The 67,796-nt window shown below is 35.4% G+C and overlaps 4 protein-coding genes across 4 annotated transcripts in view; 3 read left to right on the top strand and 1 right to left on the bottom strand.

The window, feature by feature from the left end:
• The first annotated feature begins 19,495 nt into the window (after positions 1–19,495).
• arid5a (AT rich interactive domain 5A (MRF1-like)) lies at positions 19,496–37,854 on the top strand. Its single transcript, XM_051117720.1, has 7 exons — positions 19,496–19,613; positions 22,949–23,037; positions 30,891–31,056; positions 32,288–32,340; positions 34,533–34,630; positions 34,785–34,932; positions 35,526–37,854. The coding sequence occupies exons 1-7, from the start codon at positions 19,610–19,612 to the stop codon at positions 36,762–36,764; spliced, it is 1,797 nt and encodes a 598-aa protein (XP_050973677.1). The 5' UTR covers positions 19,496–19,609; the 3' UTR covers positions 36,765–37,854.
• A 114-nt stretch (positions 37,855–37,968) lies between these two features.
• Positions 37,969–39,845, bottom strand: LOC127170001 (cytochrome c oxidase subunit 5B, mitochondrial). The gene is made up of 4 exons (XM_051117721.1): positions 39,691–39,845; positions 38,700–38,770; positions 38,498–38,597; positions 37,969–38,266 (listed from the first exon to the last, which is right to left on the bottom strand). The coding sequence occupies exons 1-4, from the start codon at positions 39,815–39,817 to the stop codon at positions 38,154–38,156; spliced, it is 411 nt and encodes a 136-aa protein (XP_050973678.1). The 5' UTR covers positions 39,818–39,845; the 3' UTR covers positions 37,969–38,153.
• A 1,986-nt stretch (positions 39,846–41,831) lies between these two features.
• Positions 41,832–47,287, top strand: gins4 (GINS complex subunit 4 (Sld5 homolog)). Its single transcript, XM_051116392.1, has 7 exons — positions 41,832–42,174; positions 43,409–43,495; positions 44,198–44,311; positions 44,576–44,673; positions 44,869–44,957; positions 46,223–46,313; positions 46,689–47,287. Exons 1-7 carry the CDS (start codon positions 42,076–42,078, stop codon positions 46,783–46,785), a joined length of 675 nt encoding a protein of 224 aa, XP_050972349.1. The 5' UTR covers positions 41,832–42,075; the 3' UTR covers positions 46,786–47,287.
• Positions 47,288–67,103: 19,816 nt separating this feature from the next.
• The window catches only part of ppp1r3c2b (protein phosphatase 1 regulatory subunit 3C2, duplicate b), a 1,957-nt gene continuing 1,264 nt past the window's right edge, over positions 67,104–67,796 (top strand). The window contains exons 1-2 of the mRNA XM_051116386.1: positions 67,104–67,517; positions 67,605–67,689. Of these exons, the coding sequence (XP_050972343.1) occupies positions 67,667–67,689 (23 nt within the window). The 5' untranslated portion in view covers positions 67,104–67,517; positions 67,605–67,666. The remainder of the gene's footprint in view (positions 67,518–67,604; positions 67,690–67,796) is intronic.

Here is a 67,796-nt window from a genome sequence, read left to right as displayed (position 1 = left end):
TGTAGATGTTAATAAAACAAAAAGCTGTATGAGCCCACTGAGTTTTAACAGACCCGCCTCCATCGCGATGTTATTGGATACGACTGGTATGTTCGGCTGTGATTGGTTCATGCGATAAATCCCGCCTTTTGTGTTCGTACGCGATCGTTTTTGCGATTCAGTCTGAATGAACAACAAAACAGTGATAATAGGAAGACTAATTTGAAAAAGTAAGTAAACAACTCGCATACTTAGATATACACTACCGTTCAAAAGTTTGGGGTCAGTACATTTTTATTGTTTCTTTTTTTTTTTTTTTTTTTTTTTTTAGAAATTAATACTTTTATTCACCAAGGATGTATTAAGTTAATAATTAAAAGTTTATTAAAAGTTAATAATAAATAATTTACATTGTTATAAAATATTTATATTTTGAATAAACACTGTACTTTTTAAACTTGTTATTCATGAAAGAATCCTGAAAAAAAAAATCACAGGTTCCAAAAAATATTTGGCAGCACAACTGTTGATATTATCCAACATTGATCATTCTAATAATAAATCCGCATATTAGAATGATTTCTGAAGGATCATGTGACACTGAAGACTGGAGTAACAGCTGATAAAAATTCAGCTTTTCACCACAGGAATAAATTCTATTTTAAAGTATGTTAAAATAAAAAACTATATTATATTATATAGTTATAAAAACTATAACTATATGTTTTTTTCTATATTTTTAATCAAATAAATGCAGCCTTGATGAGCATAAGAGACTTCTTTAAAGGCTATTACAAGTCTTACTGACCCCAAACTTTTGAACGGTAGTGTATACACTTTGTTATGTCAAAATTAGACTTAAAATGGCCTGAAAACATGATCTGTGGGAGTTTTTTTAGTGAGTCAAATTTAAAGTATATCTCCATGTCTGTGACCAATATTTTTGGAGCTTTGGTGAATGATAATACGAAAAATTAAAAAATACGTATTAAGAAGAACAGCTGAACATAAGTTCACAAATAAAATATATTGTTTAAATTGTTACTGCTTTGATTTATTATTTTGGAATCAATCTAAAATGCTCAAAAACACTAACTTGATGAGTTTCGAACACTATCTAATTTGATAGTGTAAGTAATGTTTATTTAACCAAGAAAATGTGAATGGGACATGAATTCACATGTGCTTTTAAAAAAACCTTTGAAGACATTGCCCCCTCATTTCAGAACACCACCACACACCGCTGATACTGAAGAGTCCTCAGTGTTAGGATTAAGCATACTTTTCTGAGTAGAACCAGTTTTGCATTGTAAAGAGACTCATTCGACAGGTTTTTTTTAATACGTAATCAACAGCGCTTGTGTTTATTTTTAAAGTGATAGATCGTGAGGTTTTGTCATCATGTTGTTCCAAACCCACAAGACTTTCTTTGTTCCGTGGAACACAAAAGGAGTCACCTTAATTAATGCACTAATTAAAATATATTAATATGATTGTTCTTTTCCATGCAGTTTCAGTGAATGGCCAGGAAAGCTTTCAAGCTTCAAAAAGCGGAAATAATAACTGACCTATAACTCAAATGCAATTTAGTCATTTAGTCATCTCACACACTCATCTTTCAGATCTTGAAAGTTGACATTGAAGGTCATTTCTGTGAAGAGAAACAGATAAACGGTTTCAGCTCTGGAAATGAATGGAAATTAGGCAATCTCAATTCTGAAAATGCAACTTCAGCTCACTTTATTGGAAGGCGACAGCTGATGATGATAACAGTGGTCATGATATGTATTTCATATTGAAGTAGCCAATGTAAACAAACACTCTTTGTTACCAGGGAGTGTTTTTCTCACCGATGTCTGTCGTACATGATAAAAAAGTCTACAGACCTGTGACCTGCATGTGTCACACTCACCGGGTTTCCTGGAATAAGCTAAATCAACATGGCCGTTTGGGGATTTTTTTTTTTCTTTCTTTTTTTTTTTTTTTTTCTTTAGCTTGATCACCCCCAGTTTCATTTTCAGAAGAAAAAAGACTGTACTTTTCCCCCTTCTTCAGAGATCACAATCTTCTTGTTTTTTAACTGAAAGTCAAACTGATGTTTGAGATAACATTTCACCTATCCGTTATTAGTTTTTCCACCCGTATATTACCTTCCATCCCATATCATAACTACTATTAGTTTGAGATCTGGTATTTGCCGAGAGGTAACAGTGGGCCATGATGTATTCTAGCACAATATTAACTTTATTTCGAAAAGGGAAGTAAGAAATGTCTTTGACGGAAAATATCGACTCACTTCTGCAAAAAAGGGCAGCGGAAGTCTTTGCTGACCCACAGATAAAGTTGGCAGTAGTTGATCGTCAGCTATATTTCCATCTGAGCACAGCTTTTTCTTTAAATAATTTTTTGAAGAACATTAATAGTTTTGTTTGTTTGTTTTATACTAAAATATTTCTCACAGAAAAAGTTAGCAATTTGTCCCTTTTAAAAATGAATTCTATCAGATCTATTTTGTCAAAAGCTGTATTGGCTGATTGATGGAATGTATCGGTTTGTTTTGTGTTGAATTTTGGGAAATTTCTGATTTCTGAGAATTTTTTTCTATTTCATGCTGAGAGAGGCGATTATGTACGTCCCATGAGACTTTGCAAGCAAATTTGTTCTCTGAACTGGAATACCTACTCAATGTAAAACTCTTGACTGCAGTAATGTAACTTCTGATTCGAGTCACACAAACCACACGTAACATGAACGCGTTTGGCGTTACTCATTTAATTCCTAACATGAGCGTTATGATCTCTAGCCAATATCAGAATCATACCATCAACACTCTAATATCCCACATATGGGCAAATGTTCTCAGGGGCAAAGTATGCCTATATAAGGGAATAATTCATACTTCAGGCATAACCAAAAATTTTGTGCTGACAATTATAATATAATTGTATATATATATATATATATATTCACATATAATAATGTAGACTAATATAGAAATCCATATCAGCAATCATCAAGTTGCAAAACTGAATGCTTCCTATCAGTAAAAAGTAACATCTGTAAAAGGTCATATTTCCCCCAAAAATGACTATAGGTTTTATTTTTATTTCATTTTAGTATTTTGCTTTGTCTTGTTTAAAAAAAAATCTAATTCACCAAATTCTCATGACTATATATATATTTATATATAAAATAATAATAATTATTATATTATATATTATTGTATAATATATGCAATTATTATTATATAATAAATTGTTATCAGTACTTTACAAGTTATATAGTATTATTTTAATTAACTTTTGCACTGCATTAGAAAAATTTGATTTGTAGGGAGTTTGCATGTGAAAAATAGTTTTAAAAATATGAAAAATAGCTATTTTTTAAAGCAAAATGTAACCTTTTTTCTATTTTTAATTATTATTTCTAGGTGAAAAATGACCCGAACGTGTTGTTGAAAAGTTTTGTGAAATTCATCCAGCAATGCTTGTCTACTAGCAGGTGGCAAGTATGTTTATTTTACTCTTTCTTAAAAAAAATAAAATAAAATGTTGGCCTGTCTTAAATAACAGCCAGTTTTTTCATATCTTTTATCTTTCTTCTTTCATCTATAGGTGAACTTTATTATGCTGGGTATATGATTAAAATCAGATGAACTGAAGTGGAGGAATCTGTTCTTCTGTTCCCAGGAGAATGAGTCAAAACAGCCTCCATAGCTTTGGATCAATATGACCAAGCCGTCACACTTCTTGTTAACTCTTAACGTCTTTTTTCTGCTTGAGTGCCCCTCCGCATCTCATTCTTTGTTGTTACCCCTCTTTTTGACTCTCTATCTCTCGCTCTTTCTCTCTCTGACACGAATAAAGGGGGAAATTTCTGTTGTCTGTAAATCTCTGATCTTCCACTCTCCTTCAAAGCTCTGACTTGAGTGTTTCTTCACTGACTCACCGATGTAAACGTTCATCTCAAACGTTCTTCTCTCATCACACTCTCATCTGCCCACTCAACGTTTCACCTACGGGTTTAGATTCTAGTCACCCATCGTATAACGCTCGATACCCTCCACCCATTCAAATACTGCAGGCAGGCCCATGTGTGATACTGTATTACATATACAGTAGATCTGGACAGCGATGAGAGGTTTGTGTTATTTCAGTTGCTTAGACTTGGATGCTTTAACAAAGCTGAGCGCTTTGAGAATCAGGAAAAGTGTTAGTCAAGCCGATCTGCTATAATGCGTAAAACTGGGTTGCCGAATGAGAAAATATTTCCAAACTAGATTTTTCCATTTTCTGATGAAAATGTGAGTGGTGCTTCCCCCACAGCACTTGCAGCAACAAAGCTAAAGTGATCTGTGTGGTTGTCAGGCCATTGCTTTGTTGCTGACGCTCTGGATGGTTGTCAGGGTATTGCTATGCGGTTGATAGGGTGTTCTGGGTGGTTGCTGGGGTACTGTTATCCAATCTCTAGAGTGGTCTAGATGGTTGCCAAAGGTTGTGCGATTGCTAGAATGTTCTGGGTGGTTGCCAAGATGTTGTTATGCGATATCTAGACTGTTCTAAATGGTTGCCAGGGTTATGCGATTACTAGAGTGTTCTGGATGGCTGCCAAGGTGTTGCTATGCAGTCCCTAGAGTCGTCTAAATGGTTGCCAGGGTTATTCCATTTTACCAGATTACTAGAGTGTTCTGGGTGGTTGCCAAGGTGTTGCTATGCGGCCTCTAGAGTGGTCTAAATAGTTGCCAGGGTTATTCTGAGTGGTTGCCAAGATGTTGTTATGCAATTTCTAGAGTGGTCTAAATGGTTGCCAAGGTTATGCGATTAGAGTGTTCTGGGTGGTTTCCAAGACATTGCTATGCAATATGTAGAGGTGTTCTAGATGGTTGCCAGGGTTATGTGATCACTAGTGTGTGCTGGCTGGTTGGCACATTGTTGCTATGTGATATCTAGAGTGTTCTAGATTAAAGGTCTTCTACCCTGCTCTTGGGGACCCGCTGTCCTGCACAAGTTCTTTCCAACCTGCTTCAGCACACCTGGCCTGTGACTCAAGTGATCCTGAAGACCTTGGTTAGTTTCGGTTGTGTTTGATTAGGGTTGGAGCAAATCTTTGCAGGAAACTGGGTCCCCAGGAGCAAAGTTGAAGACCTATGTTTTAGATGGTTGCCAGGGTTATGTGATCACTACAGTGTTCTGGGTGGTTGCCAAGGCGTTGCTATGTGATATCTAGAGTGTTCTATATGGTTTCCAGGGTAATGCAATTATTAGAGTGTTCTGGGTGGTTGCCAAGGCATTGCTATGCAATCTCTAGGGTGTTCTAAACGGTTGTCAAGGTTATGTGGGCGCTAGAGTGTTCTGGGTGGTTGCCAAAGAGTTGCTATGCAAACTCTAGAGTGTTAGAGTGGGTTGCTGGGTTTTTACAATCCCTAGATTGTTCTGGGTGGTTTCCAAGGCTTTGCTATCCAATATGTAGAGTGTTCGAGATGGTTGCCCGTGTTATGCAATCGCTAGAGTGTTCTGGTTGGTTGCCAAAGAGTTGCTATGCAATCTCTAAAATGTTCTAGATGGTTGTAAGGGTTATGTTATCACTCGAGAGTGTTCTGGGAGGTTGCCAACGTGTTGCTATGCAATATCTAGAGTGTTCTAGATAGTTGCCAGGGTCATATGATCGCTAGAGTGTTCTGGGTGGTTTTCCCAGGCATTGCTGTGTAACATCTAGAGCAGGGATAGGCAGCGTCAGTCCTGGAGTGCAGATGCCCTGCAGAGTTTAGCTCCTACTCTGAAAAAAACCTCACCTGCCTGTAGCCCTAGTAATTCTGAAGAGCTTGATTAGCTTGTTTAGGTGTGCTTGATTTGGGTTGGAGCTAAACTCTGCAGGACATCGGCATTCCGGGACCGACGTTGCCTATCCCTGATCTTGATAATGTTCTAGATGTGGGTGCTAGAGTGTTCTGCAGGGTGGATGACATGGTGTTGCAATGTAGTTTCTCTATTTTTTTTTTAAAGTGGCTTTGATTGTAAAACTGGACCGTTTTGAAGATTCTGATCCATATATATATATGTGTGTTTTGATCTTTTTTCTTCAGTTTAATCAAAAGAAAATCATAAATTTGTTCACTTATCAATGTAATAGCACACGTTTCATCAATATGCGGCATGACTAAGCTATCATTCATGAGATAGAAACCACGCAGGTTAGGGATTTTTTTCAATTATAATGAAAACTTATAGTGACAGCAATCACCAATAACCAACATTTACTAACATAATGGATACCATATTAATATAATCAACAGCAAACAGTGTAATATTTGCTGCTTTTTCAGTTAATTTGATGCAGATTTAGTCAAATGCATCTGCGTCCATCTGATCCAAAACAGCAGTTCTGACAAGTCCCTGAGCTGTTGTGAAACGATGGTGTGATCTCAGATTGAGTAAACCCTGAACCTCTCAAATTGAATATGAAAACACAAGTCATAAACTCCCTAATTTCCATTTCGTCTAATATCAACATAAGAAATTTCATACTCCCAAAAAGAAATTATCTTGGAGAGTCGTAAAACACGCCGGGTTATCGTGCACAGGCTGAGGTACTGTATGCACGCTTTCACTCCCAATAACAGGGAGGACGGATGTTTTGTCTAATATTTCACCTGAGAAACTCCCTCAGAGCGATTGGCTTTAGGCTGAAAACTGTTATTGTGACATTTAAAGGTTAAATATGGTTAAATGTCAGGGACTATGCGGGCAGGTGAGAGAGGCCCCATCCATAAACGACACATCCGAAACTTCGACGGCAAGACTAGATCATGAGCGCACTAAGATATCATGCCGGTACATAACATCTGACAGCAAAACAAAGACACATTTTCATGATGGGGCTTTCCGGTGTTCTTTTTTATAGTTCATGTTCAATATGTACAAAACATAAGCACATGGTCAATTAATGACAAAATTATGGCTGTAATGGTGCTGTTTTGCAGTGGGGCATTTCCCCACATTTTGACAGTAAATTATATGTCTGTTGCGTCATGCTTAAAACACAATGTTGATGCATCTTTTATTAGTTTAACAATGGTCACGTCCTGAAAACCCCTTTAATTCCTAAATTTTTAATATCAAATAGTTTCATTTGGAGAATAGAATTAATATGAGCACTCAGAAGTAATCACAAATGTCAACCATGATTCGTTGCTAAAATGTTAAAAAAAGAGAGAGAGAGAGAGAAATGTTAATTATTAAACTATTATTTGTAATCTTCTAGCAATAAACATTAAATAAACAGCAACATAAAAATGTACACAATAATGGTATTGTGTTAATTAAATTAATTATAAATTAAATAATTAATAATTATATAAAATGAAAAACTATTAGGCTAGAATAGGTGATTTACCTTAAATCAAGTTATAGCTAGTTTGGGACCAAATGCTAGTTTGTAGTTAATGTAGTTAACTTATATTCCAAGTTAACTTACAGAAAGATTTACATAATTTTTTCCTGTAATAACTTAGGCAATCAAACAGACATCCTTACGTGTTTAAAGGAGAAGTTCACTTCCACAACAATTTACAAATAATTTACTCACCCACTTGTCATCCAAAATGTTCATGTCTTTCTTTTTCAGTCGTAAAGAAATTATGTTTTGTGAAGAAAACATTTCAGCATTTTTCTCCATATAATGGACTGATATGGTGCCCCGATTTTGAACTTCCAAAATGCTTAAAGGGGTCATCAGATGCTAAATTCACTTTTACATGTTGTTTGAACATTAATGTGTGTTGGCAGTGTATGTACACATCTACCCTATAATGATAAAAATCCATGCAGTGGTTTTTAATTAATCTGTAAAAATAATATTCACTTTTTCAAATCGATCCGTTCTCAGATGCCTGTCGGTGTGGCGTCACACCCACAGAGGCCACTCCCACCATAGTTGATTGACATGAGCGTCTTACCTCAGATCAGCTGTAACAGTCCGCCCTCTTTGTTTCGATGCCGAAGCAGGGATGTAAGTTAGACAAGAATTGAGCGATTGAGGTGTTGTGTTGCTGGATGTAATAATGAACATAGTGGTCGTCATTTACTCCCGACATCTGAGCCGCTGAAGATGCAGTAGATTACGTTTGTTTGTGAAGGGAATGCACCTCCTGATCTGCATATATCCACATATGTTTGTGCAAATCATTCATGATCCAGCTTCACTTACAGCAGAAGTGAGTATAAGGTTTTTTTTATGAATCCTTCTGATCACCTTTCCTAATAATGTGCTAGTTAGCAAGTTTAGCGCTTAAAGCAGCTAAATGCGGCTATAGTAAACAGGCTCGTCTCTCCACAGAGAGAAGAGAGGGGCGGGGCGAGCAGAGCTCATTTGCATTTAAAGCAGCCTCGACCAGAATGAGATGATTTTTGCAGAGCTGATTTTGACAAGGTTAAAAGGGTGTTGTTTTGCATTGGGAATTTTAAACCAAAGTATATTATAGACTTTTCATTAAGACCCTAAAGAATCATATCAACTTGTGGAAAATGGGCATCCGATGACCCCTTTAAGTTTAAATGCGGCTTCAAATGAATCTTTGTTTTGGAAGTGGACTTCTCCTTTAAATAGCTTTAATGTTAAGTTAATATTAGGATATTTAATATCCAGTAACAGTTCAATAGTTCAGTTTTCTAGTAATAATTAGTAATAGTAATACTAGTGAATTTCACAGACAATTACCAAGAAATGGAAAATAACATTGAATAGTGAAATTTTAAAGTAAAAAAGCTAAAATAGCTATTTTCTTGTAAAACACTTCAATAATCTATTTTATTTACAATCTTGAAAAATCATTTTTACACAGAATGTGGTTTCAGATGTTTCAGTTGTTGTTCTTTTTTTATATTTTCATGACTTCTCATCTCCTTTTGCAGATGATGTGCATGCTTTTTGCTATGCTAAAATATAGTTCTGTCCCCTTTTGACAGTTTTTGAGGTTTTGCTTAGCACAATACTTCTGTCCTGGTTACCATTTTCATAATAAATACAAAGGGGAAAAACTGAGAACAGTACTTTCACCAGTGCTCTTCTGCGTCAGGGCAAACCCCTTTCTCGTGCGTTTCCAGTATGTGTCTGATGACAGCTTTTTAATCCAGCAGTGTAAGGGTGTTCAGCACTCTCAGAAAATAAGGTACAAAAGCTGTCACTTTTCAAAAAGTACACTTTTGTACCTATTAGGTTCTAATATGTACACTTTAAGTACTAACATGTTCCTATAAGGTTCCCAGTGACAGCTTTTGTACCTTTATTTCTGAGAGTGCAGGCATTTTTTAGGAGTTTTAGAAAAACACATTTCTTTTCATTTCACCCAAAAATGAACATTTTCTTTCTTTTTTCTCATCTTCACGTCATTCAAAATGTAGATGAGTTGTATTTGCTCAGGGGAACAGATTTAGAGAAATGTGTCATCACATCACATCACTTGCTCACTCTGCAGTGAATGGGTGCCGTCAGAATGAGAGTCCAAACAGCTGATAAAAACATCACAATAATCCACAAGTAATCCACAGCACTCCAGTCCATCAATTAATATTTTGTGAGGTCAAAAGCTGCATGTTTGCAAGAACCAAATCCATATTTAGGATTTTTTTTTTCACTTCAAACTGTTGTCCATAATCCATAATAACACATCTTCCGGTAAAATGTTCTCTCAAAAATCCACTTACATATTTGTTCAGAACTGTTTTAGCTTGTAAACAGTGCTTAAACTGTGCATATTCCTCTTTTTCACTTAAACGGCAATATTATCTATAAAGGACTCGCATTTTGACCATTTGCAACAGTTTGAAGTTATGAACATTATAATGATGGATTTGTTTTTATCAGCTGTTTGGACTCTCATTCTGACGGCACCCATACACTGCAGAGGATCCATTGGTGAACAACTGTTGTAATGCTACATTTCTCCAAATCTGTTCTGATGAAGAAACAAACTCATCTACATCTTGAGTGAGCTAAAGGTGAGTAAATTTTAAGCAAAGTTTCATTTTTTGGTGAAATAATTTAATATATGTAATCCACTAATAAATTTCAACAGTGTATATACACACATCACTGGAACATTCTAACACTTATATGTATTTAATTAATCTAAATTGACAAAATCATGGCTTAAATGGAAAGTATGAAGCATAAAAATATTCAGTTAAAGTGCCCCTGTTATGAATTTATAAAAAGTTCATATTTTGGTTTTGGGAGTCCCCAACAAGAAGTTAACATGCATGCAAGATCAAAAAACACTTATTGTCTTATAATATGCATTTATTTTTACCTTATTTGATCAACAACTCCCAAACGGTTCGTTAAAGGGGTCATCAGATGCCCATTTTCCACAAGTTGATATGATTCTTTAGGGTCTTAATGAAAAGTCTATAATATACTTTGGTTAAAAATTCTCAATGGTAGTGTAAAACAACACCCTTTTTACCTTGTCAAAATCAGCTCGGCAAAAATCATCTCATTCTGGTCGAGGCTGCTTTAAATGCAAATGAGCTCTCCTCGCCCCGCCCCTCTCTTCTCTCTGTGGAGTGACAAGCCTGTTTACTTTAGCCATTAAAGTAAGTGATTATCACACTTACAGAGGGAGGTTCAGAGGAGCAAGCCGGTCCAAATCAACTGGTCACTGATTTTAAGAGCAAGCCTTTGGTGAATCCTGCATTGTACTTAGAATACAGTGTCCTCTCCACATGACGTAAACCACATGGAAATTTTACTGTGTTTGTGGGCGGGCAAGTCGTTCGCGACGTAGAACGTGGGCGGACATTATGCAAATGTGTTACTTCGTGACGTGTGGCCGTAACAGAAAAAGATTAAAATTCCTGACGACTCGTTCAGGCAATTGTGAACCTACTCTTTTTTTTGATAGACAATAACTTTATGTATTGTGCACTGTCGGCTTCACAATTTTGCCGATAGTTTATGTTCACATACAGCTACATGACACATTGCATGAAAGGTCATATTTGAAAAGGCATAATAGGAGCACTTTAACAAGTGATATTTATCTTTAGTTTTGTTTTGCATTTCTTTGTCATGTGTCATCTAAATTTGAAATAACTTTAATTTAGGTTCAAAATCATTGTTTCACTGAAAATAATGCCATAACTGAAGGACACTATAAACTGATATACATTTGAAACTTTATTATTCAGAATTTAAAATTGAAACTCTGACAGAAGATTAAAGATTCAGTACAAAACTGCAGTTAGACATACTGAAAACATATTAACGGAAACATCCACTCGAAATCTGTAAACCAGCATGTTTGAAATGAAAACGTACACTGTAAAAGAAAATCAGTGACATTTATAGTAAAATATCAGTAGCTGTGGTTGCCTTTCCTGTGAAAAATATGGTAGCAACATTTTGGGTTTTACAGTCTTAACTTAAATGGTACTAATATCTGTGCTGTAGTACTGAAGTACTAATATCTGTTTTGTAATTTTATAATACACTGATAACCACTAAAAATTGATAACCACAAAATCACATGATGAAACCAAAGCTCATCACAAGCCTCTCTTCCACAAGCTGAGGAGGGAAATACTCCTATAGAAAGTGCACAGTGTCATTCAATAAAATAATAAATACCGTCATGGTAACACACATAATACTGACATTTGAAACATCAAATGTGAAGTGCTTTGCAGGGAATTCAGGGAATGCCAATTTACGTTTTTTACTGTAAATTATGCAACTTATTCTTTTTAACTTCCACTTTACAGTAAAATTGCTGTAAAAATTAAATGTAATCACAGTTTGGCACCGTCTGTATAGTACAGAAGCTTACTGTTAATAAATTAACAGGTTTTACTGTAGTCTTTCACTATTAAAATCACATTCATTTTTCAGCGTTGTCTTTGTCGCGTGTTTCATTCGATCTTGTGCACATTTGATAGAACTTTAGCCGAATTTAGGTTAAAATTCATTGTTGCAGTGGAAATGATGCCATAACATGGACATTGTAAATTTATATAAATCTGAACATGTAATTATTACTTTATTTTCTCTGAAAGAAGATCAAAGTCTCAGTACAAAACAGCAGTCATACTGAAAATGTATTAACTGAAACAGGCACTGTCTGTAAACCAACATTCATTTTCATTTTAAAATGAAAACGTACTGTTTTGTAATGCATCACTTTAATTTACGAGAAAATACCTGAGTGACCTTTTCAAATAAGTAACGCAGGTTAGTTTGCTTTGTTTTCCCATTTATTGACTGACATGTCTCCTGTCCCCATGTTTAGAGAAATTGTAAGTGTAGATGCCTTGTGTGCACTGTGTGAACATGATGTTACTGTAGTTCTAGACTAAATATGAACATGAATATACATGAAAATGATCCAGTTTAACCATACTAAAAAGCAAAAAATACATTAGATAAGCTAACATTTGTGCTTTATTTTTGTATTGCTGAAGAGTGCTGAACTTTCTTCTCCTACGTTCTACTATACAGACGTAAATATACTTTTCCTTCAGCCTGAGGCTCAATCATTTGACTGTTGGTGTGAAAGGTCTTTTGCATTTGCCAAAACTAGAACCTTTCATAATAAGAAAAAGGAAGCAAAGCCCTCTCCAGATTTAAAGAGTAACGAAAAAGCAGTGTAACACATTACTTTGCAAAAAACGTAATCTGTGATCCTGGACCACAAAACCAGTCATAAGCATCATTTTTTTTTTTTTGTTTTAAATTGAGATGTATACATCAATAAATAAGCTTTCCATTGATGTATGGTTTGTTGGGATAGGACAATATTTGGCTGACATGCAACTATTTGAAAATTTGAGTGTGAAAAAAAAATCTAAATACTGAGAAAATCACCTTTAAAGTTGTCCAAGGTTTTGATATATTTACATTAGGAAATTTACAAAATCATGGAACATGATCTTTACTTAATATCCTAATGAGTTTTGGCATAAAAGAAAAATCTATAATTTTGACCCATACAGTGTATTGCTACAAATATACCTGTGCTACTTAAGATTGGTTATGTGGTCCAGGGTCACATTTGTTACTTTTTAGGAAGTAACTCAATATTGTAATGCTTTATTTTAAAAAGTAACTTTCCCCAATACTGCTGATTAACACTAAAAATAAGTGGTAATGACAATGTCACATGATGAACCAAAACTCATCTCACAAGCAGCTTTTTCACAAGCTGAAGAGGGAAATTCTTAAATGGTGCACAGTGTCATTCAATGAAATGCTAAACACCATCATGGTAACATTATACTGACACACATTATAACACACATTATACTGAAATAATGCAATAAACATTAATTTAACAACATTAGATGTTAAATGAAACCCTAATGTACACATCTGAAAAGTCAAAGCTAAGAAGAAACCATTATTTAAACGAAAAAACATCAAATGTGAAGTGTCATCAGTTTACAATTTTACACTGTAAATTATACAATGACTTGTTATTTTTCACTCCCAAAAAATGTGATTTTACTGTAAAATTACATTAAATGTAATAACAGTTATGCACCATATAGAATAGGGTGAATTCAGGTTAAATGGGCCGTTTAAGCTTGATTGTACTGTGCTCAAAGGGTTTACACTTTCCAAGCATAACAATGGCTCTTAACTACAGGGACAGTATTTCTCTAAATGATAAAATCGTTTTGGCTGATGCAATATGACACTGGTGGGTGTGGCCACACCTCAAAAGAGGAATGTGTCATGGTGAAAGGTAGAAAACCCTTTGACATAGGATTTTTATTTGTAACTTATAAGGTTGCTCACTAAATGTAAAAAAAAAAAAATAAAAACATTAAAAATTATTAACATTATTGTGACAGTTCCTGTTTTATTAATTACTACTACTAACCAAGAATAAAATGCAAGCAAAACATTTTTTAAACATGTATAATTTATTTTTTTAGTAAACAGAAATGAGACTGCAGTCAGGAATTCAAGTCAGAGATGGAAAAAGGAAAAAGAGAATAAAAAGGAAGTTGAGGCATGAAGTTCAGTCTGTGGAGTGAAGAAAGGTTGAGAGGAGAAAAATATTAATGCAGAAAATATAGCTTTAAAATATGGATACAATTAAAAATAGTTTGAAGTGATTAGAGAGCATAGACAGAGAAACATTTTTTCATACAGTTACCATTTTAAATTTTTAACTCTTATTCCATTTTTTAGCTATTTGTTGCTGCTTGTGTTATAGTCACATCTTTAGTACACCGAAGAGTTCATTTCATCAACATTCTGATTTCTGAACATTCTGTATCTATTCAGATTTAATCAAATTCATGTTAAGTGGGGTGTTAAACATGTTGTTAAAAATGTTTGTCTGATAATGTGTTAATAAATCATGTGTTTTTAATTAATATGCAGAATAATTTTGGATAAATAAGGGATGGCCCACTTTACCAGACCAGTTGAAATGAAATTTGTCTGGAGCACATGACCTTAAAATGTCTATTGGTATGTATCTTGCAAAAACACTTCATATGAACTGTATTCGAATTGAAATATTATAGCAGGACCTTAAAGTTAACAAAAGTTTTTTTTTTTTAAACACGCCTCTGTGACTAGTTAAGTATAACATATTTTGTCTTACTTTTAACTCAACCAATGTGTTATTCCTGCTAATTTCTACACACTCATGTGTTACATAGTTACACAATTTGTGTCAATTATGTAAACAAAATGACACAAAACGTGTTAAAATAGTCAACAGAAAAATTGTTCAAAATTAACACATCCTTTTTGATAGTATAATAAAGAAAAGAAAAAAATGACACATTTGACAAAAAATGGCCCAACTTCAGGGGGTTTGTGAGTTAAATGAAAGGCTTACAAGCCTTTATAATACACTAAAAAAGATGAAATATGTTATGTTTACCAGCAAGCCATATAACCTTCAACCAATGTCAAAGAACTGTGAACGTGCAAATGTGTTAGGCTTCTTAATTATTAAAACAAACTGAAATTCATTATGATCTCACTTCTATAAGAATGCAAATAAAAAATAATGAGAATTTGCCCATTTGACTGAGTTTGAAAGACAAAAGCCTTTCAATAATACATGCTTAAATAATCTACTGAGTGATAATTCACATAAAAATGAATGTGTCCTTTAGTAGTTGATGCAATGTTGAAACACTTCTTAAACCTGCAATGATTTTTGTGAATCCATTGATCAAATCGCCACCTGACTAATGACTAGTCTGCAGTGTTGGGGAGTAACTAGTTACATGTAACGGAATTACGCAATTTAATTACAAAATAAATGTAACTGTAATTAGTTACAGTTACTGAGAAAAAAATGTGTAATTAAATTACAATTACTTTTGAAAATGTTAATTTTTACAAAGGGGGTTACATCTGAATTTTTTCACATACACACACCCACATACAGATTTAATTGACTTCTTTCTAAAATTGCATTGTGACCGCTCTAAAATGACACATCGTCACCTTAGAATTTGAAGGTTCTATCTGACCTTCTTTTTTTTCAAAATTGAGTTATTTACATATTCTTATTGGGTGACAACTTATTTACATTATGTGATGTTTCTTTTGTAAGCTGTGTACATTTTGGGCCTTTTTTAAAAAATAAAAACGGTTCTATCTACAGAAGTCTATGGAACGCAAAAACTTTGAAGCTCAATATATCAAAAGTGCTCAGAATGAAGACAGAACCATATAATTCTAAGGTGACAACATTTTATTTCCTGTTTGGGCATATACTTTATTTTTTAAGATGAATTGTTTTTTTTTTTTTTTGTTTGTTTTGTTTTTTTTGTTATTTTCCAAGGCATTGATTCCAGTGTTTTCTATCATATTTATGCAAACATTTGACTTCAAAACCAGTATCATAGCTGTTAAACTATTTCTTGTTATGATTTCAAAACTGTATTTAACCTCAGAATGATCTCAAAGTAAATAATAACTTTAACACTTTACTAACTTTAATAATAAGTCTGAATTTGTGTGGCTGTGCTTTAAATTACATTATTACACGGCTCTGTGGAATGCTTCATTCTGATTGGTCAGTCATGACATTCCAAGGTATGTTGTTCCCCGATAACAACTGGTAAAAGCTAATAACACAGACTCAACCAGACTCATTAGAGTCATCATAAGTCAGTGCTATATGCTTGATAGTTTTTCTTGGTGGAAGCTTTGCTTTGGTTGGCTAACAAAATATTAACAATTCAATATTATGTGTACAATTTCTTAATTCTGTCAACTTTCCACTTGCTGGCAGCTGATTTCTTCATGGAAGCTTTGCGTTCAAATATTTCAACTCAGACCAGTGTTTTGTGTATAATTGTTTACTTTTGTGGCAAGCAGCTGTGTAATAAGTGGGAGAATGTACATCCAGCCAGTTGTTATCGCAAAATAAAGATGTATATTATCCCTTACTTGTAATCTTAAAGTACTCAAGGATTTTGAAAGTCTGACAGTAATCAGTGTTGAGTGCTACTGTAAGGTTGGTTTAAATCTTTCAAAATGATGAAGTTAAAAATATTAGAAATTTAGAAAAGTAATCAAAAAGTAATTAAATGTAATAAGTTACATTACTTTTATAAAGTAATTGAAAAGTTACACTACTTATTACATTTTAAATAGAGTAACTTGTAATCTGTAACCTATTACATTTCCAAAGTAACCTTCCCAACACTGTTAGTCTATATGTGAATGTCCACAAAACTGGAGGTTTTTAAGTGTATATTAGCGGTAGATTGTTTTAGAAAAGAAAACTGAAAAGATAAAAAAGAGGAATTAGAGAGAATCAATAAATGATAAATAATATATTGCTATTGTGTGAATAATATGTAATCATGGAATCAACAAAAATGTAACTGTAGTTTGATTCTAAGTATTTTAAAATGTAACTTACTCATTTAAGTAAGCACAGAATCGACTTATATAGACATGGATATATATAGGGTACAACTTGGCTAAAGGCGCCCCAGGGTAAAAGGCACCTTTGATATTATTTTCCTCTAAACCACAAGATGGCAGAAGATCGTGGCGTAGCACTTTCCAAAACATCCGCTTTTCAAGATGCACGTGCAAATTTGTCTGATCCTTGATGCGATCGCAGGCAGCAGCGCAAAGTCGATTCTGTTTACTTGATCTAATATTTGATGTTTTTAAAAATGTTGTAGATTTAAGTAGCAAATGAGAATTGCTAAAATGCTTGCATATATCGAGACAAATGTCTTCTTAATGACTTTCAGTTTTGTTTAAGATAATTAAAGCAACAGTTTTTAAATAACGAAAGAATATGTAAAAGTATGGCATTTCGGATAAAAAGCGCCCCTGCTGTTGGGGCTAAAAAGGCACAATATTAAAATGATAATTAATAAAACGCTGACTTTTCCATTTGTTGACATGACGTTAGATTCAGATGGTAAATATCATATATTATGTTGGGTGTCCATCTTAGAGATAATCACCATGTTTAATAAAACACTAAAGGCGCCCCGGGGTAAAAGGCACCTTTGATATTATTTTCCTCTAAACCACTAGATGGCAGAAGATCGTGGCGTAGCACTTTCCAAAACATCCGCTTTTCAAGATGCACGTGCAAATTTGTCTGATCCTTGATGCGATCGCAGGCAGCAGCGCAAAGTCGATTCTGTTTACTTGATCTAATATTTGATGTTTTTAAAAATGTTGTAGATTTAAGTAGCAAATGAGAATTGCTAAAATGCTTGCATATATCGAGACAAATGTCTTCTTAATGACTTTCAGTTTTGTTTAAGATAATTAAAGCAACAGTTTTTAAATAACGAAAGAATATGTAAAAGTATGGCATTTCGGATAAAAAGCGCCCCTGCTGTTGGGGCTAAAAAGGCACAATATTAAAATGATAATTAATAAAACGCTGACTTTTCCATTTGTTGACATGACGTTAGATTCAGATGGTAAATATCATATATTATGTTGGGTGTCCATCTTAGAGATAATCACCATGTTTAATAAAACACTAAAGGCGCCCCGGGGTAAAAGGCACCTTTGATATTATTTTCCTCTAAACCACTAGATGGCAGAAGATCGTGGCGTAGCACTTTCCAAAACATCCGCTTTTCAAGATGCACGTGCAAATTTGTCTGATCCTTGATGCGATCGCAGACAGCAGCGCAAAGTCAATTCTGTTTACTTGATCTAATATTTGGTGTTTTTAAAAATGTTGTAGATTTAAGTAGCAAATGAGAATTGCTAAAATACTTGCATATATCTTGAGACAAATGTCTTCTTAATGACTTTCAGTTTTGTTTAAGATAATTAAAGCAACAGTTTTTAAATAACGAAAGAATATGTAAAAGTATGGCATTTCGGATAAAAAGCGCCCCTGCTGTTGGGGCTAAAAAGGCACAATATTAAAATAATAATTAATAAAACGCTGACTTTTCCATTTGTTGACATGACGTTAGATTCAGATGGTAAATATCATATATTATGTTGGGTGTCCATCTTAGAGATAATCACCATGTTTAATAAAACACTAAAGGCGCCCCGGGGTAAAAGGCACCTTTGATATTATTTTCCTCTAAACCACTAGATGGCAGAAGATTGTGGCGTAGCACTTTCCAAAACATCCGCTTTTCAAGATGCACGTGCAAATTTGTCTGATCCTTGATGCGATCGCAGACAGCAGCGCAAAGTCGATTCTGTTTACTTGATCTAATATTTGGTGTTTTTAAAAATGTTGTAGATTTAAGTAGCAAATGAGAATTGCTAAAATACTTGCATATATCGAGACAAATGTCTTCTTAATGACTTTCAGTTTTGTTTAAGATAATTAAAGCAACAGTTTTTAAATAACGAAAGAATATGTAAAAGTATGGCATTTCGGGTAAAAAGCGCCCCTGCTGTTGGGACTAAAAGGCACAAAATTAACATGATAATTAATAGAAGGCTGACTTTTCTATTTGTTGACATAGTTAGATTCAGATTGTAAATATCATATATTATGTTGGGTGTCCATCTTAGAGATTTAATGAAACCATCATATTTAAAATCATGCTATTAATATCTTATAATAAAATATAATTTGTTATACTGTAAATCTATATTAAATGACTATGGGATCTCCGTCAATGCTTTCAAAATCTACATTTTAAAATGATTTTGTTTCTGTATTTTAAAATATATGTTTTATATTAACGTATTTTATTGATCAGAAAGATTTTTTATTGATCATAATAAGCAGAAACTAGTACAAACTTTGCTAAAGTGATTGTTTTGAACAAGTATTAATCTTCACACAAAATCTGTTGCACCATAAATGAAAAAAAAATGTTCGATTCTGTACAAAACATCAGTTTGACGTACTGAAAACGTATTAACAGAAACGTGCGCTCGAAGTCTGAACGAAAACGTACCGTTTAAATAAAAAACAGTCGTTGGAGAAGATTGAAGACTCAGAGTCCCAGAGTTCCTGATTGACTCGAGTGAGGAAGTCCTGTCGAGCGCGCGTGTCCAATGAGAGGCAGAGCGCGCGAGCTCAGGAGCGCGTGCTGGAGAGCGAGCTGTCAATTACTGTTACAAGACACCGACAGACAGACGTCAATACACGCTCCTGATATTACAACCTGAGGACGACCTGCGCTTTTTTAAAATGGGTAAGCGATTAATATTACTATGAACGGAGTGATAACTTTCTAACGCGTAACATTAACACGACTTCGCTATCACATAACGCTTTATATTACTGAGTTTTCATGAAGACGGGAGTTTGTGTGAAGTGTCACTGTTTTCGTGACACTGACAGTAATGAAAGTTTCTTTAAAACAAACGTAAAGAGACCGTTTTCAGAAAGTTTTACATTTAACGCCTAACTAGATTTAAGATACTTACTTGTATTATAAAGCCTTATACAGAAGTGCTGTGCTTATATAGCATTATATCATAATATTTGGTGACTAATAGCAATTTTACTTTCAAAAGCAACTGAGTTATAATTTTATTTTTACTTGTCATATATAATAGCTAGTCAGATTAGCTACTGTATAGTTCAATTCAACACCTTAGTGTGAAATCTTACTTAAAAAACTAGCCTAATAAATAGGCTCGAGTGAAACTGATAGATATACTAGTCACTACTAGATTATTTAAGAGCAGTTTAAACAGTGATGGAAGGAGTTAATGTTAGGTGGCTTACCATAATGACCATTACTGTCATTTTTAGTAATTTGAGTGACAGTAATTAGGACTAGATATGAGTAACCATAACAGGTTTTGCTCTTTGAGGAAGTGGTTTAGAGAAATAGCAACACATTGCTGTTGAAGCGTAAAACCCCTCATCTGATACACTAACAGCAAACTGATGTGAATAGGCCAGATAAGCTTATTGACCGAACATCACAAGCCATTTCTGTTTAGGAAGCTTTATCATATATCACTGATTTGATTACTTTTTATCGTCCTTTGATGTTGTTTGTGACATTATGACGCTATCGCAGGGTTACATTGTGATGTTATCACACTTTACGGCTTTTTTTCAGAGGCAGACCAGGATATGACAAATTCATGGTTTGAAAGCCACAGCTTAAGGTCTTTTGATGTTTGCAGTGATGCTCGGTTCAATAATACAATTGGGTTTATGTTTTCTAATCCCATCTGTCCCGTCTGAACAATAGCAGGCTGCCAGAAAAAATGCAGAAGTTGCTATCGCACCAGTGATAATATCAGTCGAACTTGTCACAATCTTTCTGCACTGTGGCTCAGAAGGGGAAGTAAAATAACAGAAGCCTGTTGAGTGCCCTGGCACAGGAAACGTCTGATCTCGAAAGCGAAGCGTTGCTGGATGTTACAGACAGAGATATGAGTGTAGAGAGCGGTGAGGAGGCTATGAGAAAGGGAAGTGGAGACTTTGAGGTAGAGGCTACCCAGAGCGAACCTATAATTCAGTGCTTGTGTGGTTTGTAAATAAGATGCTGTCAGGTGCCTGATGGTTACATTGTGCTGGTTCTATTCACAACAAATGCCTGAACAGTAGATGGCTAGATTTGCTCACCTGTGTCTGATTTTTGACCTGAACTTTGGCCACCGAAAGTTGAGCGTGATGATAGTGTCCTCCCCGGTACTTTCTGAAGAAATACAACGCTCCAAACATGCAATCACTGCACATTCGACCTTCGCAATCCAGTTAATTAAAAACAAAACAGCAGTGCTGAAGTGGCCTAGCCGACATCTGAATAATAGAAGGTCATGTAATGAACGCAAGGCTAGTGAGTTTATACAAGATATAGGTTTTATTATAATCAGAGGATGCGTATAAGTAATATTAGTGTATCAATTTTGTTAGACAGCTCACAAATGTTTATTTTTACATTCGAGCAGAGTATCACATAGCTGTGGTTTATGCATACAGACAGGAAGTAGTGTTGTAATCATGTGGTTTCATATTAGAATGTTCTCTCTCTTTCTTTCTTTCTGTCTTACACACCCAGTTAATTCAATACTTGATTCAAAACTTCATTTATAAAGCAGATGCTGGGTAAACAGAAAGCATTGCTCTGCTCATGCTAAATTAGCTGCTGATTTTGTTATTTCGTGTCGGTGGGATTCACAGGATATACAACAAGGCACAACTGTCACTGGGGCGATACCCTTTTAAAAGGTACTAATAGTTTTACTTTAGGAACAAATACGTACTTTTAATGCAATATTATATACCTTTAAGGTAGATAGGGTACAAAGATGTGCTTTTTAGCTTTTGTAGGTAATGACAGCGATGTACCTTTTATTCTTTTAAGTGTGTAGGGATGTTTATTTAGATCTAATAACTGTAAATCCTGTTGGTATTTATGAGCAAAGTCATGGTTTGAGCAAAAATTTAAATTCCGTTATTTATTCACCCGCTTGTTTTTCCAAACTTGTTTGACTTTCTTTCTTCTGTTGAGTGCTAAAGAAGACATTTTGAATACTGTGGTGTTATTGTTAATTAAAACTCAGTAGGTTTTGGTAATTGATATAAAGCTGAAATACAAAAATATATAAATATTAGATGAAAAACGTAAACTTAAAAACTTGAAAACTAGAAATGTTGTCTTGGCAGCATTTTGGGATAAGCTGAAGTAGTAAAATGACTAAAACTGAAATGAAAAATCAGTAAATCTATATAGAAAACTAAAGCACATAACAAAATGATTCAAAATAAAAACAACTTAAACTTAAAATAACAAAAATTAAATAAGTTAAAGTTGAAGCGCTAAAATTCCTAAAACTGAAATTGAAATAAAAAATCACTAAAGCTATATAGTAATATTTAAAAAATAAAAAAATGTAATGTAATTAAAAAATAATAAATAAAAATCCTAAAAAATGAATAAAAGTGAAAACAGCATGTAGCAAAATTACTCAAACTAAAAAAATAAAATGAAAATGGAAAATATTAAAATAAAAGCTTGTTCAAAATGCTAATAAACACTTTAATAGTGTATGATTAATACTTAAATAACACTGAAGAATGTTTCACCAGTTTTTAACTATATAATCAAAGTCAGCTGAGCCCAGAACAACACTGGTTTTCATTTCAATTTCATTGTGTAAACAAAGAAACATTTCTTTTGTGTTCTGCCAAAGAAATTCATTCAGGTTTAGAAAGACATGAGGGTGTATAAATGATGACAGAATTCGCATAACAATTTCTGTGTGAACTTATCTTTTAAAGAAATACTGTATTTACCCAATCGCGTTCCAAAGCATGTGGGAGCAAAATTCACCATTGCTTTTCTGTGGTAGTTTCTCTGGAATAGTCAGCGTTCATAAAAAGTATCTAACTGCTATCGCCGAAGAATTATATCAGCTTTATATAGCTGATCAGCCGGCCTCTCTTCTAGATACCTGCCACCGGAAAACCCAATTGGCTGAGCACAAGTAGACAGTTTCTTTGATGTATTTGCATGTTTACACATTCATTTGTGTGTAACTGGTACGCTGGGCTTTGTTTTAGTGTTGGACCCTCGAGGAGAGGTCGATGTTGGAGAAGGAGAGCTAGAAGACTGTGAAAAGAAACAGCAGGAGCTAACTTCACCAAACCAGGTAAGACACACAAAAAACGCTCAGTACTCCTCCTTATGGCTGTATGGTGTGGAAGTACACATTTTTGAGAACTTTTTTTGTCAGTTTATAGGCTATCATATGACTTCAGTCATACTGACTATTTTATGGTGGTTATTCTGTGGCTTTTGCCACGTAACAGTTCTCAAAATTTCTGCTTTTGGGTTCCCCTGAAAAGGGTTTGGAGCGTCACAAGAGGCTAGTAAATGATGACAGAAATTTGTATTATTTGGGTGAGCTGTCCCTTTAAGGCATGATTATGGATCATCTCCCAAGACTTAACTGTAAGCGTGAATTTGAATTTGTGTGTAGTTTATGTAAATTTCATATAACTGATTCTCCTGATGTGGCTGAAGTGCAAATTTAGCTTGTAAAAATAACATCTCACTTCCCCTTTCGATCTAATGACTGTTGCCAAATTGATTTCTGGTATTATTGCAGTATTTCGGTTACGGAGAATGCTGATGTCAGTAACAGTAGTTAGTCACATGAGATATGACAAGCATTGCCTTGTGGTTAGATAGTCCATTTGACTTTCATTTTGCAAGAAAAAACTTTTTTGTTCTCTGGTGTGTGCAGAAAAAAATCCGTATTCCAGTATATTTACATGCGTTGACTCAACAGCCTCTGGTCTCATTTATTTCGGTTACAGTTTTCGCTTCTTCGTTTCGGCAGTGCATCAGAATAACAAGTGAATGAGTGAGTTTTGAGTGTCACATATAGTCATTTCTTTATGCTACGCACACAGCTACGCACATAAACAATCACAGATGTTTTTTTTCTCTCACACTTCTGGTAATTGAAAACAGCATTTGTACGCTAGTGCAAAGATGCATCATATTTCCAGGGTGGCGTCAGAAGTTGAAAGCCGTGTGGTTTTGGTGGCGAGCGCTGGCCATGCCACTGCGTCTTCATCAGCATGTATAAACTCTCATTTTGAGAGTGTTATTGACACGTCCGCTGCAGACTAGCCCACGCACTTTTCCGAAATTTGAATGAGGTGGAAATTTGAGAGCTGCAGCTCGCAGAAAGTCTCTCACACTGGGGTCTGTGCTACTTTTAGCCGCAGTGCGAGAGGGACGGGGGCACTGTTCTCAGCACACAAAAAACCCTTCCTGTTTGAAACTCGAAGGTAGCGTTTAAGAGCTAAGCTCTTCCCTATTGTGGTCTTGATATGACTGTATTAAATTGAACGAGTATTCTTATGTTTTTGTTACATACCAAGTAGCCTAAATAATAGAGAGCGTGTTTCAGGCATTTTAATATGCGTCACATCTCTTCTTTGATTGCATTTGTGGCTAAAGAGTGATTTTGTAGCAATTTCATTAGACAAAGAAGACACGAATGCACAAAATGGCGATGTGTTATGCTACTGTAAACCAATTTCTGAAAAAATACCACCTGCGTCTTTCTCAAAAACCCATTTCCCTTGATTAACAGATATTCAAATATTTATTCCAAGAACTAGTGCTAACAAACTATTCCTCAAAGCTGGTTATCAGTGTTGTCAATATAACAGGAAGTGTTTGGGTAGATGGCAATCAGATAAAGCCGTATATGAAATTTCAGTGAAGATGACTCAATTCAGGACAAATTGGAGCTCAGCAGCAGCCATAGCAGAAGACGTGTCAATTTTTCTTTGTTGTATTTACGACAGAAGCGAGGGAAAGAATGAATCAGACTCTTTGAGATTGCCCCAGCTTTTAGGCCTACATGTATGATATTATTCCCTTAACAAGAGAGAGATATAAACTTAGGCCTCAATGTTTACTCATTTCAGTACACTGAAAAGGGGCCTTCTATCTTCTATATTACTCAGAGGCTAGAATAAAGCGCTATATGCACAATATTAGTCATTGTAGAGGCCTTATTCTGGGAAGAAGTTACCCTCTCTGAGGAACTATATTCAGTGTGAAACTTACTGACTGAACATTGCTTTGGCAGCAAACGGCTGAGATCAACCACCAAAGTCATCAAATGGAAATCCAAAGCTTTCTGTGCGTAGAACATAGAGTCACCGGGGAATTTCTCTTTGCGAGCTGTTACGAATTGTTTTTGTCTTTTTACCTTTTTTGCGGGCGATTGTGATTTAACCAAACACTGTTTCCAAAGAATGTTTCCACAAACAATTAAAGCTAAAAAAACCTGCCGAAACAAGTCTAAGCTTCGCTTAGAAGTCCCGAAACCAAGCAAGGAGACATTTTTCCACACCTCTTTATAACAGGGGTGTTTCCTCTGAGGAGGCAAGGGAGGCAAGTGTCTCCTCAAGATATTGGAATAAAACAAGAATAAAACAACGCCAGTATCACAAAATATAACATTAAAAGGTGTATAAATCACTCGTTACTCTAAAGAAACATTGTCCAACAGCACACTGAGTTTTAACAGACACCCCAAAGTGTGCTGTGAGTGTGGTGGGCGGTATTTGAGAACAACTGGGGGAAAGTCACGCAATATGATTCAATATGACTGGTTATGTTTTGCTGTGATTGGTTCATAAATCCCGCCTCTCGTGCACGTTCTGCTTTTGCAAATCAGTCTGAATGAACAATATTATGACGTTAATGGGAAGACTAATTTTGATAAGTAAGTAAACATCTCACTCACTTAGATATAATCAATTTGTTACGTCAAAGTAAAACTTGAAATGGCATGAAAACATGACCAATGGGAGTTTTTAGTGAGTAATCACCTTGGTGAAATTTAAAGTAAATCACCCTGCCTGTGACCAATATTTACTGAGCATTGATGACTGATGAGCCGAAAAGTTAAATATTAAAAAGAATACCTGAATGTAAGCTCACAAATAAAATATATTGTTTAAATTGTTAGTGCATTGGAATAAATGTACTTGATTAGATTCATACTCAGCTTTAATAAATAGAATATGAATTACAGTTATTTTCCACCCTGTTACTGTATCTTTAAGAATTATTTGTGTAAATAACCACTTTTATAATTGGCTAATGTCTGAAAAATAAACTTCCAATTTTTATTCCCATTGCCCCTTAAACCAGTTGGCCTGTCATGCATCAATCCGCAATGTATACTAGGGATGTCACAACACTCAATATAATATTGAACCATTCGGTACAACATCCACGGTTCAATACGTGCTTATGAATTGTGGTTTATCGGTTTTGCATTTAAATAATTGCCTTGTTATATATATTATTATATATTATTGCAGACGAGTGTTTATTGTCCTTACATTTCATCATTCAAAACATTTAACTTTATATCCTGTTTTTATTCAGTTACAACAATAGTGATGCCTTTATCCATATTAGAAATTTCTTGGCTGGAACGTCATCAGTGTTATCTCTTTGATGCATATGTGGATTTTCTGCACGAGGGCGCCCTCTGGTGTCCAGTATGAATGAAACGCATCCTATTTTGCGTAAAAATTGGAAAAATAATACCTCTCTCAAAATAAATATTAAGCAGACATATAATAATCCACGATTTTTCCAGTGTATAGAGGTTTACAGGAGTATTTTGTTGTTAATTAGATGCAAAAAACACACACACACACACACACTCACACACACTGATGTGGCAAGCTGTCAGAACTGAACCAAACGGAAAACTGTGGTTAAAACCAAGGTACGTATTGAACCGTGGACTAACTGTATTGTTGCATCCCTAATGTATACCCAGCTATACATAAGCCGTTTCTTTTTTGCTTACATTAACTTATTCTCTAGGGTTTACCACCTTTTCTGCCCCCCTCCTATATAAGTCATGTGTATTGTTACTAAATGGGCGATTCTGTGATGGCTGGCGTTCATTTTTGCATGCCTTCACTCTTTCATTTCTCACTTGTGGCCTGCCTGCACTGTGGGTCATTGTCCTGTGTGCTTGCGCGCTAGTTGCGAGCAGTTCCACTTTGGCCCAATCAGCTTATAGCACTTTGCCACTCAGGGTGAATATGCTGTTTTTCTCTAGATAACGTTCACTTACTTCCCTCTTTCGACAGGGCTTGTTCCTTCCTTGCTGCGCAAGAACATCTACAAGGTGTTTATCGTCTATGCCAACTTGTTATTAGTGATGTTTGCTAAAATGACTGCAATCAGTGTGTAACTCAACCCTGAACAGTTTGTGCTAAAGACATGGATCATACCTCAAATCATGAGAAGAGGTGTTTCATACTTATAAACAGGCAAAAGTCAATAAAAGTACACTGAACGAGGTATCCAAGCCATATAGAAGGATCTTATAGACTTAAAATAGGCAGTAGGCAGTGCTGGGTAGTAACAGATTGCATGTAATCCGGATTACATAATCAGATTCCAAAAATTAAGTATTTGTAATTAGATTATATTACACTTTAAAGTGCTCATAATCAGACTACAATTACTTTTTTATAAATTACATGATTACGTATTGTTTACATAATTGCAGTAAATGATTCATAATATATTAATTTGCCCTAATTTTTCCTCTTTTAAATTTTCCTTTCTAAAAATCCTACTGCTTATATACAGTTGAGGTCAAAAGTTTACATACACCTTAAAGAATCTTCAAAATGTTAATTATTTTACCAGAATAAGAGGGATCGTACAAAATGCATGTAGTTTTTTATTTAGTACTGACCTGAATTTCACATAAAAGATGCATAAATATAGTCCACAAGAAAAAATAATAGTTGAATTTATAAAAATGACTCCATTCAAGTTTACATACGCTTAATTCTTGAATATTGTGTTGTAACTTGAATGATCTACAGCTTTTTTTGTTTGTTTTTGTTTTTGTTTTTTTTTAGATAGTTGTTCATGAGTCTTTTGTTTGTCCTGAACTGTCTGTTGTTCTTCAGAAAAATCCTTCAGGTCCCACAGATTCTTTGGTTTTTCAGCATTTTTGTGTATTTGAACCTTTTCCAGCAATGACTGTATGATTTTGAGATCCATCTTTTCACACTGAGGACAACTGAGGGACTCATATGCAACTATTACAGAAGGTTCAAACACTCACTGATGCTCCAGAAGGAAACATGATGCATTAAGAGCATTAAGGAATCATATATATATAAATATACAAACCATGATAGAAACTCCTAGCAATGCTGACATATCTTTTACCTTTATTTATATAGTGCTTTTACAATATTAGTGCAAAGAAAGTGCAAAAACTACTCAAATTTCCCAAAAACTTGTGTTTTTGTCGATATTAGCCTTGGTTCAGGCTGTATTACTTTTAAAAAGACTACTTCTAATACACTAAGGATGTAGGCCTACTGCAAACTAAATATAGTATTTTCGAAGTACTTTATAGTGATGTGCCCAAATCTGAATACCGTGTTCAGAAAGGAAATGACATGTACTACTGAACCGCTAAAAGGAATAAGTACGCGATGAGATGAGATAAGAAATATATTTCAGTGCTTTCTCTCGCAATTATATCATTGGGTAATTATACTGTATTTAAACTGCGGGCGTCAGTGAACCGCTATTGATACGCTGGGCATTGAAATCGCTTTTGAATGTTCGCTCAGTGTTTACTTTCACTTTCGAGATGAGCGATCACACATACTCTAAGTTATACGACTGGTGCGGCAGTACTTACCACACATTTTACAAGATAAGATGCTTGTCAGTGGTGCTCAGGATCTGCAAATCGTTCGCCATCATCCTATCAGTCATCTCTCCTTACTCTGTTACTCTGTCTCCTTACGTGATAAGTGAAATTACAGTATATATTGTAATGTAACAAGCTACGGCTGGCAAGCGGCTAACCGTATCCCTTTAGTGGCTCCATAGAACACGTTATTTGTTTTCCATGGCTTTCCGAATACAGATTCACTATTTGGGCACGCTTTAGTGTAATTTCTGTTAAAACTTCTTGTACGTCATGTAATTAAATATATTTGTAATTAAATATGTATGATGATAAAGTTGCAATTTAGTACACTTAAATGTAATACTAAATAACACACTATAAAATTTATAATCAAGTACTTTTCATGTGCTTTAATGTGTTAGTCAACACATCATAATTTAAATTTTTGCACTTTTTAAAGCATGCTATGGCTATTGAAGCACACTTGGCCTTTTTTATTAATATTGCAATATCTGCAAGCACAGTTTAATATGTATCAAAGATTCAAATCTTTTTCATAATTCCTGATAGTGAGGTTTCTGTGGTCCATTGCATGACCCGTTTACACCAAGAATGAAAAATATAAAGATTATTAGATATTAGCGCCCACAATAGTGGCTGATAAAATGTTGTTTATTCCAAGCGTCGTCTGCTGCTTTAAATTGTGCTTTAAATTGCTTTTAAATTCTGATTGCCTGTCAATGTTTTTATCATTCATCAGCTGGAAAAAAAAATCATTCTGAAAGTGATTGGAACGGTATCGTTCCTCTGTGTCGTTTTTGTTAGAATTGTGGTGTGAACTTTTAAAACTATTGAAGCTCTTTATTCTGGAGTTTAGCTTCTTCCACAAAGCCTTTGATCAAATTGTGCGAAAGTATGAAGTGAGGAACATATCTTATAATCCCACTTCGCCTTTTTAGTATCATATAGATAAGGAAGGCTACATTCATAGGCTTGCGTTTCAGCTGAAAATCACAAGATTTGCGGACAGCCAGCTCCCGCCCTCTTGCAGTAACTGCAAAGTTTCTCATGTTTGCACCACTTGTGTCTTTATCACAGCGTGGAGTACAGCACTAGTGCAGCTTTCCTTTGTGAAAACCCCACCAGTGGTTCGGTTTCCCTTCAAACAGGATGTCTGGTTACTTATTGAAAGTGGTGGTGAAAGCCAAAGCTGTTGTGTTTTCAGTCTCACACTCTGAATATGACTGGTCTCGGAACGGAGTTGCATGAACACCTATATCACCTGCGATTTTGCATGAGGCTTTGACTAAATGAATCAGTGAGAAGATTTATCAGCCTATTTGTGTGAAAGTGAAATTCGAAGGTTGTTCGAAGCACAGTTACGCTGCTTCCTGTAAATGACACAAACTCACCCACATGTATTCATATATTGCCTATATTGTGTACAGTGCACATGCATACTGTAGATTTATTGCTTATCGAACTCTTATGTTGGAAACTCCTGAACTGGACAGAGATTGACAATAATATGAAACTGAAACATTTTCATCTATGGTGAATCTCACAAAAACATGTCCAGGTCCAAATTCTTATTATTTGAAGACAAATGTAAAATATTTTTTATTTAAATTGTACAAGAAATACTACCATAATTGATTACTATTTGTGACCTGGACCACAAAACCAGTCATAAGAGTACTTTTTTTTTTTTTTTTTTTTTTTTTGAGATTTATACATCATCATATAGAATAAATAAGCTTTCCATTGATGGACCATTTTTGGCCAAGATACAACTATCTGAAAATCTGGAATCTGAGGGTGCAAAAAAAAATCATAATATTGAGAAAATCACCCTTAAAGTTGTCCACATGAAGTTCTTAGCCATGCATATTACTAATAACTTAACTAAATTAACTACTAAATTATGTTTTGATGTATTAATGGTAGGAAATGTACAATTTTTTTTGGCATAAAAGAAAAATCGATCATTTTGACCCACACAATGTATTGTTGGTTATTGCTATAAATATACTCGTGCTGCTTATGACTGGTTTTGTGGTCCAAGGTCACATTTAAATGTTAAAAATAAATACAATATTTCAATAAAATGATTTGATCACATCATAGTGAGGCATATGAAAGCAATGTCACATTGTGCAACAAGAATATGCATGATATTGAAATATTTTTTCTTTAAGTTAAAGCACCCAGACCTTTTTTTTTTTTGACAGCTTAACTAATTTTGTGTCTTATTTTATACTCTATTTTTCCAATAGACCACCAGGGAGATGGAGAACATAGTGTCCACCAATAGCAGCGAGGAAGGTTCCAGAACCGACCAGTCTGAGAGTGAAGAGAGGACCTTTGTGACCAATCTCTACTGTTTCATGAAGGAAAGAGGCACGCCTATAGAGAGAATCCCCCATCTTGGCTTTAAACAGAGTGAGTCTGAATACTGTTGCATGTAATATTACAGCATTTAAATCAGTGGTTTTCAGCTGGTTTTGCTTCAAGATGTAGATTTCACATTGAAAATCATGTGGCGACCCAACACAAAAACCTCAAGTACTCTCAAAATCGTAGAAATGTACTGGAATTCAATACATTTTAAGTAAATGCAATTGTTTTTGTATTACCAAGAACTATGTAGGCCCAACAATATGCAAAGTTTTAGTTTGAAGCTCTCAGCAGCCATAATTCACTTCATCAAAACACATTGTGGCCACAAACCAATTGAAACCCATGTTTAGTGTTGTCTCTGGCTCATGTTTTGTTATAACGTCTATAGTTTTGTTCATGGTTTTTGAGTATAAGGGCATGTTACACAACACGTCCGTGTTGGAATCTGTCTGATCTGACTAGCTTTCAAGCAAAGGATCAGATACAAAGTTAAAAGTTTTCTCCTTCCTTTTGCCTGAACAGCCTATTTATTGTGCTTTTCCAACTACACACAACAGTTTAGTTAATTGCATTTATGCATTATTTACATTTAGCATTATTTTTCAGAACAGAACAGAACTGCAAGCAATTTTTGGGTTGCGATGCCCCCATTAAAACCACTAATATTAAAAAAACAACAACGTGTGGACTAAATCATGTACTGTATCTGCCACTTACCAAGAATGTGGTACACTGTTGTGGAGACAGAAATCACATTATTTTTGTTCTGAGGACTGTTAGATAAACTGTTATGTAAAATAAATCTAAACTTAGTTCATTGATGAAGATATTATTAAATTATTGTCATTAGTCACAATCTGTTGAACTCACATTTAATTCATTGTATTAAAAAAGTATTAAAATTTAAGTTAATTATCAAAAATGTAATATTAGTCCCATATTTTGCATAGCTGTGTTACAATATGATTTTTCCTCATTACAGATGTTACACTCGAAAGTGACTTAATTTGGAATTTTTATAATGGGATAAAAAGACAATAGATAACCAAATTCCATTTAGTCAACTGTTTATTTATTTATTATATAAACTGTATTTCAAATTGCCCCAAAATTTGGTAACAGGGTTGCATACCCCATATTAAATGAATAATAAATAAAACCGCTCATATAACATTTAGTCTGACCTGTTTTGATGAGAAATGTCATCTACATCTCATAACTTGATCTTTACGATTGTGTATTTGACGCAATCATGTCTCTGTCTTTTTTACAGTCAACCTGTGGAAAATCTACAAAGCTGTGGAGACGCTTGGAGGATATGATGCGGTAAGTATCCTCACGCAACCTTGAGCAAAACAAACCTCCAGACAGACCTTTCACAACCTGGTGCTGGTCTATCTCCCCCATCTCTCATTCACACCCCTGATAGCATTATCTTGTCGATATATTGTGCAAGTGTGCCAACTGCCCGAGGCTTCCGCACCTAACGAGGAAGTTGAGAAGCAGGTCATGCACTTGCCACTTGCTCTTGCAGAGTGGAAACTATGATGGCTTTAGGCCACACCATACATACGACAGTGACCGTTATGACCACAATGAGAACGGGGGTCCATCTTCCACCTAACTCTTTCTGCCCAAACCTGCTGCTTCAAAGCTTTGTTCTCTCACACCTAAGTTTCCACTCACTCTAAGGTGCTAAAGTGTGTGTATATTTAATGAGTATGTGTGGTCAGTGAAACCGATGTTTGACAAAACAATGTCTGTCTGTCTTTCTGTCTGTATATAATTTTAGTCTTGGTCAAAGAGGTCTTATGCATGTGTGTGAATTGGGTCTGGGAGTGGAAAGTCTGACCTGGTACTCTAAAAAGAGTCTTGCTAAAAAAGAAAAATGCCATTATTGCATCAGTCAAACTTTTTTTTTTTCCAGTCACACAACTTAACTGAATGCGTTTGCTGTTACTAAACAAACTTCAGAGGACTGTAAAAACATAAAAGTACCTCAGTCATTAATTGATTTAGCAATGTGTCAGGCAGTAAGGGTGGTGGTACCATTTCAAAGCTGAAACCTTTATCAGCCTGTGAAAATAAATTTGGGGTATGTACTTAGACACATATGAGGCAACCTCTGAAACTAACTGGTGACTAATCATGAAGTTCCACTATGACAAGGCCTGATCAGACTGATAATGGAGTGCGTGCAATACACACACTATCAGTCCAAGAAAACAAAATGCAAGCATAGAGGCTAAATTAGAAATGCACACTACACGCCTTAAGGTGCGGTCACAGTGAAACTTTGTGGGCAAAGAGGTCCATTGTCCATTGTCAGTAGTGTTGGGAGGCATCACCATTTACTCAAAGTCAGTTCCCAATTAAACAGCTTTATAGTGTTAAAACAGCTTTATAGTGTTTGAAAATTTGCATGTTCAAAGTTGAACAAAATTGAATTTAAAGCAAAATTCACATCGCTCATGTGAAATTCCCATTGAGAAGAATGCATTTTGCCTGCAGAATTTTGTTGTACAAAGATAAATGTAACTTAGAACACCAAACAATTGTTTTATTTTGGCGTCTTTGCATTTTTTGTGCTAGGACAGTTGACAGGAATCAAGTGGGAGAGAGAGAGGGGGGGCGTGATAGGGAAAGGTCCACGAGGTGGGATTCAAACTCAGGACACCAGAAGTGCAACTGCGCCATATGTCAACACGTTGTCCACAAGGCTTTTGAAGCCAACAGAACGCCAAACTATTTTGTGGGGGGCATTTTTCGTGATAGAACAGTTGAGATATGGCAGTAAATAAGTGGGAGAGAGAGAAGGGGAAGGGATCAGGAAAGGTCCACGAAGTGGGATTCGAACTCGGGACACAAGAAACGCAACTGCGGCACATGTCGACACACTGCGCACAAGGCTATCGACACCGACAGAACACCAAACAATTTTTTTTTTGGTGTTTTTGCATTTTCATGAAAGGAACGTTGAGATATGACAGGAAGCAAGTTGGAGACAGAGAGGGGGACAGAATCAGGAGAGGTCCACAAGGCGGGATTCAAACTCAGGACACCCGAAGCACAACTGCACCATATGTACTGCCCACAACACCATTGGAGGCAATAGAAAGTTTTGGAGGAGCATGTTCAGATAGTCAACTTAATTAGCACAATAGTGAACATATATACAGCAAACTTCTGTATATATATATACAGCCAAGGTCCCACAACAGTTTTCCGGCATCTAACCTCCATCCCAAATCTCAACTATTCCTATCCCCGCTTGGGATATGGAGGAGTTCTCTGGGTTCGGGCTAAATGCCAAGTTCGGAGCCGTTCCCTTTAGAAAGCATGCCAAATATGCATTCTGTTTGCTCTTTTGGAATATGTATAAGTGCAAACTCATAAATTAGTCAATAGCATCTGGCTTTGTAATTGAATTACTGCCAGATAAGTAGCAATATACAGTAGGTAGTTAAATTCAGTGGTTTTCTTTTTAGGGTGTATAATAACATGATGTTTGCTCACAGGTAACAGCCCGGAGGCTATGGAAGAATGTGTACGACGAGCTGGGTGGTAGTCCAGGCAGTACTAGTGCAGCCACCTGCACACGCAGACACTACGAAAGGTAAACTCACTTGTAAACTGTAACGAACCAGGCAGAGTCTAATCACTCTAACTCACAATGCCCACATGTATACAACTGCTCAGTTGAAGTTTTAGAGAATGTGTATTGACCACTAAGCCATGGTTCCAACAGTAAAACTCTTTCTTTTACGCAGGCTGGTGTTGCCCTTTGAGCGGCAACTGAGAGGGGAGGAGGATAAACCGCTACCACCTTCCAAACCTCGAAAACAGTACAAGAGGAGCCCTGAGAACAGGGGAAGTAAGCCAGAAAGCAAGAAGAAGAGGAAGATGGAAGAGTGCGAGGTGAGCAGGAAGAAAATGCACTGAGATTAAAGAAACTCTTTGTTAAATGTAGAGTTAGGGTTGGGCGATATGAGAACTTCAGCTTTTCGGTGGTATGTTTTCAAGTAATGACACAAAGAGATTGTTGAATTGATTCATTGAAATGGACCACTTTAACCGCCCATCCATTCTTCAAACTGTAGGGATACGGTATGTAGGGATAGGCACATGCTAAAGCCAATTCCAGTATCTTAGGCTGTAGGCAAGGAAACACCCTGGGTTATGTTTCCCAAAACCAGGGATCTCCAAACTAGGTCTTGGACGGCCGGTGTCCTGCAAAATTTTCCTCCAGCTTACCTCAACACACCTGCCTGGAAATTTCTTGAATGCCTAGTAAGAACTTGATTAGCTGGTTCAGGTGTGTTTGATTAAACTCAGTGAGACACCGATCCTCCTGGCCCTCTTTGGAGAGCCCTGACCTAGCCCTACATACAGTATCACATACAACAATATATATCTAAATCATGCATAGTATATATATATCTCCAAATGTCCTATGTGAGGAGATGCATTTGTCTGCTCCTTGTCCTGAAGCATGTCCCTTTTGTTCTCAGGAGAAAATGGGATCAGATCATCACTGTGACAGAGGCATGTGTTCCCATCACAGTCCATGGTTGGCATCCTCCGATCGCCTAGACTCTGATCAGTCATCCACGGTTTCTGTCCACGGTCCCCACCCTGGCACTTGCTCCAGAGAGATTCCTCTCCTTCATATTTCAAACCCGGCTGAGGTGATCTCTCCCTTGGAGAAGAAGAAGCGTCTGGCCCAGGCTAGCCTGACCATCCCCGCCTCTGGCACCTTGGAGGATGGTGGAGAACTGGAGAGACCCTCTGTTATTCAATTGTCCCACTCTTCCCAGTCTCCCGTGTGTCCATCCTCTACTCGCACCCGCCATTCTTCCGATGGCTCACCCCTTCCAGTCTCCTCTCCGTCTGGCTCCTTGTCCCGTAGCCCCTCTCCTTACTCTGTCTCCTCTGAGGACTGTATAGCCGTGACGACCCAGAAGTCTCCTTCCAAAGAACCCGAAATTAAGACACCTTCTCGCTTGTCCGCTGTCCCCACATCCAAGGCTGCTAGCACCGGAGTTTGCAAGCCTCTTGGATGTTATCCCAACAGCAAAGAACTTGCCAACTATCACCGCTACCATTACAGGGATTTCCTGCAAGGTGGCCTTACCCATTCCGAAAAGACACAGAGGAGTCTTTCACCATGGACCTTGGATGGTAAATCCGGCACCAGATTTGCATCCCACAGGCTGCCTTCACCTGCATACACCAAAACCTGCTGGATCCCTAATGACTCCAGCTTCTCCAAGGTCATACCACGAGACCCCTGCAGACCTGTGTCACTACAGCCCACTTTTAAACCACACATGACCTACCCCCAACACCTCCTAAAGAGGCCCACTATTGATGAAGCCTACTTGAAGAAGATACCAATACCCTCTCAACTTCGCATTACAGACAGGAAAGAGAAAGCAAAGACAGGGTTGCCCAAGCCTCTGCCTACCCAGCAGTTCCTCTTTCACCCTCATGCCGGTCTAACAATGCCCTACTTGCCAAACTTAGAGAGACGGGCAGACTTAACCGAACAGTTGAAGGCTCTACCTTTTCAACCTGTCCTTCTTCCGAGTAGTCTAATACCTCCTGCTCAGACCCACTCTATGCATTGCCCACCAGTGGGAACCTCCTTTCCCGGGTCTTACGAGGCTGCTTTGCCCTCTTACCCTTACCCGTTACCCATCTGGCATCCACCCGCTGGGTACAACATGGCAGGCCTGCAGCCATACTGAACTATTCTGAAAGGACTGGTCCTTACGGTCTAGATTTGTTTTTCTTTAGAACTATAGGTCAATGTGAAACCAAAACTGATGAGTTTACTTTTTCAATAATTCTTCAGAATAACTATGAACTATAAACTCTGATACTGAAGGATCAAGTTTCAGAATCAAGTAAAATGGGTTGCAAAGTGTTTCTTGTTGATTTCAAAGACTAATGCTAACTGAAAGACTGTTACATACAAGCTGTTATCGCACGGCACTCGCAATGGCAAGGTTTTGGAATCAATTCCCAGTGTATACACAATACTGATCAAATGTAGCAGTGAATGCACTGTAAATCACTTTAGATAAAAGTGAATGCCAAACGCTGTTAAAATGTAAATGCTACATGTTTAAATGTTTATCAGTATGTCTGTATCTGCAAAAGAGAATATTTGCCTAGTTGATGTGGAATAAGCATGAACGGTCTTTTTAATGCAGTTCTTCTTATGAATCCAAATCCCTTTGTGGTACAATTCAGGGTCCAGCATAAATAATCATCATCAGGTTACTTGTATATCTTTATAAATCATTTCCAGGGCTAGTCTGGCTCAAATGGGAATATTCACATAAGGGTACATCCTAGAAATTGTTTTTAACATTTTTTTTTCTTTGTATTTTATATTAATGTCTTACGGCCCTTTACAAGATCAATGCATTTGACAATGCACCAGTAATGTGAAAAATGTTTGTAATGTATAGTTGTACATTGCATACGGAATGTAAAAAATATTTTTGTATAAAATAAATTTGTTAAGATTACTTCAGGTCTTCGTGTGAATCAACTGCAAAGATTCTAGCAATGAGATGCATGCAAGACACATACATATTGAAACACCACATTTATTGTAAAGGATAGTATTCAATCTCAAGACTTTCAAAGGAAATAGAGCATATTTGGAGTCCCACAGAATCAGGAATGTGCTATTTTTGTCTAAACGTGTAAACATCTGTAGACATTATCTCTTTTGCAAGAATGTGCAAACTTCTGTAATGCTTTTAGATTATAACAGCTCATTTATGTAACAGAACAAGAAATGCGTTGCATTTCTAAGGAAAATAAGGAATGTTTAAGAAGCTAATACTGCATAGCAAACAGGGCATGTAAACTATTTTTCCAAAAGTAACAAAACCACCATCAGAATTAGGACAACACTATCAAAGCCAGTTTTCTTTATGTTAAATTGCTTTATCTGCTCCTATGAAGCAACCAATGAGAAAGAACTAACTAGGCTCCCATAAAGTGCAATTCTATTCATCAGAAGAGGGATTAGTGAGGGAGATTGTGCATAAGTCAAAGTATCTATGGTGTTTGAGTCAGTATGGGAGTGTTTAGGCCGCCTGTGCGGTGAAGTATATATTTCAGTGGGGTAACTCGTGTGGAACAAGTTTGTAGTAAGCGCCACATGATGGGCAGCGCTGAGCCTCACCCTGATGCAACCAAAACCAAACCACTGCAGTGTTGTCCTCTTCACCTTAAAAGAAAAAAAAAAAAGACACACAGGTTAACACGTGACCAAAGATTATTAGGTTGTTACAATGGCTCATACTGATATTACGTGCACTTGACTATGGGAGGAGACGAGTTTGCTTTGATCTTTATTTGCAGCAGCACTGTAGTCAGTTAAACAAAGTACACATCCTGAATGTTTAATCAGTCATGAACACAGAAATCAAGATGATAGATAAATTATACTACGACTTACAAACACAGCCAACAATCCTCTTGGTAGTTATGGAGGGGACGATATGAGGATCTTGCTTGGAGCCTGCATACTCCTTCGGTTTCAAGATGTTATATGGATCCTAGTGAAGAAGACCGCACTGATTGTTCTGAACTTACACAGCACTCTCTTTATTTCACAAGAAGCCACAATAGAACAAAAGAATACATTATAAGACACTTACAGTTCCTTTCTTGGACGCCTCCAACACAATCTTCTCCAGACCGGTGGCCTGTTCGTCATCCGTGGGAATGCCTGAACACAACTTCACAAATTAATAATATTACAGAGTATGATTGGAAGGTGTATTTAAGTTCCTCAAAAATTTTATTTTTGCTGTACACCACTATTTTTTGCAAATCATTTGGCCTGAATTACTACTAGAAACCCATTTGAACCTCATAAGGACAAAAATTATACTTTGTTAAAACATAATTATGACAAACTTGTGACAAACTGTAAATATAATAAAAAAAAGATCAACCGTTTGGTCATAATTTTCGATTAATCATAATAGATGTTATTATGACTAATCAAAATGATGAATTATGAAATAATGAATTATGCCTTTTTATTTTAATGACAAAAGGATTACATTGATACAATTATTGGTCTATATTGTATAGTCATGACATAAATATAATTAAAAAGATAAACTTTTTGGTCATAATTTCGAGTTATCTCCTAATTATGAATTTGCTTTTCATAATTTTGAGTCTTCTGTCATTATGACTAAACATTAAGAGCCTATTTCATCATTTCTGTCTTTTATTTAATGATTGCTATTGTTGTTTGAGCTCTTTTAACAATTATGATTTACTAAATCATTTTTGGCTTATGTGGCAGAAACTTTTCCCTGTCAATATTGTTGTTATTCAACTATTTCTATTTCCTGCAAGTGTGACTAAATAGGATGAGAGTGACTAAGAGGATTAGACTTAAGTACGACTTCAATGACAACTCTTCAAGGAGAAAATAACGATTAAAGTGTAGCGATTAATGATATAATAGTTGCATTCAAGCATGTGTTTCTGTGTGTATCTGTATATTTGAGGCGGTGGGTGACTGACACAGTTTCTACTCAAGTAGGCGATATCACTATCGATCTAAGCTGTATTTTCCGGTGCAAACCGTCCAACCACGCACACAAAACAAAGCTATGGATCGACCAGTACCTCCAGATGCTAGCCCCCTAACGACAGCTTGAGCTGGCAGAGGCCGGCGGCTGTAAACAGCAGCAGCAGTACGGGTCGCTGATCTCAAAAGAAGCCTGGCCGCCATTCTTACCGAAACACTGCGCATGCGCCACAGCCGCTGCGCGCTTCATATGAAGAGCACCGGAGGAAAGCGCAATGCCGACATCTAGCGGTCTGGAAGACTGACACGCCAAGAGGAAAAAAGAGAAACTTTTATCTGTATCTAAGTTAAAGGTTTTTGTGTATATAGTGAATGTGTTTGTACTGTGTATATTATCTTATGTATATATAGAAAACACACATGCAGTATATATTTTAGAAAATATTTACATGTATATATCTATCTATCTATCTATCCATATATATATATATATATATATATATATATATATATATTTTGATCACTAAGCTAGCTTTTTTGCTAAATCGGCTGGTTTTGACTGGTTTCAGCTGTTTTTTTTTTTGTTTGTTTGTTTTTTTGTTTGTTTGTTTGTTTTTTTGTTCATTTTGTTTATTTTTTTCACTAAATTAATGGTTTTAGCTGATTTTTTAGCTTTTTTCAGCTAAATCAGGTGTTTTTAAAGTGGCTTTTAACCGAATAAGCTGTTTTTCAGCTGGTTTTTGCTGAATCATCTGATTTAAGCTGGTTCCAATTGGTTGTAGCTAGGGATTTTTGCTATTTCAGCTTTTAGCTAGTTTGTTTTAGCCGGCTTTTTTGTTGAAACAGCTGGTTTTAACTGGGTTTAGATGGTTTTACCTGGTTAGCTGTTTTAAACTGATAATTTTGCTAAATTATCTGATTTTAGCTGGTTTTCTAAATCAACCGGTTTTAACTGTATGTTCTTAAATGACCTGCTTGTAGATGTATTAAAGCTGTTTTGCTAAATCATCTGGTTTTAACTGGTTTTAGCTGTTTTTTTGTTTGTTTTGTTTTGTTTCTTGCTGGTTTGAAATGTTTTTTCACTAAATTACCTGGTTTTAGCTGATTTTTTTTTAGCTTTTTTCAGCTAAATCAGGTGGTTTTCAAGTGGTTTTTAACCGAATCAGCTGTTTTTCAGCTGGTTTTTGCTGAATCATCTGATTTAAGCTGGTTTCAATTGGTTGTAGCTAGGGATTTTTGCTATTTCAGCTTTTAGCTAGTTTTTTTTAGCTGGCTTTTTTGTTGAAACAGCTGGTTTTAACTGGGTTTAGATGGTTTTGCCTGGTTTTTAGCTGTTTTAAACTGGTCATTTTGCTAAATGATCTGGTTTTAGCGGTTTTCTAAATCAAGTGGTTTTAACTGTATGTTCTTGAGCTGCTTTTAGATGGTTTTAAGCTGTTTCGCTAAATCATCTGGTTTTAACTGGTTTTAGCTGTTTTTTGCTAAATCAGTTGGTTTTAGCTGTTTTTTTCTTCAGGTTTAGCTAACCATTTTGCTAAATGGTCTGATTTTAGCTTGTTTTTAGCTGTTTTTCTAAATCAAGTGTTTTAACTGTATGTTCTTAAACCAGCTGCTTTTAGTTGGTTTTAAGCTGGGTTTTGCTAAATCATCTGGTATTAGCAGTTTTTTTTTTATTTATTTATTTATTTTTTTTGCTAAATCAACTGGTTTTAGCTGGGGTTTCTTAGCTGTTTCTGAATCAAGTGGTTTTATCTGTTTTTGCTAAATACGCTTGTTTTAGCTTTTTTTTTTTTTTTTTTAGCTGGCTTGTTCTTAACACAACTGTTTTTAGCTGGGTTTAACTAGTTTTATTGGTTTTTAGTTCTGATGTATGTTTATTTATTTATTTGTTTATTTTTTTATTTTTTTTTTTTTTTTTTGCTAAACCAACTGGGTTTAGCTGTTTTTTACCTGTTTCTAAATCAAATGGTTTTAGCTGATTTTTAGCTGTTTTTGTTAAATAAGCTTGTTACTTTAAACTTTCATGGCTAGGCTTTTTCAAGCCAACTTAAAGTTTGTCTACAAATTTTTTATCTAGTTTATTATTATTATTATTATTATTATTATTTTATTAAATAACTAATTAAATCTCGGGTTACAGTCATGTGGGGACATAAAAATACACCCCATCTTTATTTGGATGAGCTTTGCGCAGATTTGCGCGACTCTAACCAGCTTGAGGACACGCTGACGTCATGAGAGTGTCATGTTGTTGTTTTTTGGCGCGAAATTCCTCACCGGAAGGTTCCGTAGAGAAGGCGCATGAGAATGAGAACGTAAACAGCGCTGCTTTTGGGATTTAATTTCGCGTTCTTGTGATTTTTGCACTGCGGTTTGACTTTCGGGAGTGTTGTAGTAGCCGAACTGAATCCTTGACGTTCACTCTTCCGTTATCTTTTGTTTGAGGCGAGTGTTCCGGTGTTCCGGTGTGTCGGTGTGTCGGGATGGCAGACGGACTGTCAGACGCCAGTGATCTGAGCGGAGGAGAGGAGAGCCAGGAGGATGTGATGACCCCAGCGGAGCTCATCGCCAAACTGGAGGAGGTCAGACGTCTAACATTTGCTTAAAAAACAATAACACTGCACACTGACAGTGAAATGTGTTTTCATACAAGCTCACAGTCACCAGCTTGAAGTAAGACGAAAGTAGCTTCCATATCATGAATAAAGCCTGTGTATATAGTACCAGTCAAAAGTTTGGACACATTTGTACGAGTATTTACACAAATAGTAATGAAATCATAACTGATGAAACACGTAGAAACGAGTTACGTAATATTTTTGGTCACTAGCGTTACATACTTGTCCAAAGTTTGTAAACATTATGCTTTTTAAATGTTTTTAGTAAAGTCTCTGCTCACCAATTCAGCATTTACTTAATCAGAAATACAGTGAAGCTGTAATATGTTGATTTGAAATAATTCTTGTTTTATTGTAATGTTTTAAAACATAATTTATTCAGTCTTCAGTGTCACATGATCTTTCAGAAATCATTCTAATATGCAGATTTAATGCTCATTTGTGACCCTGAACCACAAAACCAGTCATAAGTGTAAATTTCCGTTGATGTATGGTTTGTTAGGATTGGACAATATTTGGCTGAGATACAGCTATTTGAAAATCTGGAATGTCATGGTGCAAAAAAATCAAAATATTGAGAAAATCGCCTTTAAAGTTGTCCAAATGAAGTTCTTAGCAATGCATATTACTAATCAAAAATTAAGTTTTGATATATTTACGGTAGGAAATTTACAAAATATCTTCATGGAACATGATCTTAATATTCTAATGATTTTTGGCATAAAAGAAAAATCAATAAATTTGACCCATCCGATGCATTTTTGGCTATTGCTACAAATATACCCGTGCAACATAAGACTGGTTTTGTGGTGCAGGGTCACATTTATTATTGGTGCTCAGTTATTAATAATCATTCTTATTATGCTACTTAATTTTTTGAGAAATACAAAGTTCAATAGAACAGCAGAAAAAGAAATGAAAAAATTCTAAATTTTGTAAAACTGATTTTAAGCATTCATAAGTAAATTAACATAATCAAAATGTTTTTAATTAGAAGCATATTCAGGCAAATGTATGTTTTATGCTCAAATTTGACTAAAAATGATTAGTATTTAAAAAGTGCTGCACATTATGGTAATAATGCATTGGAAAAATAAATGCGAGCATTAGATACTAATGTGATTGGTATTACAAAGCAGACACGTGTTTTCAGGAACGGTGTTTTTCAGTGTATGTAAATCAGTTTCCTGTGTTTCAGGCTTGGCTGAATGAGAAGTTTTCTCCAGAACTGTTGGAGAACAAGTCAGAGTTGGTGGAGTGTGTGATGGAGCAGCTCACGCACATGGTGTGGATCTGTGTTCAGTGTTTTTAACGCTGGTGAAACATTAAAATTGACATGATTTTTCAAATATCAAAGTTTTAAATTGAAGGGAAAAGAATATGCATGTTACAACTGGAAATTCTTTTATGTTGTTTCATTATTTTTTTTATTATTTTAATCACCTTTTAGTCACTTCACTTTAATAGATTTTAAATAAGAAACATGAAAACAACACTGTATGTGTAATAAATAAACAGAAACTATAAAAACGTATGCACAATTCTGATGAAAATCTAGATTTTTGATTATTTTCTTTGATATTGCAATCAGCATAATAATTTTGATAACTATAATGTAATTTAAATTACATAAATTACTTTTTTCAGTTTTAAAAACAGGATATTTCAACAGTTACTCAACTCAGTTGTATAAAATAAACAGAGTGTCTATGGATGGTGTGTACATATTTACACTGTTTATTTAAAAAAATAAACAATTTATTTATTAAAAAAAAAAAAAAAAAAACTAATGTGCATCTCATTTATGTTAAAGAACAGGTCAGAAAAACATCTAAATCATAAACGTATCCAATTCAAAAATTCCAGGAATTAAAAAAAATGTATAATGATAACAAGTTTATCATTTTAAAGTATTAAAAATGTTTAAATGGTATTTCTGGATGAAGTACAGCATGAAATTTCTTATCATTAATGTTTGTGTGTGCAGGAGGAAAATCTGCAGCGGGTGAGGAAAGGTGATGTGAAGGCCAGTGTGCATCGCATGGAGATCGATCGCATCCGCTTTGTTTTGAGCAGCTACCTGCGCTCAAGACTCCAGAAGGTATCCTGAACGTGAAAGCCAATTAGCTGTTGCTTTCATTCAAAGTGACTTAAGATATTATACAAACAGCTCCCTCTAGAGTAATCTTACGGAAATGTGTCCTTCTCATAGACATTTTTCATGAAAAACTTACAGATAGTTTTAAGATGTTTTTTGCTCTAGAAATGATGTTTCTGTGTGTTTTGAGTTGCAGCAATAGTAAATTGCCCTGTAGGAATGTTGTTTGGTACTTGTATATACATATGGTTGTTGTCTCATCTGCAGATAGAGAGGTTTTTCCCTCACGTTTTGGAGAAAGAAAAGTCACGTGCGGAGGGAGATCCTTCATTTCTCTCTCCTGAAGAGTTTGCCTTTGCTAAAGAGTGAGTTCATTCTAAATCCTTTCTGTTGTCTGTATCAGGCTGTAGGCAAACTGTGTTTTCTTTTTTTTTTTTTTTAACTTGACTAGAGTGAATGTTTTGGGCAGATTTTTGAGTGTTATTTGGCATTGTGTTAGTCATTTGATTTACATTATTTATGATATAAAATGTTTTGTGTATAAATATATATCTGTTTAGGTATCTGGCCAACACAGAGGTGTATCTCCGAAACGTGGCTTTGAAACACATGCCTCCGAACCTGCAGAGCATTGACATGCTGAAGGCTGGTGAGAAACGTATTGTTTTGAATGGATATTTTAAGAATCACAGACAGTTAAAGGGATAGTTCACCCAAAAAATGAAAAATGCTGTTCGTTGTTTTAACAGAACATTTATAGTTAATAATAATCTACTGGTGTTGGTGTAAATTACTTTGACTTTTTCTTTTCTTTTTTATTAAAACCATTTTCCCGGTATTAGGAGCTTGTATGTACAAGATGTAGTTGCAATTCGTGCATCTTTTCTGCAAAGATATTTAACAAGTGATTTGTTTAACATTTACATCATGTTGACAACTTCATGTGTGGTGTGCTTAGAATAGAGTTTTGGTCCAACCTTGCTCCAACACACATACTATGCAGTTTCAATTAAGCCTAAAGGACTTGATTAGTTGGATCAGGTGTGTTTAATTAGGGTTTTTTTTTTTTTTTCCTTTTTAAAACCATTTTCCTCGTATTAGGAGCTTGTATGTACAAGATGTAGTTGTGGTTCATGCATCTTCTCTGCAAAGATATTTAACAAGTGATTTGTTTAACATTTACATCATGTTGACAACTTCATGTGTGGTGCGCTTAGAATAGAATTTTCTTCAACTAGAGCAGGGGTGTCAAACTCAGTTCCTGGAGGGCCGCAGCCCTGCAGAGTTTTGGTCCAACCTTGCTCCAACACACATACTATGCAGTTTCAATTAAGCCTAAAGGACTTGATTAGTTTGGTCAGGTGTGTTTAATTAGGGTTGCATCTAAACTCTGCAGGGCTGCGGCCCTCCAGGACCAGAGTTTGACACTCCTGAACTAGAGGGTTAATAAAGAAAAAGATACTTGAATCATGCTGTAGTTACATATTTAAGTTGAATAGTTAAAATTCGAAAATCGGTCAAACATTCTAAAAATAAAAAATAAAATGAGATTCTAATTTTTTGCCATATCGTCCAGCCCTATTTGAAAGTGACAGTGTCCATTGACAACTGTGTATTGATTATAGAATCCTGAAAGAAATCAGTTTCCACAAAAATGTTAAGCAGCAAGACTGTTTTCAGCATGGATAATAAAAAAAAATAAATAAATTAAAGCAACAAATCAGCATATTAGAATGTGACACTGAAGACTAGAATAATGATGCCTAAAATTCAGCTTTGCATCACAGGAATAAATTACATTTTACAATATTGTATATTACAATGGAAAATAAACTGTTGGGGAATATCTGAAGCAGATGGTTTTATCTGGTGGCAGTGGTCGATTAATTGGCATGTGTGTTTGTTTGTGTGAAGTTCCTGAGCCGTGTCTGGACTCGTTTGTGTTCCTGAGAGTGAAAGAGAGGCAGGAGAATATCCTGGTGGAGCCTGAAACAGATGAGCAGAGGTATTAACACCATTTCATTCAACTCGAAGCGGTCACACACAAAGTTTGGGAATGCATCCAATCCACCCACTGAAAAACCCATATTGCTTGGTCACTAATCTGATAATCCACTAATCTGGTTATAGCCTAGCTAGGATATGGTGTCAGAGGCCAGTGGCCTGAGGGCAGGAGATGAAAGGGATCCTCACTAGCTTCTGGAACAGAACTTAATGCCTCATAGCCAAGCCCAAAAAGAAAGAAAATGAATAAAATACCATGGATTGTCCTATAGGGGGCAGCAGTTCTGTTTATTTTAATGAGCTGGCTGAGATAAAGCCATATGAGTGAATTAACAAACAGTATTTATTTGAACATCTTTGCTGTTGTCTTTCTCAGGGAGTATGTTGTGGACTTGGACGAAGGGTCGCAGCACCTGATGCGTTACCGGACTATAGCACCTCTAGTGGCCAACGGTGCAGTGCAACTTATTTAAACCTGCAGATCCTCAGGAACCGAATGAAGATGCCACAAAGGGACAGATCATCTGTGTACTACACCCTTACATGCTAGATGGCCAACTGTGGACATCCGTCTGCCTCAATCATACTGTCCCAGCACCATACACATCCTGTCTGGACCCTGACCTCGTCCATATGTTTCAATCTAAAAGATTTCTATTTTAAAATGACACATTTAAAATGATTGCGTTTGAAAGTAAGAACAAAATACTAATCTATAAGAACACAGTCTTCAGTGTATTCTCATTATATGGATTGTCTTGGGTTACTGGTAAACTCCCTGCAATGTTTCATTACATATCGATGGCTTGGTTATTACAGTCTCTGATCAGAAACTGGTGAACCTGACACTCTTGCTCTGAAACGGAAGCTGTGGTTTCCTCTGTAAGTGGGAAGTTGTTGGTTTGGATGTGTGTGGTCGTTTAAAGTCACTGGGTTTTTGCTGGTGTGTTAGAATAAATGTATTATTTATGTTTCTATATTGGTCCACTATGTTTTTTGTGTTGTTTTCTGCTTGTTTTGTATTGTACAATAGCTAGCCGCTAGAATGATCTGACTAGTCAAACAACTTCAAGTCAACAGGATTTATGGCATAATGTCAGTTGCCACATAAAAATTTTGTTCCTCAATTTCCGACATGCTTCAACGTCAACGGACTCAGCAATGTGTGTCTTGTATTTTACTACAGGAGACATTTAGTAAAAGAAGGGTCTTATCTAGTAGAGTTGGGGTGCTCGGACTCGAGTCCGGTGTTGAGTACAATTTGTAGGCGACTCGGAAAATATGCCGAGTCCAGGGACAGTTGATGGAAATGTCATTGACTCGATGCATTATCACAAAAGTGATATTCAGTATTTGCATGTGTTTTTTAGTCTTGTCCAGTAGGCTACTTGAAAGCCCGATGGGGTTATGTGTGCACACACACTCAAACTGATCTATATATAATGTTCTCTATTATAGATCAGTGAACGCGCCTCTCAGTCAGTGTGCGAATGCAGAGTTGTCTTTTTGCTTCTAATAGGGTGTGTTATTGTTACACACATGCTCGTCTTAGAGACTATTCATGTGAATGAAGTTGGTTTTGTCTTAAGTAAACCTGAACAGTTGGGAGAACTAGTGATGCATCAAAATATTTGATATGTGCGTCAGATCTTAAAGCGACAGCAGCGTTAAACCTGCAGCCGCCGACCATGTTATAAATGTTAATCAAACAACAAAAGAAAAAGAGAATCACTCACTTTTCTTGACTGAATCACTTATTAACTTTAATAGGAATCATTTTTAATGTATACAGTGAAGATTTTGCAGTGTTTTATTTTAACATTTATTAAGAAATGTCTGTAGTAGTCTGTTTCTGCAATAGCCAGACCTACCTAAAAAAAAATAAATAAAAATAAAAAATTAAAATTCTATTTTAAAAAGATTGTTTTTTTTTAAATATTATTTCATTTGTATTTTTGATTAATATATTTATCCTTTTTTTTTGTAAATAATAGGCCTACTTTCAGTAAGCTTGAGAATGTTTTACTGACATTAGTTGATTAGTTTTTGCTGTATTAAAATTATTATTTTTTAAACATGGTGGCAGTTTCTAGCTTCAAAGAAAAGTAATTTTTCTAATATCTTGGGTGTGCATGATTTTCTAATAAATCAATTCAAATTTTCTTTATGTAATGTAATTCATGTAACTATAAATGCATTCAAAAATAAAACAGGTGTGAGTTTGCTGTGACTTGTGGAAAGTATATAGGGCTTTATACACAGTGTGTACCATTGTAAAGACTAGGTTTATCCCTTACTGCCTCATTTTCATCCAAGAAAAAAAAAAGTCATAACACACAGCCACAATCAGAAATAAAAGATGTGCATTTTCTGCTCTTAAGGTCCCATTCACCAAGATACCTACTCCTTTACCCCCACCCTTGAATTTATACATTTACTATATCAATGAATAAAGTCAAGTACCACCCTATAATTTATCACATTCTAAAACCGGTTTCACTCTGACATATGTCACAAGACATTAGTAAGCCTTAACTTCCGTTTCATGACTAAGTTTTCTAAGCAGACCATAACACTAATTATTAGATGTTGTGAAATCAAAAATCAAAATGGCAAGATCCACTTGAGGTTTGCTTTTCTTTGCTTTTTGCTTTTCAATTGACATGGCGTTTTTCTAGTTGTAAAGGTTAAAAACAGGGGTGTCCAAACTAGGTCCTGGTCATTGGTTTAGCTCCAACTTGTTTCAACACACCTGCCAGGGAGTTTCTAGTATGTCTAGTAAGAGCTTGATTAGCTGGTTCAGGTGTGTCTGATTGCACTGTAAAAACAAATAAGTTGATTCAACTTAAAATAATTTGTAACCTGGCTGCCTTAAAAAGTTGTTGTGTTAAATAAAAAAAAAAACTTTTGTTGTTTAAACATACGTTGGAGTTCCTTAAACCTAGAATTAATAGTTGGGGTAACAAAAGTGAAGCTGAGTCAACTTTTAGGTTTTTAGTTAGCCCAGCAAGATGAGAAAGTTGTGCTAACCTAAATGCAAGTTGAAACAACATAAAATTAGTGAGGCCAACATGACAAGTGAGTTGTGCAAACCTAAATCCAAGTTGAAACAACATAAAATTAGTGAGGCCAACATGACAAGTAAGTTATGCTAACCTAAATGCAAGTTGAAACAATAAAATAAGTGAGGCCAACATGACAAGTAAGTTGTGCTAACCTAAATGCAAGTTAAAACAACATAAAATTAGTGAGACCAGCATGACAAGTTGTGCTAACCTAAATCCAAGTTGAAACAATAAAATAAGTGAGGCCAACATGACAAGTAAGTTGTGCTAACCTAAATGCAAGTTGAAACAACATAAAATTAGTGAGACCAACATGACAAGTAAGTTATGCTAACCTAAATCCAAGTTGAAACAATAAAATAAGTGAGGCCAACATGACAAGTAAGTTGTGCTAACCTAAATCCAAGTTGAAACAACATAAGTTGAAACAACATAAAATAGTGAGGCCAACATGACAAGTTGTGCTAACCTAAATCCAAGTTGAAACAACATAAAATTAGTGAGGCCAACATGACAAGTAAGTTGTGCTAACCTAAATCCAAGTTGAAACAACATAAAATTAGTGAGACCAACATGACAAGTAAGTTGTGCAAACCTAAATCCAAGTTGAAACAACATAAAATTAGTGAGACCAACATGACAAGTTGTGCAAACCTAAATCAAAAACAACTAAAATTAGTGAGACCAACATGTTGAAACAACATAAAATTAGTGAGGCCAACATGACAAGTTGTGCTAACCTAAATCCAAGTTGAAACAATAAAATAAGTGAGGCCAAACAAGTAAGTTGTGCCCTAAATCCAAGTTGAAACAACATAAAATTAGTGAGACCAACATGACAAGTAAGTTGTGCTAACCTAAATCCAAGTTGAAACAATAAAAACCTAAATAAGTGTGAGGCCAACATGACAAGTAAGTTGTGCTAACCTAAATCCAAGTTGAAACAACATAAAATTAGTGAGACCAACATGACAAGTAAGTTGTGCAAACCTAAATCCAAGTTGAAACAATAAAATTAGTGAGACCAACATGACAAGTTGTGCTAACCTAAATCCAAGTTGAAACAATAAAATAAGTGAGGCCAACATGACAAGTAAGTTGTGCTAACCTAAATCCAAGTTGAAACAACATAAAATTAGTGAGACCAACATGACAAGTAAGTTGTGCAAACCTAAATCCAAGTTGAAACAACATAAAATTAGTGAGACCAACATGACAAGTAAGTTGTGCAAACCTAAATCCAAGTTGAAACAATAAAATAAGTGAGACCAACATGACAAGTGTGCTAACCTAAATCCAAGTTGAAACAATAAAATTAGTGAGACCAACATGACAAGTAAGTTGTGCTAACCTAAATCCAAGTTGAAACAACATAAAATTAGTGAGACCAACATGACAAGTAGTTGTGCTAACCTAAATCCAAGTTGAAACAATAAAATTAGTGAGACCAACATGTGTGCTAACCTAAATCCAAGTTGAAACAATAAAATTAGTGAGACCAACATGACAAGTTTGTGCTAACCTAAATCCAAGTTGAAACAACATAAAATTAGTGAGACCAACATGACAAGTTGTGCTAACCTAAATCCAAGTTGAAACAATAAAATTAGTGAGACCAACATGACAAGTAAGTTGTGCTAACCTAAATGCAAGTTGAAACAACATAAAATTAGTGAGACCAACATGACAAGTAAGTTGTGCTAACCTAAATCCAAGTTGAAACAACATAAAATTAGTGAGACCAACATGACAAGTAAGTTGTGCTAACCTAAATCCAAGTTGAAACAATAAAATTAGTGAGACCAACATGACAAGTTGTGCTAACCTAAATCCAAGTTGAAACAATAAAATTAGTGAGACCAACATGACAAGTTGTGCTAACCTAAATCCAAGTTGAAACAACATAAAATTAGTGAGACCAACATGACAAGTAAGTTGTGCAAACCTAAATCCAAGTTGAAACAACATAAAATTAGTGAGACCAACATGACAAGTAAGTTGTGCAAACCTAAATCCAAGTTGAAACAATAAAATAAGTGAGACCAACATGACAAGTTGTGCTAACCTAAATCCAAGTTGAAACAATAAAATTAGTGAGACCAACATGACAAGTAAGTTGTGCTAACCTAAATCCAAGTTGAAACAACATAAAATTAGTGAGACCAACATGACAAGTAAGTTGTGCAAACCTAAATCCAAGTTGAAACAACATAAAATTAGTGAGACCAACATGACAAGTAAGTTGTGCAAACCTAAATCCAAGTTGAAACAATAAAATAAGTGAGACCAACATGACAAGTTGTGCTAACCTAAATCCAAGTTGAAACAATAAAATTAGTGAGACCAACATGACAAGTAAGTTGTGCTAACCTAAATCCAAGTTGAAACAACATAAAATTAGTGAGACCAACATGACAAGTTGTGCTGAAACAATAAAATTAGTGAGACCAACATGACAAGTTGTGCTAACCTAAATCCAAGTTGAAACAATAAAATTAGTGAGACCAACATGACAAGTAAGTTGTGCTAACCTAAATCCAAGTTGAAACAACATAAAATTAGTGAGACCAACATGACAAGTTGTGCTAACCTAAATCCAAGTTGAAACAATAAAATTAGTGAGACCAACATGACAAGTAAGTTGTGCTAACCTAAATGCAAGTTGAAACAACATAAAATTAGTGAGACCAACATGACAAGTAAGTTGTGCAAACCTAAATCCAAGTTGAAACAACATAAAATTAGTGAGACCAACAAATGTTTGTTTAAACATTTGTTTAAACTAATAATCTTGTTGAATCAACTTATATTTTTAAGGCAGTCAGATTACTTTTTCAAGAATAGTTCAGCTTACTTGTTATGTTAAGTTCATTCCACTGGTTAAACTATGCAATTTGCCCACACAACTAAGTTTAAATTTATAATTACAAGTTGTCCAAACTGAATAAAAATTGGCTAAACTAAGCATTTTGCTGAATCAACTTATATTTTTAAGGCAGCCAGGTTACTTTTACAAGAATAGTTCATCTTACTGGTAATGTTAAGTTCATTCAGCTGGATGAACTATGTAATGTGCTCACACAACTCAAGTTTCTATTTTCTAACAGTACTGCAGTAGTACAAAATAGCCTCATGGACACTGAAGAACATGCAGAAGGCTATTTTATTTGAATTCAAAATAGCCAGCCTCCTACTTAGTATTACTGTGTTTAGTATTAAAACACCCTAACTTTAAAAAAACATAGATGAACATTGACATTTCACTTCTGTGTGACAACTGCAGTACATATTTACATTCCTTTCACTAATTCACATTTAATCAAAAGAACAGATGAAGGATTCTAAACTTCCCAGCCCAATGGAAGTCACAGTTCAGAACATGCATTAAAGTGCATAATTTGTTTTTTAAAAAAAGAGAGGTAACAAGAGAAAAAATGTGTTTTGAACAAAGTGCAAAAAAAAAAAAAAAAAAAAAAAAAAAGCCTACTTCTTGCGGAGTAGCATGTTGCGTAGCCGTTCCCACCAATGTTCATGAAAAGTTTTTGGAGAACATCGGAAGTGTGCTTCATGTGTTTGGGGTAATCAATGTTAACGATGTAAGGAAGACCCATCCAAAGCACAAATGCTTTCAGGACGTCACAGATATCGGTGAGGTCAAAACGCTCTTCCAAAATGATGACAATGGTTTCTTTTGGAAGCATTTCCCATTGCTCCTCCTTAGTCACAATCAAGATGTCCATTTCTATGCCCTCCACTAATACTTCAATTTCATGGGATGGCTGAAAAAACAACAACAAAAAAAAGGAATTAATTCTTTACATGCAAATATAATAACTGAATCAATATAGAATACTACTGTACATTACTTAAACTATAGTAATACATTGTTTTAAAAAAAAATAAATAAATAACAACAACAACATTAACAAGCAGCAATTAAGAGGTAAAGTAATAAAAAAAAAAAAAAAAAAAAAAAAAAAAGGCACAAGTTACATGAGCATGGCTGGGAGTATCAAGGGTGTTTCAACACTAGCACTTTTGGTGTGCACCAGGTTCGGTTAATGATACAGTTTGATTCATTTGGATGGTGTGAACTCATAGTTCTTCCATTGTTTATCTGACATTGTAGCCATTAGGGGTGTGTGAGACTAGCTGTCAAAGTTCTACCGCTGCTAGTCGATGCTGAAAATACCAGTTGTTTAATTTTGTTTATTGGCACATTCTCACATGTTTTGCTTCATAGTTTTACAAAGACTATATTCAAAGTAATGTCACTTTAATGTTACATTTTACATACAAAATATTTGTAGTGAATAAATATTTACTAAATATTTTGTAAATTATCAGTCTTGGCCACACGTTCACAAGAGTATCACGACACTTGTGTGTGCTTCTGACACAGGAGTCGGCATTCTGATGTAGAACATGCATGCGCTGCGCCTTGTTTATGAGCAGAGGAAAGCACACACATGCGCCGTGGTACTCTCGTGAAGTGCATCGAGGACTGAAAAAAAAAAAAAAGAAAAAATCTAATATAAAATGACATTAACAATCACAATAGCAACGTTACAGTGTTACGGTACATGTATTAGTACTGAACGGTTCACGGAGAAATTCCAAATGGAAGTGATCATGCCCTGATCCTTCAAAGGGCAGAGCCCTTGGAGTGTAGACTTTAGAGTGAGCAGGGCACCTGTGTGCCATTATGTAGATGTCTGGAATGCACTTGGCAAAGGGAGCGACATAATTTCCTCATTATCTTCAGCTGGTATTTTCCTGTGACAACGCATCACGGTGTCCGTCAACAGATGTTGCTGTTTTAATGGCACAGAAAATGTCTTTTTATTGTTGATAAACATACATTTTATATTTAAAAAAATATAACATATAAAAACTAATTTATATATAAAACTTTTTAAAATATAAACTCTATGTTTATTTGCAACAGTAATGCTAACAACAATAAAAATACATTTATGCCATTAAAACAGCGACATCTGCTGACAGACACCATGCTGTATTGTCACAGAAACATGCCAGCTGAAGATAATGAGGAAATTACGTTGCTCCCTTCGCCAAGTGCATTGCAAATGTCTACATAATGGCACACACGTGCCCTGCTCACTCTAAAGTCTAAACTCCAAGAGGAATTTCCCTATGAACTGTTCGGTACTAATACACATACCGTTACAACCCTAATAGCAACTGATCTACATTTTATGAATCACTAAGGACCACAATTAGGGATGCACGATATTGGATTTTTGCCAATATCTGATATGCCAATATTTTTCGTCTCATTTTGGCCGATGCCGATACCGATACCGATATATATCCTTTTGTTTGGAAACAATACCAAGCATACCTGGCATACACCACATTATATACCGATTATTAAATGACAGAACATTTAGCAAACACTGAGGAATCAAATAAATTAAAAAAAAATCTAAAGAAAGCCTCCATAATGTGAGGCAAACGACAAAGATAACAAGCTTTTCAAAATGAAAACAAAAAGAAAAGTAAAACTAAACTGGCTGAGCGTGACAGTGCTTTCATGTACCAACATGTTTATCTTCTGTGATTTAAGAAGCCGTCTTTTACTTACTTGAAAACCAAATGGGACCGCCGTCATTTCCGCAATATTCGCTTCATTTTGCCGTGCACTGCGAGCACTTTCACGCTCCTGCTGAAGCAGTAAACACAAACCAGGGTCTATATACGAAGCGCTCACACCAAATCACCTCTTCGCGTGACCAGCATGGAAAGTAATAGAAATTTAGTCACTAATTCATGTTCAATTATAATTTCCCCATGTTGGCTAATTGTACTGCGGGACACAAACAGGACAATTCATGACTAAAACTTGTTAATTTGTTCCTACGATTTATTTATTTATTAATTTGTAAAATAAGGGAACAAATTAATAAATCGTATGAATGAATTCTTAATTCACTGCCACAAAATCTTTTATTTCCCACCCGCATGTTTACCACAGTAAGAGATACGAAAACATGGATTAAAAGTGAATGACAATGACATAAACTTGTGAAATTAAAGGGTGAGTTAGTGAGGATTTGGGAGAAAAAACTATAAATATTATTTACAGTTCGTGGAAATTTGTGACCTACATAGCAACGTATTGCTTTCAATCTATGGACTCGAACAGCATGAATCCAAAATCACTGTCGCTATGTATAACACTTGCCTGCTAACCACTTATTTATTTTATAAAGAAGGCTTTGTACCTCATTTGTGTCATAATATTCACGGAAAAATGTTCGTATGAGCAACAGTGTGCAAATACTTTTGGGATCAGTTTATTTCAAATGACGATCATGTCAATTAAAACATTGTGAGTGTGTTTCAAAATATAACAACGAGCACAGTGAAAGGATTTAAAAAGGCGCATTCAATGGTCTAGTGGCTGGTATGAAACAGCCAACAGTAAAATGACCACATGACCATATTTATCAAATGACCGTATTCACATCTATTTGTTTTACAGTCCTGCTACTAGCCTTTTTTAGACAAAAAAAAAACTTTAATTCAGGTGAGGAAGCTGGCATTTTGAGTGCCATTGCACATCCTGTCATGCCACTATATGCCACTGCAATAGACGCATTTTGCAGCATTAAAGTTAACTATTTAAATGACAGTCGATCATGGAAATGATTGAAAACTGACATCCCTACTTCTTACCGAACATGCATTACAGGACGCAGGTGAGGCTGCCACGTGCTATAATTGTTTACTCGGTTATGACACACCTAAAGCCTCATTGTGTACGTGCATTCTCAGTTTAAATGCAGCAATCCAACACAGTGAATGCAATCACCATTCAGGCAAAACTTTGTTTCAAGAATGAGCCACACTGCTGACGTGATCTAGTCGCTAGCACACCCTGAGCACACTGAGTTAACATATTTCTCTTATCGGCAAGACATATCGGCATACTTTTTCCTAACAGGCCGATGCCGATATTTACATTTAAAGCCACTATCGGCCTATTCCAATATCAGTCCGATAATACCATGCATCCCTAACCACAATTTCAGCTAAAAATCTTCTACTGAAGCAAAACAAAAGTCACCTACACCTTGCAAATTTTCATCTTAGGATGAACTATCCCCTTAACACTTTTTGGCTTTTTTAGTATTGTGAATGTACCGTGTATCATGACATACAGTACGTACTGTGTACCATATCAAAAACTTACATGTTACAACCGCTGATAACCAAGATTTCTTCTATTACCAGGAACACATCACTGCAGACTGATGGTGCTCAATTTGGTCACCCACAACTATAATGCCAACAGTCAGGTCCTTGATGAATACCTCTTGTCTGCCTTATAATATTAACAGTCACAGACTCCAGTAAATATGTTCACTAAATAAATAAATTTACTTACAACTTTGTCCAAGCTCTACAATGCGATAGTCATCCCATTCACATGTTTGTATAGCACTGATGGATACAACCGCAAAAGGACTTGCTGAGGTCCAACCACAAGATCACTGAATTCTGTGCTGATCTTCAGTCATTCCAGAATATCACAAACATGAAAAATACAGAAACATGTTAAAACAACACTATAAATAAAACTAAATAAATCTTGACAGAGAAGGCCAAATATAATTGCAAGTTTACGTTTCATTTGCCAAAACCCTATTTTACAATCCAGAAAAGGCTTTTAAATTACATCACACAGGAAATTAGAACAAAAAAGGCTAATTTTACATATTTGTGACAATCATTATTGCAGGACTGTGTATACAAGATATACACCTCTATTGTTATTTAAAAACCTATAGTTTTATAATGTATGTGTCCGGTGAGGCACTTCAGTAACTGAAAGAATAGTTTGTACCGGTTTGTGTGAGCAATATCAAATATACGCGCTTCAAACAAACTCTGAGGGAGTTAGTTTGAAACCTGCTCATTCGTTTCTCTTATAGCATTTTAAATAGACTACTGAAATAAGAATCCTGCATGTTGTGCGTGTCTTTTTATGAATGAACGGGGCGGACGCACGGTTTCTTTACTTGTAATACTGATGCGCGTTTGACGCTCGCAGTGATTTCAGCATCTGCCGTTTGACTAAATGAGGACATAAATACATTAACAACATCTCCAGAACTGCTCTGAGAGTCACTTCATGAGCATTTCACTGTTTCATTTGAGTAAAACAAGCGTCAAATATACACACAGAAATTTACAGGTATTCACGGCAACCCGTCAAAGTAAAAGTTCGGTTTAACTTTATTAACCATTCAGTATAATGTACGTGCCTACTACTACTACTATTAATTAATTAATATTTATACATTTTTTCACATAATATTTTTACCATGTTTTAAACGTAGTAAATCTCCTTTATTTGCCAAAAATAAAATAGCATTTTTATTAGAATATCAATTTAATATTTTATACCTTCATTTGATAACCAGAAAAATACACAACGCATAATTCCATAAGGCTATTGTAGAAATAAATAAAAGTTGTTTTTATGCATTCAAATAAACAGACATGCTAAAAACATATTTGGTAACAATAAAACGTAAGGTGAGAAAAAATAAAACATTTCATGGGGTCCTAAACATGTAATTTCTCTTAACTTTTTGATAAATTGACAGTAAATTGTATAAGATTCATGGTTTTAATTAATTGCACATGATTAATTACATTTTGATTAATATAATTGAATTGAACCAGTAAAAAGAAGTCCAGAAAAATGAAAATAGAAAACGGAATTAAAAAAAAAAAAAATTGGGGGGGGAAAAAATAGGGCCCTATTTTTGCATGCAACTATATATTTGCTACAGTTATAAATACATCTTCAAATTTATTATTTTATTTGTCTAACATATTTTTGTAAAATTTTGTTATAATACTTTGATATGTTTGGTATTTGCAGTGATTACTATTTACTATTGTTCATAGTGTGACAAGGTCTTCAACCACCTGTGTCTAACAAAATCTTATGTGAGGTCCCACCCAACACCACTAGCCCCTGATGTTTTGACATCAGCCCCGGATGTTTTAAAATCCTAGAAACGCCCCTGCATATAACCAACTCGAAAATACAATGCTTTAAACCATTCGTGTACTCTTCATAGACAACATACGTAAATGTACATATATTAGGCCATAAATACAAATATTTACAAGACTGACCGTATATGCAGCTTTGCTGTGGGTTCCGGTGAGGCACTTCAATAACTGAGAAAAGAGTTTCTATCAGTTAAAAAAAAAAAATGGCACTTCGAGTAGTAATCTTGTTAAATCTTGCATAGAAAATGACACTTCGATAGCAATCTTGTTTTTCTCCCCTTACTTTTAATCGTTCATAACTTTTTTTAAAATTCCTGCTGTTCTAAATCCACACAGTTGTTCGTTCCTCTCTGTCTCGCGCTCTGTCTGAACGGTTCTCTCTCTCATGCAGCACTGGCCTCAAATAATACATACCAAACTGTATATTTATCATTCTCCATATAAGTTCAGCTCAGTACCGCATGGGAGAATATAATATTTATATGAAAAATACTGTGGAACCGTGTGTATTTTGAGGCTTCAGAGTGCCGCGAAACGTTAACCAACTCGAAAATACGACGCTTTAAACCATATTGTACTCTTCATAGACAACATACATAAATGTACACATATTAAACAAATAAATACAAATATTTACTTACCAAATTTGTTGATTGAGAACATTAACGTTAAAAACGTTTTATCAAGTCGAGACAGTAAAATTTTAAATATTTAGTTGAATGAACAAATTCAGAAGCTGCAAGTTGTGTCAACTTAAAAAAAGTAATTGAACCAACTAAATTGTGAAATATTTTTTTACAGTGTGGGGCTGGAGCTAAACTCTGTAGGACACCAGCCCTCCAGGACAGAGTTTGGGAACCCTTTGGGTTAAAACAATGTTAAGATACTGACAAACAGTAGTGTTTACTTGGACTCGGACTTGACTCAGACTCGGCCTATTTTGGACTCAGACTCGATTCGGACTCAACTTAGGTGTCTCGAACCCAACACTATTATCTAGCAAAATGATCTGGTTTTTTTTTTTTGTTTTCGAAAAATAAAACTTAGTATACTTTTTAAGAACAAAAGTTCACGTAGCACAGGCTCTCGGATGCGCGTCCACGGGTCGTTCTTGAACGATTCGTTCATTTTGAACGAATCTTTAATGTGACTCGGGAAGAACGAGTCGTCTCGGGGAGTGATTCGTTCAGTCGCGCATGTGCAACATCCTGTTAGGTTCTGTACTGGAATTAGTTCACCTGTTTCGAGTCTTTGGGTTTTTCGAGTCGTTCGTTCATCTTATGGGGCTGTCACGTGATGCTGATTTTGGTAAATTTAACGAAATGACTCAAAAAAGATTTGTTTATTTTGCTGAACGAGACTCAAAGGTCCGAGCCGGTAAAATGATCCGAACTTCCCATCACTACTACAAATCACGTCTAAGTTCATCATCTGTGTACTCCGGCTCAAAAAGGTAGAGTATGGTGAAAAACTGCACCTTATTTTCTCCTACAACTTCAGAATCGTCCGACATCATTGCACCTTTTTGTTTGTAAACAGCGTCTGACTTCCTTGCACTTTCTTAGTCTTTGCGCGTTCGCTTTGTAAACACTGGGTCTGTAGTTCCTACATTCGGCGTGACCTTTCGACATGATTCAACAGTACGTCATCAACGCGCATGCCAGAATCTGTGCTACACGAGCTTTTGTGCTTAAAAAGTATGCACATTTTTATTTTCCCTGTTCTGGAAGTGGACTTCTCCTTTAAAGCACTTTAAAAATTCAATTTTAAGATGACTAAAGCAGTGTTTCTGCATCAGGTTTTTGAGGAAAGCTTTTATTTGTTCATTTCTCAATCATCATTGTATTGCATTGCATTATTTGAAGATGATGAGTAACAAGTGATGTTTAAATGCATTTTATGTAAGTAGCCTGTTATATTGTAATTAAAGCTGTAAATCAGAATGTTTTGCTTTTTGGTTGTATTTGCATGAAACTGCACATTTTTTAAAGTCTTTTTAGGCTTCTGAGGTGTTTTTTCCTATGAACATAAGTTCCATATTCTCCTATATCATATTATATGAACCGTAAAAGTTTGTGATACAAAACATAATACGTGCAATTTTTTTGTTTTGGATTTTTAAACTGTTCCATTTAAAAAATGCATATTTTTCTAACTATTTCTTGCATGTCAGGCATTACAGGGTTAAAATGCCTGATTTTAGTGGGTCCGAAAGTGTTCAAATTCTTCAATATTATTATTTAAATCAACAAGTGCCACCAGTTCTCATGAAACCAGATACTGATTTAGTGTTTCAGGAACATTAAAGCCACTACGCCCTGCATTCACCTTGTAACCTGACAGATAACATTGCCTAATCTCACTCTTAGTTTTTCACCCCTCTTATTCCACCTTGAGAAACACACCTATTGCTCCATATCCTGTGCTGACCCTTTGTACACTTCTCAGGCGCTGTGTACGTGATCATTCCTCAGCGTATGCGTAGCCTAAATTATACACCTGTGGTTGTGGTGGCTTCACATGTTGAAACCTTTGCCTACAGGCTTGAACCAGCAATAAAGTTTTTTTATTATTGTTCTAGTATTATGAAAGGTGTGATTCACTGAGCTAGGCCTGATACACAGACAGGTCCTCATCTAGAATCATGATTTCACATCAAGATTAAGCCCAGAATCCTGGAAATGTGGCCAACTAAATACTAAAGTATGTGTAAACGGACAGTTTAACAGAATCATTCAGTCAACACCTGTAATGCAATAAAAACCAGTTGTTACGAGATGCAGTCACATCAATGATATTATAATGCAATTTCGCAAAAAAGATCTATTGTCAATCGTCAATAGCGTAGCGATGTATGAAGCACAGCTCACACAAAGTTTTAAACGAAGCAGCTTTCTGTTTCTTAATAGGCGAATTCGGAAAACAAACTTGAACACACACAAACTCCCGAACAGAAATTCAGAAAAAATGGAAACGCGCAAAACCGATCCCAAGGGACATTTTGCCTGAGGTGCTGGATTACAGGAAAAAATGCGGTAAATCAGGGTTGCCAACTTTTAAGTTCAGCTTGGAGTGAGATTTTTTTTGTTGTTGTTGTTTTTTTGGAGTTGGAGGGGGATCTCGATTAAATGTCAATTTATATGTATATACTGTACATACAAGGGCATAAAAATGCAGCTGAATGCCTTTTTAGCACCATTTTAGCATTCATTGTGTATACTAAAAGTATCATTAAAAAAGGATGTAAGTTATTAACTTTTTCAATTTCACATTTAAAAATATAGTGTTTAATAATTTCTAAATATTTATTCAAATAAAAAACTTAAAAATAAGTAAGCTAGTATGACCTGCAATATTCTAGATACAGGTACCTATTGGGTAAACCATGGCATTACAAATGAAAAGGATTTTGTTTCCCGACCACTAAATGACTCTAATTTGCCTCTTTGCGTTGGAATCTAAAACCCTTTTCTCTATTTAGTCATTAATGGACCATAAGTATTGGACAAATAGTATTTAGTACTAAATGATCTCCTAAAATATTAAATGAATATTATTGAACTAAAATATAGAACATTTTTTTAACTAAAAAAAAAGTTCAACTGTATGGTCACATTAGCATTACCTGAGGGTTAAATACAAGAAAACCATATTAATCTTACGAAAATTAACCATGGTTTTATAATAGTAATAGTGTAGTAACCATGTTTTTGCCACATCGATTACCATTTGTATAACCATAGTTTTTCTACAAATACCATGGTTAAACTGTGGTTACTGTAGCAAGACCATGGTTAATTTGTGGTTACCATGGTTTAACTATAGTAACAGTGTTTTTTTGGTTTTATTTGTAGTAAAGGTAAGGGTTGCCTCTCCATCACTCTCCAGAATAAAATTATACTGTAAATGTCATCGACGTAAAAATCAAGGCATAATATGCTGTAATGTTTACCAAAAATTGCTGCAAATACCTGTATAGTGAAGCCGTTGTCTCTATTCTGCTTAAACACATTCAAATATACTGTCAACGTTGGTTTGTTTTGAGAGCTCTGTGAATCACGTGACCATGTGGGATCAATGCTTGTCGTAGCTCTGTTTTTCAATAGCTCTGGCATTAACAGAAGCGCTACATTTTACGATTTACGCCACATTACGTGCGCCAAAGTGGTATTTATCGTTTGAAACTTACAACATTTGAAAGCTGAAACTTTGTTTAAAATCGCAAGCAGGGTTGCCAAGTTGGCATGAGATTTACATGGGCAGAGTGACAGCGTGAGACAGAGCCTGAAAGCGTGTGTCTCACGCCAAATGCGTGAGAGTTGGCAACCCTGTGTAAATAATGCTCAATTTCATGAAGAAAGCGATCGTTTCACTTCACTTAAGACCTCTATATATATCGTCTGGAGCCACGGATATTCATTTTGTGTTGCCTGATGTGCTTTCTTTTACTCTTTTAAGTGCTGACTATTGACTGATTTTATGAATCGCAAAGGCCATGTTTTCAGACGAAAATCTTCTTTACTGTTAAACTGAGGAAAAGATTCACCTACATCTTAAGAGTGAGTACATTTAAAGCTAAATTTCATTTTTGGGTGAACTATCCCTTGCAATCACAATATGGACAAAATTTATTTAGTCATGTTTCAACTTGTTTTTGTCTATAAAAGTAATAGCAGTTCTTATCAGTTTATTATGTGGTTTGAAGGGTTAGTTTACGCAAAAAATGAAATTCTGTCATTATTTACATGTTCCAAACCTGTATGAAAAGTTGAAAATACAATGACACTCAACGGAGTCTAGAACAAGATAACTTTTAAAACCCCACTTACTTTCACTGACTTAATAAAAAAACTTTTATACAGGTTTGGAGCAACATGTAAACGTCATCCTGGACCACAAAACCAGTCATTAGTTGCATGGGTATATTTGTAGCAATAGCCAACAATACATTGTATGGGTCAAAATTATATTTTTTTCTTTTATGCAAAAAAAATCACTATTAAGTAAAGATCATGTTCCATGAAGATATTTTGTGATTTTCCTACCATAAATATATCAAAACTTAATTTTTGATTGGTAATATGCATTGCAAAGAACTTCATTTGGACAACTTTAAAGGTTATTTTCTCAATATTACATTTTTTGCACCCTCAGATTCTAGATTTTTAAGCCAAAAATTGTGCTGTCCCAACAACCCATACATCAATTTAAAAAAATGACCCTCATGACAGACTTTGCGGTTCAGGGTCACAAATTACAGAACTAATTATTTTTAACTTTATCTTCAATGGAAATTTAGTAAGAATCACACTCATGCCACTTTTCATCACACAGTCACACCCACAGTTCACTGACGTCAGTTAACATAATTCTTGGTAATGTGGGTTTTTTGTAAACTCTCAATGATAGCTTATTGGCCTCTGTCATCGCTTCCGATTTCACAGTGACTTCCTTTCACCCTTTGAGTGACAGGAAGCCCACACTGTCCATCATCAGTTCTGGCAGGAATCATTGAGAACTGTTTATCGTTTATTGCAATCTAGGTCACAATCCAGCTATTGGCTAATGCGCTGTGCAAACACTGGAATGAAAAGTAAAGTGTTTTGTTATGAGGCACAGGAAGTGCACACATCGACCAATAATCAGGAAACAAACAAGACATCTGTAATCTTGCAATACGGGCATGTAAAACGTCGCTTCTGCTCTCCAAAAACTATCATAGAAAGATTTTGATTTTGCTATAGCAAAAATGAGATTCTGTGCTTCAGTTTCAGTTCAAAAGTGAATCACTGCAATAATGAGTCTTACTGATGCTAAATAATAGCCATTATGAGTTAATATGACATGTTTCAGGTTTGGTGCTGATGAAGGGGTTTTGTGGGGGTGCATGAGACAAAAAAGGTTTGGAAACACTGATCTTGGAAATTTTATCTTTCTCTGACACCCACAGATCTACTTGAAATCATCGCAGCAGGAAGCAGACGACAGAGGCAGTGTTTCAGAGCTGCACAGCAGTGCATTTCTCCAAAATTCATTACTATGCATTTTCATCCTAAAAGAAACAAGTCAGACATGTCACATCCAGAGTTGTCTCATTTTTAACTCAGTTATGTTTTTAGTTTGATGCTTTCGCGAACAATACTCCAAGATTCTACATGTCTGATCATGTCAGTGTGATTTCACACAGCAATGCAACAATTCATGATTTTTCCATGTGAAATATTGCAATGTTTAGGCCCAGATCTGCTTCTTTAGTATACATCTGATAAATATAAAATTGGCTCTAGTACCATATACAGGTGCATCTCAATAAAGTAGAATGTTGTGGAAAAGTTCATTTATTTGAGTAATTCAACTCAAATTGTGAAACTCGTATATTAAATAAATTCAGTGCACACAGACCAAAGTAGTTTAAGTCTTTGGTTCTTTTAATTGTGATGATTTTGGCTCACATTTAACAAAAACCCACCAATTCACTGTCTCAACAAATTAGAATATGGTGACATGCCAATCAGCTAATCAACTCAAAACACCTGCAAAGGTTTCCTGGGCCTTTGTCTCTCAGTTTGGTTCACTAGGCTACACAATCATGGGGAAGACTGCTGATCTGACAGTTGTCCAGAAGACAATCATTGACACCCTTCACAAGAAGGGTAAGCCACAAACATTCATTGCCAAAAAAGCTGGCTGTTCACAGAGTGCTGCATCCAAGCATGTTAACAGAAAGTTGAGTGGAAGGAAAAAGTGTGGAAGAAAAAGATGCACAACCAACCAAGAGAACCGCAGGCTTAAGAGGCTTGTCAAGCAAAATCCATTCAAGAATTTGGGTGAACTTCACAAGGAATGGACTGAAGCTGGGGTCAAGGCATTAAGAGCCACCACACACAGACGTGTCAAGGAATTTGGCTACAGTTGTCGTATTCCTCTTGTTAAGCCACTCCTGAACCACAGACAACGTCAGAGGCGTCTTACATGGGCTAAGGAGAAGAAGAAATGGACTGTTGCCCAGTGGTCCAAAGTCCTCTTTTCAGATGAGAGCAAGTTTTGTATTTCATTTGGAAACCAACGTCCTAGAGTCTGAAGGAAGGGTGGAGAAGCTCATAGCCCAAGTTGCTTGAAGTCCAGTGTTAATTTCCACAGTCTGTGATGATTTGGGGTGTAATGTCATCTGCTGGTGTTGGTCCACTGTGTTTTTTTGTAAACCAAAGTCACTGCACCCGTTTACCAAGAAATTTTAGAGCACTTCTGCTGACCAGCTTTTTAAAGATGCTGATTTCATTTTCCAGCAGGATTTGGCACCTGCCCACACTGCCAAAAGCACCAAAAGTTGGTTAAATGACCATGGTGTTGGTGTGCTTGACTGGCCAGCAAACTCACTAGACCTGAACCCCATAGAGAATTTATGGGGTATTGTCAAAAGGAAAATGAGAAACAAGAGTCCAAAAAATGCAGATGAGCTGAAGGCCACTGTCAAACCTGGGCTTCCACACCACCTCAGCAGTGCCACAGACTGATCACCTCCATGCCACGCTGAATTGAAGCAGTAATTAAAGCAAAAGGAGCCCCTACCAAGTATTGAGATACAGTAAATTAACATACTTTACAGAAGCCCAACAATTAAGTATTCTAATTTGTTGAGATAGTGAATTGGTGGCTTTTTGTTAAATGTGAGCCAAAATCATCACAATTAAAAGAACAAAAGACTTAAACTTCTTCAGTCTGTGTGCATTGAATTTATTTAATATACGAGTTTCACAATTTGAGTTGAATTACTGAAATAAATGAACTTTTCCACAATATTCTAATTTATTGAGATGCACCTGTATTATATAATTTGCACCGCTTTCCATAACCAAGTTATTTTTGCTTATAACTAGAACTAGTTAAGCAAACCGACAATGAGTCAGTTTGGCATTTCTGTATTTGAGGCTTTAATTGGCAAGAGTTCAAACCACATTCATCCGTGCTACGTGCCACACTACAAGTCGGATATGGCAGCAATGCTAATTTTCTCTCTTGCTCTATCTGTTTTTGTAAAAGAAACTCAAGCATGAAGAATGAAAGCCTAATGAGGTTAAAAATCATGCTCACTGGGTTGTTTTATGGGTAGATGGCCTTGAGGAGTTTTTATGCTTTTCGTCACTATCCTAAGGCATAATTATGTTAATTTCACTCTTACATAAATCGCATCAAATAGCAATTTCATCATTGCCTTTCCAGACTTATTGGAAATGGTGAGAATGGTGTAAGTGCCATTCATTGTGTAAATGTAAATGAGACATATGAATACATTTTTATTTTTCAGAAAACGCTTTGTAATAATAATAATAATAAATTAAATAAATAAATAAAATAAAACTTATGGTGATGCATCCATTTTATTTTCTAAAATAAATGATTAACAATAATATATATATATATATATATATATATATATATATATTTTTTTTTTTTTTTTTTTTTTTTTGCATTGTGTAAATTGGAGGAGCAAGAAGTTTTACCATGTGATATGCTGTTTTTACTTACATTAGTTGAGATAAATTCATTTGCCACCCTGGACTATTTAGGACTACTTAAGTCACCTGCAAAAAAAAAAAAAAAAATAATAATAATAATAATAATTACAAATAAACAATAAACAATAAGTAAATAAATACATTTCCCAAATTAAAAATGTACAAAGTAAAGAAAATAAGACAGGAACTACAACATAGCTGTTTTCCCTAAACATTCAGATGAATGTTAACCTAAAATCCTAATGATTTTTAAATTATTGTTCCTGATATTTGTCAAGTATCCAAATGTATTTGCCCTAGGATTTAGTCTCCTACTCTTTAGCCCACAGATCAGGTCATAAATAGCTGGTTAAGTCCTATCCGGTCTTTGCAAAGCTCATTGGCTTGTGTTTGGAGGAGGGCTCAAGCTACTATAAAAGATGAAGTGACGCAAAATTTCACACAATGCTTCCTGAAGCTCAGCTGAGCAGGTAGTCCAAGACATCACAAACCTGTGTCCTTTAAAACAAAAAAGATCATATTTTTAAGCATTTCATCGGATAATCCAATGCTCAAAATTAAAGCACAGTAAGATTTTTTTTATTATTTTCAAGTTTTATTAAAAACGATTGATTTACTTGTGTAAAATTGCTAAAACCACTTATGTTTTTACAGCATCAGCTGAATTTAAAGTGTGGGACACTTCGACTAATTCTGAAGGACAGTTTCACTGTTATATGCTGAAGATGACTTGTGCAAAGTAAGTTTATTTTCTGATTAAAATAAAGCGTTTCCCACAGTCATTGAAAACCCGGAAATATCAAATAATAATATTGGTGAAGTGTGGTTTCCAGGCCTGAATAAGTT

This window comes from Labeo rohita, chromosome 8 (genome assembly GCF_022985175.1).
Source record: "Labeo rohita strain BAU-BD-2019 chromosome 8, IGBB_LRoh.1.0, whole genome shotgun sequence".
Taxonomy (NCBI): Eukaryota; Metazoa; Chordata; class Actinopteri; order Cypriniformes; family Cyprinidae; genus Labeo; species Labeo rohita.
The sequence above is the reverse complement of the archived record's forward strand: the minus strand, read 5'-3'. Positions and strand labels throughout refer to the sequence as shown.

Excerpts from the sequence above, each read along its gene's own strand:
- LOC127170001 (XM_051117721.1), bottom strand. The coding sequence starts at position 39,817 with ATGCGCAGTGTTTCGGTAAGAATGGCGGCCAGGCTTCTTTTGAGATCA. Across the intron at positions 38,771-39,690 it reads TAGGGGGCTAGCATCTGGAG|GCATTCCCACGGATGACGAA; the intron begins GTACTGGTCGAT and ends AGTTGTGTTCAG. Across the intron at positions 38,267-38,497 it reads GAGGATTGTTGGCTGTGTTT|GTGAAGAGGACAACACTGCA; the intron begins GTAAGTCGTAGT and ends TTTTCTTTTAAG.
- arid5a (XM_051117720.1), top strand. Across the intron at positions 23,038-30,890 it reads AGCTAACTTCACCAAACCAG|ACCACCAGGGAGATGGAGAA; the intron begins GTAAGACACACA and ends TTTTTCCAATAG. Across the intron at positions 32,341-34,532 it reads CGCTTGGAGGATATGATGCG|GTAACAGCCCGGAGGCTATG; the intron begins GTAAGTATCCTC and ends GTTTGCTCACAG.
- gins4 (XM_051116392.1), top strand. The coding sequence starts at position 42,076 with ATGGCAGACGGACTGTCAGACGCCAGTGATCTGAGCGGAGGAGAGGAG. Across the intron at positions 42,175-43,408 it reads TCATCGCCAAACTGGAGGAG|GCTTGGCTGAATGAGAAGTT; the intron begins GTCAGACGTCTA and ends CCTGTGTTTCAG. Across the intron at positions 46,314-46,688 it reads CCTGAAACAGATGAGCAGAG|GGAGTATGTTGTGGACTTGG; the intron begins GTATTAACACCA and ends TGTCTTTCTCAG.